Below are 60,948 nucleotides of genomic sequence, written 5' to 3'. Positions count from 1 at the left end.
GGAGATTGCCGAGGGCCAGGAAGAGGAAAAGGGACGCGGTGCCAGGCTGACCCCAGGTACCAGGCCCAGGTGCTGCCCGGCCGGGGCCGTGCCCCGTCTGTCCGCGGGGCTGCAGCAGCTGCGATGCCCATTGGCACAACCCTGTAGTGCCAAACCTGCGCTTTAAACCTAATAAAACAACTGCCACAAGCCCGACGAGCGGGATGTGGAGCAGGCGGTGGAGTCGCCATTCCTGGAGGTGTTTAAGAGGCGTCTGGGTCTGGCGCTGGGCGATGTGGTTCAGTTGGTTAGGAGTCACGGGGCAGCGCTCAGTGGAGGGCTGGCCTGCATGATTTTACAGCTCTCTTCCGACCCCGCCGACGCCGTGATGCCGTAATTCCCTGCTCCCGCGGCACCGGCGGGACTGCAAACCCTCCCAGGCAGCCGCGGCCCCGCCGCCCTCACGGGACGCACCGCCCGCCCGCCTTGGCCCCGCCCCCCTCGCGCGGCGCGGCTTTCCGCCAATCAGCGGCGCCGTCCCCGCCCGCGCGCCTTCCCCGCCCTCCACTCCCCGCTCGCCGCGGCCGTGTCGGCCCGCCGGAGACGGGACGTCTCGCGAGAGCGGCGGAAACCTCGCGAGAGCGGCGAGGCCCCCCTCCGCCCCCGCCCCCGGCCCTCCCGCCGCCCCCGCCCCACCGCGGCCGGATCCGAGTGTGCCGGGCGGTGGGAGGGGAGGGAAGGAAGGGAAGGAGAGCAGGGGAAGGAAGAGAAGGGAAGGAAGGGAAGGGGGGGCGCCCGGCCCTGCGCAGTGAGCGATGTTTGTCCGCCATCGCGGCGGAGGCTGAAGGAAGCGCCGCCAGCGGAGCGAGGGGCCCGCGCCGCCGCCTCTCCCGCCCGGCCCGGCCCGGTCGGCCCGGCCCCCGCGCCCTCCGCGCCCCCCGGGGGCCGCGCTCGCAGCGAAGGTCGCCAGCGGCCTCCCCCGGCCCCGTTCCCGGGTCCACCGCCCCGCCGCGCGTCCCCCGGCTCTGCCGCCCCGCGCCGGAGGCGCCGCCGGACCCGAAGATGTCGAACCTGAGCAAGGGGACGGGCAGCCGGAAGGACACCAAGATGCGGATCCGCGCCTTCCCCGTGAGTACCGGGCCTGGGCCGGGCCGAGCGGCCTCCGCAGGCCCCGGCGCCCCGTGGGCCGCGCTGTGCGGCGGGGCGGCGGGCAGCGGGTGCGAGCGGGGCGGGGGGAGCTGTCAGCCGGCCTGGGCACCCCCGGGCCCTGCGCGGCGGGGGGAGCGTGCGGAAGGCGCTCCTCGGGGAAGCGGTGCCGCACGGAGAGTGGGAGGCGGAGGAGCTGGTCGCTGCGATTATCGCCTCCCTCATCAAACAAATCAATTATGAAAATCCACGTACGGCAGTGGGGAGGGGGGCAGTGGGCACCGATTTCTTTGTTTTCAAGGAAAAGGCCTCAAAGAGGGAGCCGAAGGTTATGCGCCTTCATCAACAAAATTAGTTAGCCCCGGAAGGTGAGGGGGGGAATATTTATTTATGTCTTCTGCGGAGTTTCCTCTTGCTGAATTTATCTTTCCGCTCCGTAGAAGAGGCTCTAAGTCGTATGATTATAAAATTTAGGTGGCACAATGCCAGCTGTTGAGAAGGTGCTACTATAAACATGTAGGCATAGGTAACTTCTGCAGGTTCGGTAGAGTCGTGAGCGTTCCTTCGCATTGAGTTGCAGAGGGGAAGGAGCCAGATTATTAATTTGAAGTGCCATAACGCTGCTGTGTTTTGACAGTCGGTTCAATTAAAGCTTACAACAGAATAACAACTACAGCACGAGTAATGGCGTTGGGGAACGAGAGGAATAGGAAAAGTTCAGCCTGCCGGAGGATGACCAGGAAGCGTGTGTGTGCAGCGGGGTGTGTGTTAAAAAGAAGATACTTAGTTGAGTCGCTGGCTTTTTTAAGGCTTAGCGTTGGCTTTTCAGGTTTAGTGTGAACTTTTCAATGCTATGTCTGATCCCAGTATGCAATGGTGTAGAACTAATGTGCTGTGCCTTTATAGAGAAACTGGACATACCTGTTTATCTCATTTCACTGGCAAGGCATATATCAATATATTTGCTTCATCCAAACTCTTGCTGATGAAATTAGAAGGTTCTTTATAGTCTCATCAGCCAGCTTTGCAGCAATCTGAGTTATGCTGTTTTACTCTTTGCTCTACTTTTAATCGCTGATAGTTCTATTTAGTGGTATAAGTAAAAAGAAAAAAGTGGACCATGAGATTAGGAATTCTAGCTGATGATAGTCTTTAATTTCCATATTTAATTTATTTCTTTAAAAAGCCTTTTCCAGGAATGTCAATTTTGGATTGTAGAAATAAAGGAGAAGGCTTCCTGCCATGTGGCCACTAACAAGCAGTAGAAAAACCTGTACAAAAATAAACCACCACAATAGCAATGTGTATGTTTTGTAACAAGCTGCACCTAAGGTAGCAGTCTTTTAATTTGATAAACAGATTCATGTATTCCAACTGTGAATATGTAGCTATAAGTCAGACAGCAAAGGCAGACTTGACAATGTGATAAACTGAAGTTTGTATATTTCACCTCTTCTGTTTGTGAAATTTGTTTTGCAGGGGTGAGAAATACTCTGATGGCGCCCTGTTCTTATATAAAGTTAAACATTGTCAAGTTTTTTAAAACTGTTTTTACTAGCATTGTCTTTCTTTTCAGTTGCTTAAGGAATATCTAGGTTAAAATGTGAAAAACAAAGTGTCTTCTTCCTAAAATAACTCAATAAGTCATAAGTCATCAAGGCCTGCAGCTGTATGGGGACATCTGTTGATAGCAACTTTCCAGGTGTCCCCTCAGATATTTTTTTTACCTAAGACATTTTGTTGACAATGCTGTTGATAAAGTGCTTATAGAAAAGAAGCTTGTACTTTGTTGAGAGATTTGGAGGGGTTTCCCTTTGTTGATTGCAGAAGTCAGCTGCTGTAGTTGATGTAAAAATCTTAGCACACATTTTGTATGTGCTTAAGTGGTTCTGAAACTTGGTCCAGGAAATGACTTGGTGCTAGAGACTGCAGTGGGATTGTTTGTGTCAGTGAGCTGCATTTTCGTGGGGAGTAGAGTCTGTGTTTAGAAAATGTGGTACTCATGCAGCAGCTATGGACCCTGGCTCCTTTGTCCCAAATGTGGTGGTTCTGCTCTTTGGCTCTCAATTAAGAGTGCTTCCAGAGGTGGTTTTGTAGGCTGCTTCAATTTGTCTTCTTATTGATCATCTTTCTTCAGGAGGTCTTTCTGTTTTAGATTAGTTTGCTTCTTGCATGGAGGTAGCTATTTACTGTTACATTAGGCTGGAAATAGCCAATTGGAATGGTGGTGTTCCTGAAGCATAGCAATATTAGCATAACTTCCTTCATGCAGGTTCTGGGTTTTTTTAATATTTTTCATTTTTATAATGTTCTTCATACTTCTGTTATTATGTTTTATAATAGCTAAAGGGATTGAGAAATTGTAATTTGCCAAACATTACCAAAGTTTACCTTTTCTACCTTATGAAAAATTTGATAGAAGTGGACCAAAACATTGGAAAAGCACCTGTCTTCTACCTGGAGATCTTAATACTTAGGAGTTAGTTTCATTCTAGATTTCTTTTTTATTATTCTTGTAGTTGGTGCCAGATTATCTGTCATCCCAAGTTTCCATTAAGATTTGCTAGCTCCTGGTGTGTGCTGTGATGTGCTTTTTCTTACCTCAGGGGCAATGGCATGGGGTACACTGTTTTGCTTGTGCACAAGTGGGTTGTAGAGTAATCAAAAGTAACTGAAAAGAATGTTTCTCTGTATGTTTAACCAGTTGTTTTTTTCCTAATTTATAGACTATCTTACTATAAAGAACTTTGCGTTCTTTTGTTCATCATGACTTAAAGATGGTGATAATCTTTGCATTAGTGGTAGTCCAGATGTGGATGCATTCTCTGAAACTTCAGACTTGAGCATATTTCAAACCTAGGAAGAATAACAACAGTAAATTTCTGAGACAGTTTGTTGTATATTCAGGAAAGCAAACTCATGAGGTTAAGCTTGTGCAGTTATCCTTATGTACCACCACAGAAGAATTCCAGTGTGCTACTTTCAGGATCCACTTCTGGTACTTTTAACACCTCCATAAAATCTAGCTGTTCCACATTTACCTAAGGTCTATCCAGAGAGCATTCAAGGTGATGTTAAAGCCAGAAATGGAACAGTGGAAGAGGGCTTACAAAAGACAGAAGGTTTCTTTTTCTCAAGCACTCTTCAAACTTTGGTGTTTCAAATTCATACACACTGCAACAGATACGAATATGGATGCTAAAAATAACAATATTTCAGAAATGTCATGTAATTGTCCATTATATACATTGACTGCCGTTAGTAAGTTGGGGTTTTTTAAATTATTTGGAAGAGTGCAGTGGTCTACTGATTTCATATACATGATATGAAAATGCAGGTTTGATACATCTACAGAACATCAATTGCACCTGTTTTGAAGAAGTGCTGGGAGTTGTTTTCTTCCAGGTTTAAAGGTGCTCTCACAGGGTCTCAAAGTGGCTCTCACTCCTTAACTCTCGGTGAGTCCATTACTGCTGGCTACAAGAATACTTTCAAAGCTCTCAAACAAGTTTGTAGCAAATCTGATTTTAAGATGATTTAGTTGATCTGTCAAAAATGCTGCCAAAAATGGTAGGTTTGCACTTAAAACTTTTGGAGAGATGTGATTTCTGTAAGGGAGATCTAGAATGTATAAATTATGTTTCCTGCAAGTTTATGCATAAATTATGTTTTCTGTATTTGAGCTGTTTTGCTGTGACTGGTAGGGGAAAACTGTAGCCTTAAATGTATTTTGATGGGAAAGTTGTCCATAGTAAAAAAAAAGACATTTCTTACAGAAATAATTAGAATGTGGGAATTCAGAAAGCATTAATTTGGGGAATTAATTTTCAAAATTTAAACAAGCAGCATTAAGCTGTGTTGAATTAACTTTTTTGCTAGAGCTCCTTCTTCTTTCAATGCAGGTGTCATCACAAAACTGGTAGGACAGATCTTTTTGTAAGTCAGCATGACCCAGTGTAGGTTTTTGGGTTTGATCATTACAGTTGGAGGGGTTTTTTTGAATGCTTCCAATAATTTTCCTTTCCTGCAGAGATATCTTTCTTCTCTAGAGCAGTGCTACAAAGTAGTGTTTTGCCAGTTCTCAGAACTATTTTGGTGGATCAGTGTTACACAGTTACATTATGAATTCTGCACAGCATTTAGAGAGATTCTACAAGTGCACTTGCAACAGAACAAGTCTTTAAATTACTTTTGTCATTAAAAAAAAAGTGTAAGCTTCTGACTAGTTTTATTTGGAATACTTGTGCCCAATGAAATTCTCATTTTGATCAATCTTGTGCAGAAAGACAGACAACCTTTGGTTTCCTTCAACTGGTTATCGATTGATGTTACTTCTTCCTCGAAGAAAGTTACATAAACTTAGAAGTAAATAACTCCAGCTCTTCCATGAGACAGTATTAAGACTCATTTTTTCATTGCCAGCACTCCTTTCTCCTCGATCTAACAGCCACTTGTTCTAGGCTTTGTGTAGGCAGAAGGCTTTTTTTTTTTCAGGGAGCACCAACTGCTTCTGTGGTTTGTTTTGAGTCTTGGGGAATTGATGATGCAAGTTGAGATGAGGTTTGTTAAATTTATGCTTCAGCCTACAACATGAAGATCTATCAATTCCAGAAGTTGATGTAAATTTGGTCCATCTTGAGCATCTTAGAGCAGATAGCCCCTAGAAAAAACACTGAAGTGTGGTTAAATTTTGAAGCATTCAGGTTATGTAAGCGGTACGTGAGGATCTGCTGTGGCTTGTAACCCTCAGAGCCTGTGTGAGGTGTTGGGGAGAGCAGGGAGAGGCATGGAACGTGGGAAAGGAGTGGAATGGGGGGTGGTTTACTGCAAGCTTTTTCAGCTCTGAATAAAATATTGTGAACATACCAAGTGCTGTGAGATCACCTGGTTAACTCCATGTTTTACATGCTTGGCTTGTGAATCTTGATTACTTTGTGTTCTCAGACATATTTATGAGAGCATCTTAGCCAAACCCAAGTAGCGTTCACGGTCATGAGTTCACATTCACAACTGAAATTTTGGTAGGCTTAAAAACTAGGAACAAAAAAGACCAAAGCACTAAAACACACTTTCTTATTACAAGGAAGGGAGGTTTGTGCAAACTAAGAAAAACATGGAAAGACTTGCTTACTGCACAGTTAAGCTTATGAAATCCTTCTAGTTCTCACAATTTTATTTTTTTTAATGAAATGCTGTGAGCAAACTGAATGTCCTGATAATACATTTAGAATTTTTAAAAGGTGAGAGCACTAATTGCAGGGCAGTCTGAGTAGTTAGTTGTAGATGGGTTTTTATTTGGTTGTTTTATTTGTAACACATGGTGCATGTTATCATTTAGTTTTTGTCTAATCTTGTTAGCATTCCTCAGTTCTCTAGATGCTCAGGTTTCAGTTACAAATTTTCTTGATTTTCCTTGTTAACTGGATCTTAAGTTCTGAGCAATCATCATTTGTGTTGGTATAGAGTTTTGAGCCAGTGCCTTTCCGTGGCTCTGGAAGGAGCAGTGCCATTTATGAATCTTGCTGTATTTGAAATTTGCTTGATTTTGCACAGGACTGCAAGGCTAAAGCTGAACTGATCTGTTAGGATTTTTATACTGGCTCATTCAATCTGAGCCTTTTCAAGTGGCTTCATTAGGGTTCTCCATCCCTTCACTCAAGTTGTACAGTAATGCATTATTAAACAGGAATTACTATTTTTCCCTGGTAGTGGTAGGTAAAAGAACTCTATGAGAGTACTACAAAACTGATGAAGAGTTTTTGATATTCTACAGCAATAATTGTAATAGTAGTATGTAATGTAAAATTAGCCTTTTTTTCTGTAAAAGATAGTAAAATTTCTCAAAATTTTCCTTTTAATCTGTTCTGGACAGGTACACACAGCATAAGTGACCCCATTTTCAGAATTTCAAACAAGTTTTCTGAGGTTTTAGGCTTTGATCTGTAGGGCAGGTAGTCCAAGTGCAGATGCTTTTAAATTTCCATCACCACGACTGATGTGCAGTGTCAGTGTCTCTGTATGTGGTGAAAACATTTTGTGATAGACTGGGACAGATTTTTCTTAAGATAGTTTGAGTGAGTCCATTCATAAAACAGAGTGATTGTGTTACAGTCTGTAATAGGTTCTTGACCTTGTACATATGCTCACTGGATCTTATCTTTGATTTCTAGTAGCTGTACAAGTGGAAAAGCAGCTCTTGAGAAGTAAGGTCATGCTTTTCATTCTGAGTCAGGTTTTGTGGAAACACAGAGCAGGAAAGTAGCATTGTAGAAAACACCAGCCTGGCCAGGCACACTTTTAATCATATGATTATTTCATTTTTCTGAAGGTCAGTTAAAGCTAGTAGAATTTAAATGACTGATGTTTCTTTTCTGAAGGTGCAAGTACTGATGTCTCAGCATAAGTAAATACTGTTAGATGGCCTAACAAAAGAACTTCCATATTGACTTCAACATTTTAGGAAAGGTAAAAAGTGCACTTAATACATGAGTACTGCAAGGAGGACAAAACTGTAATAACACTTATGTGTGGATGGTGTTTGCAGTGGAGTGGCCTCAGTTCTTTAGTTAGCTGTGTGTAAAATCAGTGTTTGAGGGCTGAAACTGTCTTGCTGGTAGTTTAAATAAGGTATAATACTATGCAAAATGTGAGCAGTTTTATTGGTGTATGGTTGTGAATGAGGTGTATTTGTGGAAAAGACAATTCTTGTTTAATGCTAATGAGAATAAACATAAATTAAGACAATAACTTAAATTATACATGTGAATGATATAAAATTGGACAAGCTTATATAATAAATTCATAACATTAATTTCTTAGATTGCATGTGGTCTTAGCATAGGCTGTGCATGTTTTTTTCTTACATTTTGTAAGTGAAGAATCTTTGTTGAAATAAAGATTTTACTTCTAAAAACTAGTTTTGTTTTTAAAGTGTTGATAGCATCTGAATGGACCTGGTTTTTTATATTACGTATGTGGATTTAATTTTTGTATAGCTGTGAATTTTTTTCTTTTGCAAAAATTTCAGTGTTAGTCTTAAGTCTTGCAGGCACTGCTGATCTGTGCATCTGATCATGGTGTTTGCACTGTGTGGTACAAAAATGCCCCAGAGAGAGGTTATTATCAGGACACGGTGGTATTGATTATCGGTAAATTTGTAAGAGGTTTATTAATTGTGTCTTCTTTCTCCTACCTGAAGCTGAGGAGAAAAAAATAGTCGTCCTGTGTTGGCCTCTGTTTACCATAAGTTTTATCTTTCTATTTCTGTGCAACTTCTCAAATTGTTCTGCTGCTATTATTATGGAGGAGGAATTTCATCAAGCCCCCAAAACCTCTCAAGGCTCTTCAGCCCCCCAATCTCCCTCTCTTCCTTCATCCCCCTCATCATTGATTGTGTTCCTTATTTTGAAATGACTACAGGAAATGTGTTTGCAATCTGTATAAACTGCTGTGTATTTCACAGATTTCCTCTTAACATAGTGTTGATTTTTGGACAATTGTAAAATACAGAGCTACTTGTAGGTTAATTGAAAAAAAGCCAGAAACAATTCCTGTGGGATTTGCCTTCAGTGTTGAGTAGGTGAGGAATGGGCTATTTGTAGTTCAGGGAAGCTTTCTGAATTCAGGTCATCAAAGCTGGAAAGTTAATGAACTAACAGATTTTTTCACTTGGAGAGATGATACCCCTGAGGAGACTTGCCTTCCACAGAAGTTATGGATGGGCAGAATAGCATTGCTCTTTCCTTTGGCACTTCTTAAGTGGGATTGAGGCATGCAGTATCTGTCATTTTTTAAGGTTATTATAATGTTAATATTACAGAAGTCACCACTACAAAAGGTTTGCCAAAAAACCTAATTAATTTAATCCCTTATTAAGTTAAGATTTTTTTATTTCTACTTTTTAATGTTTGTTTGGTAATGGTCTTAAAACTAAATGGGCATATGATCACATATTGAATCAAAGTTTCAGTCTGTTCTGACTAGGTTAAAAACAATATTTCTGTTAATTTAGAGTTAGGACTGATCTGAGCAGTCTGGGGTATAGTGGTGCTGCTTCTGCTGACAGTGTCTTGTTGTCAGATATGGCACTCTCAGGATAACCTGCTGCTCATCACCTGCAGTGCTGAGCTCCCACTGTTGTAAAGGAAATAAAGAAAGTGAGGGACCTAAATCCCACTGAAATTTGAGATTTCCAGCTGTCTTCAGTCTTTGCTAGTAAATCTTGTTAGGTTATATGTAAGCAAACACCTTCCCTTTCTGCTTTCAAGTCTTTGGTAAATTGGAAGTAACTCCAGTGGAAGAGGAAGGAGCCACCTTCCTTCTCCTGCAGTGTAAGAGCCTGCACATGGCCCCTTATCCCAAGTAAGCAGCTTTGAGGAGATTGCAGGCGAGTGTAATTTATGTAGTTTGCTCACAGTCACACAGTCATCAGGTTTTGAAGAGCTTGTCCTTGGCTCTTGCAAGCTTTTATTGCAGTAGAATGCTACATGGCTTGAATGAAATTTTTAGGATTTTGCCCTGTTTGTAAATGGGAAAATGCATTCCCAGTAATTTATAAATTTTTGTGCCACTGTTTGCACTTTCTTGTCATTTCACCTTTGCCAAGAGCTTGTTTGACAGCCACAGACACACAGCTGAGTTGTACCTGTCTCTCCCTACACTTACAGATCTCCCAGATCCTACTGACAAGTGAGAGGGATGATTCACTGCCAGAAATCCAGGTTTTCTTTGTTCAATATTCTGCTATTCTAATTAGCGTCAAATATTTTCTTTTAACACCAACTTTGTTTAGCATAGAAACAAAGCTATTGTATTTCTTTCAGGAACATATTTCCTCCTGTTACACAAGGCTTTTAAATTTTTTTTTCACACACAGCTTTAGTTTGAGGAAAGTTGTTTTAGGATTACTACTTCTGAAGTGAGTCAGGAGGACTCTAAACTTCTCATTAGTTTTCAAAATACTGATAATTTTTCTTCTTTTTGGTAAGACAGAGGAAGTAGATAGATCTTTGGTGTCAAATCCTTGTATTTCTTCCTCTGTTTCATTCAGAATGGATTTTTCTTGAGTTAAGCAATCCTGACACAATATACTTTTTTTTCCCCACATGTTATTTGCACCATAAGTGACAGTACATCTACTAAAATAAACAAAAACTTACTTCAGGTCTGAAAATGCTTATGTTAATTTCCAAAGCTGAAAGATCAGACTTTGTGAACTGTGACTTTGATCTGGGCCTCAGCTCTGAGTTTCCAGAGAAGTAAGAGTGTAGGCAGTATATAGTGTATATGGAGAGTGTATGTACATCAGTATAGACAGCTCTTCCTTACTCTTGTTAGTTTGAAGTGCTCTTGGGAAATCAATACTTTCATTGCAGGTGTTTTATAATCCTCCTCTGTTTTCAGGTGCTGTAGTAATGAGCGCTGTAGAAATGTCAGTGAATGTTTTTGAAAAGAGCCTTGGTTAATAATGTCACTCTTTTGACTGTTTAAGCACTTCCATTCTGTATCAGTGACAACTATCTTTTGAGCTAGAGCTTCCTAGATTTAGCCTCTTAGCAGTTCAGTTCTTCTAGAAGCTTGAACAAAACCAATTAATTGTTTTATTTTAAATACAACTTTTTAAAAAGAAAGTTTCATAATGTAATGTCAGGTGGGCAGAAGCTTGCATCATGGCAGGGGAGATTTACTCATTCACAGTGAAAACCTTTTGATATTTGAAAGGCATTTAGATTTGTCTGCACATGCTGGGGAAAAAAGATGTTATTTAAAAAGTTGTATTTCTTTATTTTAATGAAATATTATTCTGGTGTCTTCTTTGGGCAAAGCATGCAACTGGTAGAATAAGCTCTTTAGTGTAAATAGTGGCATCTTAGTTAATGTTGAAAATAAGTTTATTTTGGTGTGTTTTCTTTGTTTTTCCTCAGTATCCAGCCCTTTTGAAGGACAACATCCATTATTCCATGCTGAATAAAGCATATGCTTTTTTCAAGCAGTTTGAGTCTTGTGGGAAATAAGTAGCAAGGCAGATGAGTAAGAAAGAGACAGAGTTAAGCTTGGTATAAATGATCACAGATGCAGGTGCTACCAACTTATCCCCTCTTGTTACTTAACCTGCTGATAGAGATTTTAGAGAGAGCCTTGAACACTGGTCTGTGTGAATCCATATATATACACCAATAAATGGATGAAAAATGAGACTGGTGAGCCAGCATTCATTTTTCATTGGCCCACTCAGACAAGCAGCATTTTGCCTTTGTCTGTATTAATAAGAGCTCTGTTTTATCTGTAATAATAGAGTGACTGAAGGAGCCTTTTGTAAGTTGAACATCATAAATTGCAAAGTGAACTCATAAGTTGATTTTTGGGGACTATAACTGTTTGTAGTTGCCCATTAGTATGAGATAGTGTTGGGAAAGTGTGCAAAGGTCTGTAAGAAGAAAGTTGTCTTTGTTCACAGAATCACCACTGTGTAACTTCATGTTTCAGTTTGTTTGCCTCTTCAGAATCTCTCTGTTTCTAGCATTTTTTAAAGAAATGAAACAAAAACTTTATTTTTTTTTGCCTTGTGTTTATCTGGTAAGTGATGGCTGCTTAAAATTTCATAGTTCATAGTCTCAGTTCATATGAAGCAGGTGTTTGGGAGTTGTTTTTCTCAATTTTCTCCCCTTCAGCATTTTATGTTCCATAGATTTGCAAGACTAAAGATGAAGGGCATTTGGGAAGAAACAAAGAAACTGTATTAAATTGAAGTTAAAATCTAGAGTAAGAGAGGTATGTTGGTAGTTCAAGATTAGTGTAATCCTTCTGAGTTGGTTCCTAAAATTTGACAGATAAATGAGTATCTGATCCTTAATTTTGTTCAGTTGCCTAAACATGTCAAAACTGTTGCTGCAGTATTACATGTTCTAATAAAGACTTGTTTTAAACTCTGTGTAGGCTGTATAAATTTTGCTGTTGTGTAGTGAAACTCCTGTCAGGCCTAGCTATAATGCAGGCAAGTGTTACATTTTGAGAGAAGAAACAAATCCTTTTTCCTGGGATTTACTAGAAAAGGAAGTTCTTGGAGCATATTGCATTTTGCCATAAAGCTCAAAACCAGCCAGCCAACCCGCCTTCCTCTTCAAGCTCCTACCCCAGAGCAGCCCTTGTTTTATGAGGAGACCAGCATGCTCTGAGACAATGCCTTGGAGGTAAACCAGATGTGTCAGTCATGGTGCAGCAGTGACTCCTGCTTTTTAGGAGCCACCACTTTTGAGGCTGCTTAACCCAACTACTTTGTGCTGGCAGAACAGCTTTTCAGTGCTGCAGAACCCATTCAAGCCAAGTGGAGAAGGAAAGGGTTTAGTCTAAATGCAGCTCTTGGATGTTTCAGTTGAGAAGGAGGACTCCTCTTTGATTTCATTGCATGTTCTGCTTGCTTCTGCTGAGTAAAGCCTGGGAAGGAGAGGTGGATTCCTGCATTGCGATTCCTGCATTTCTGTCACTGATTGAATGTTGTCAGGGAGCCCTGCCTGCAGAGGCTCGAGCCTTTCTGAGGGTGAGACTAGATTCTTCCCTTGGCCTTCAGAGGATTTCTCTCAGCACTGGTTACTGATCTGCTGAGCCTGGAATGGAACATGGTGCAGGCTGGGAATATTCCTTGCAGGAGGGATCTGGAGACTTTTAGTGTAGGGTTTGCCCACCCAAACAAGGGCAATGCTTGAATATCAAGGGAAGAGTGAAGAACAAAACATGGACACTAAAAATTGTGTCAATATTTAATCTTGTAAATAACAACATGCAGATGTCATAAGCAAGTTATAGGCATTGATTCCCCCCCACCACACACACACCCTCTGAGGGAGTATAATACTGTAATAGGCATTTCCTGACACTCCTTAGGAGATGTGGATAATACTGTATTGTCATCTTTGATTGTTGCTAAAGGTCACCTAGGAGCAAAAGGTGTCCTACTTATTAGGACAGTTTTGGTAGAGCATTTCTAGGACTTCCCTGTGACTCTTGACAGATGTCCTAAGATGAATAGCCCAGATGCAAGAGAAGAGCAGTAAGACAGGGTGCCCCTTACTTTCTTCATGCTCCTTCTCTTAGCCTTCAGTCATGCTTTTGGTGTGTCACAGCCAACCCTTTCAGATAACACGGTTGTGGAACTTTGTTTGTGGTGGTTTTGGTTGTTCAGAGATCAGTTGTTTTTATTTGTGGGAGAGTGTGTGTAGCCCATGCATCCTCTTCCAGATACACTCATTGTTACATAGTGAGGAAACCTTAAGAACTCAGAAGAGTGTGGACATAGAACTCTCAATTTGATATTAATAGGAGTACATTTTATCTGCTCTGTAGTTGAAAAAAAATGGCCATATCTTAATATGCCATTTTTCAGAGATATTCTTGGAGCAAATGCTAGACAATGTATCTCTGTCATTGTAAATTCTTGTCTTTTAAATTAACAATATTCAAAGGGTTTATAAAAATTCAAATAGTGATTAGGTTCTGAGGCTGGAAATGTGCTGCTCTTGCCCTTTTCTGGATAACCTCAGCCAAACTTCATCCAGAATGAAGGATACAGGCTCAGGATACTGAGTTACTGTGTAACAGACTATTTAATACCATCTTGATGAATGCCCTGTCTTGCAGGGGAAGGGAACAGTGTTGGTGACAGTCTCCTTTACCTCAAGGACTCTACCCGCTGTGGAGGCAGTTTTACATGACAGCAGTTGGACCTCTTTCATTTTTTTTGCGCAGGGATAGGAAATGGTGGAGTGAGAATAGGTGGCAATTATTAGGTGCAAATGTTACTCCCAGCACTGGTAACTAACTTTAATTGTTGGTATCCACTCACTTCCTTCAAGGTAGAGAGCATAAACACCTGTATCCTGTAATTTCAGTTGGTTCTTGTGCCACTGCTCTGTGGTATTAGACATGTGAAGGATGTCATGGGAAGGAATGAGGCAGATGGTTGCTTTTTTTGAAAACTTTGAGAAGCCTTGTTCTGCAGTAATCAGTTCCAGACTGACGTGTTTCACCTGCTAATGTGTAGAATCGTGGTAAACATTCTCCAGCTATGCTGTAGAAAAACTGAATAGCAGTGTTTGTAATACTTTTGAGAGTAAAAATGTCCTGCAAATGTGTTGACAGTCTATTAAAACTCCTGAGATTTAACAAGTTTGGTCTGAGATTTTTGTGTGAACTTTCTAGAAATTTCTTCTGCATGAAGGATAGGAAGCTGTGTCTGGTCACTAATCTTGAGAGTACTGGTTTGTGTATCTCCTGTTGCTGCTGGTGGACTTCTGGGGATCCTTCTGCTGACACTCTGTAGGACATCTGCTTACCTCTTCCTCGCTTCTTTTTTAACCCCCTCTCACTAAGAAGAGTAAATAGCTACTTAAAGCTGGTATAAACTCTTTAAGAGATTTCTGCAGGCTCCTAGCAGTTTACTTCTGTAATTTTTCCTTGCAATTCACAGCATTTCAAGCATGGTTATGTAAGAGGAGAGAGCTGTGTAGTGTTAAGGGCAAAATGATGACAAGGAAAAAAAATTACAAATGTGGAATGAAGTTGTGTTCAGAGGAAGCAGTTGTGGAAGTTAAAGTAAATAGAATGGAAATTATATCCCAAAACATTTATTTCTTTGCAAAGTAATCTGGATTTCCAGCAACAGATATGTTGGATGTTCCTGAATCTGGGAGTTTTAGTGGTTTTTATTGACTGTAGTGGGTAGAAGTAAACACCAGGTTCCACTAGTGACCTCAAGTATTATGTTGCTCACCTTTGTTACCGTACAATGCGTTACCATTGGAAGACTGGTGCAGGCAGTTTGAAAAGGTCCCATTTCCAGGGAGGCCTGGTTTTCCAGCTTCCTCAGCCTCCAGCTGTAATGTGTGTCACCAGATCACCCAGTGGTTAAGGCTGGAAGGCACTTTGGGAAGTCATCCTGTCCTGCCCCACTGCTCCTGCGCAAGCAGGGTCACCTAGAGCTGGTTGCTTAGGACTGTATACAGATGGCTTCTGAATGTCCCTGAGGATGGAGAATTCTGCAGCCTCTCTGGGCAACCTGTGCCAGTACTTTGTCACCCACACAATAAAAATTTTTCATGATGATCACAAGGAATCTCCTGTGTTTGTGCCTGCTGTATCTGCTCTTGTCACTTGCACCACTGCAGAGGCTGGTTCCCTCTTCAGTACACCCTCCCTCTGGATTTTACATATACTGATTTGATCCCTGCAGGGTTTCTCTAGGCTGGCTCTAGAGGCTGACTCTGTCCTTCCGGTGAGAGATGCTCCGGAGGGTTGTTAGTGGCCCTTCACTGGACTGTCTCCAGTGTGTTTGTGTCTCTTATACTGGGGAACCCAGAACTGGCCACAGTGCTCTACATGTGGCTTTCCAGTGCTGAGTAGAGCCCTTGGCCTGCTGGCTATGCTTCCATATGCAGCCTAGAATGCCATTAATCTTCCTTGCCTTAAGGGCCCATTGGTTTGTCATTAGCTTGATGTCCACCAAGAGCCTTAGGTTCTTTTCTGCCAAATGTGCTATCCAGCCATTTGCCCCAGCAGGCATTAATGCCTGGGGTTGTTCCTTCCCCCTAGGGATGGGATGTTGCACTTCTCTTTGAACTACGTGTCTAGAAGGGGACTGATAACATTTTGTATGAAGTTACATGTTAATCAGAAAATAACAAGAATTGAGCTGTTTGCTTGTTCTGATTGAATGCTGTGGGAGGTTACTTGGAACAGGTGGTGCCTGTAAGCTTCTAGGAGGGAGAGACTGAGAAGTCTCTTCAGGATGTTGCCAGCTTTACCTGCTTTACAGGTGATAATGGCAATAGATTTCTGACAGTGATTGCTTATTTGACTTGATGATTTTAATAATGTAGACAAGCATTGTTAAAGGAAGGGGCTTGAGTGTATCTGATCCCACACTGTGGAATAAAGGATCTTTTGAGTCCTTTGTAGTCTCTTTTTTGTGAAATGATTGTACTTTCATGTACACTGACATTTTAGTCTAATTTCCTCAAGATGTACTTGTGCTACACTCGGAGTTCAGATGTTTGTGCTCGAGTTGCATCTTTGAATCATTAGCATTTGGGCAGCAGTGTGTGGAAGTTTTCCAACCAGCAGCTTCTTATAAACAGCTCTCTCTGCTGCCAATAACAGACTTGGTCGCTTTCCCATTCCCCAAGAAAGGTAATGTTCAGATAAGTGTGAGTACAGTAACACATTTCCTCTGCTTGGACACTGGCTTCTTGCTATCTTGGTGAATCTGGGTGTAGACACTACTGAAATTACTGGGATTTTGCTTCTGAAAGCCTTTCCAAACCTGTGTGGTTCTTTTAAAAAAACAGCAGAAGCAGCAATCTGCATTCTGCTTAAATCTGCAAGAATACAAAGACACAAGCAAGGCAACTGCATTCTAACTGTGGATTTTAGTTCTAAAATATAACCATTAGAAGAAATCTGGGAAAAGCATCTTGGCTCTGATCCTGTATTTGTGGAAGATCTCTTACAGACTTTGTTGCTAGGGATCTAGAGAGTTGCATAAATCTTCATTGGTGGGTCAGACTGGGAGATTAGGATTGCAGTTGTGTTGTCAGAGATAGTTTTGTAGAGAATTCTGAAAAATGCCAGTGTTCTAGTAGCATCAACAACTTACTGGTTTTTTAGGATTTTAAATCTGCCTACAAGCCTGACTTAAGGAATGGGATGAAAAGACATGAACCTGTGAGTTAAATAATCCAAGAATAGATTTAGTCACTGCAATTCTTACATACCCTTGAGAATACAGGAAGATCTCTTCTGCTCAAATGCTAAACAACTTTTCAGCAGCAGGGAGGAAATAATACATTTTTGCTCAAACTTTACTGCGGTGATTTACTGCCAAATAGAAAGGGATTATTTAAAGTATTAGGAGTCTTTGCTTTGTTAGAAAACACTACTGCAAACAAGTTAGCTATGCTAGATCTTTTTGGAAGACCGTGCTTTTCTAGCGTGTTATTCTAGAACTTGAGCAAACCTGTTCCCATAAAACCTCACTGATGTTAATCTGAGTGAGAAACAGAATAAGAAGCTGCATTGAAAAGCATAGTTTTTAATGCTTAATCCTAAAAGGTAATAAGATAATTTTATAGTACTTTTTCAAATATTTACCTCGTGGACATGTGTACTCTTAAAATTACCTTCTATCGACCTTTCTTGTGCTGTCAGAGTAGCCCATTGTGTGTCAGTTGTTAAGTGGCAAAAAGCTCTGTGTTCTTGTTTGTATTCAGGGACTTTAGAGCAAATAATGTTGCAATCATTCCTTCTATTTTATAGCATTTGGATTAAAAGTACAAGAATTAACCATTTGCTTTTAGCTTTTTGCTGAAGGGATCTGAATTACCGGATGTGCTGCTTTATCTCTGTCTGTAATGTACTGAGATGTTCCCTGTGACCCACCCAGGAACAGGAGCCCTGTAGTACTTCTGCAGACTGGTGCCCAGTGATTTGCCTGGTTTATACAGATCATACCTTTGCTCAGAATACAAGTGCAATTAAATTGCAGTTGAGATAAAAAGGTTGTGTTGGCTGAGAGTTTTTTAATTAGCAGGGGGAGCCTCTCCTTTGTTTGAAAACAAAACCTCGGGTTTGTGAAAGGAAAGCTGAAAAGCTTTTAGTTGGATTGCTGTCTGCAAATCTAAATGGTTGCCTTCATTATCAGTACTTGTGAAATTGCTGGTTCAGGAAGGCTGTAGAAAATAACTTCCCTGAAGGAGCACCAATGTAGCAAATGCAAATTAAAAACAAAATTACTGACCTTTCAGTGCTGTGCATAGCAGAAAAATGAAGTGTGGAGGGACCTGTGGCATTCCATCCACCATTCCTCTGTTACTTTGAGGCTTTGCATTTAGGAAATAGGGAGCTACAAATTTTTCAACGCGTTTGTGATTTTATTTTGGTTTTGTTTATAGATATAATGGCACATTTTAAGTTTGGAGTACATAGAGTTTAGTAGTCAAGTAGATCGGCTATCAGAAAAGTGGAAAAAGTAACAATAGGATTATTTTTATAATAAAAATCCTTGTGTTTAACCAAAACTCCAAAAGATGCACAGAATAGAAGGTTCTGGGTCTTGTTTTCATTTTATTCAGCAGCCCATTCCCTCCCAAGGCAGTGAATGGCTTCTCTTTATTGTGAGCTGTATTGTTATCATGTATCTGTATTATCATGCCTAGAAAACTTGATATGATATTTTGAAAATGCATGTAAAAATATACTCGGAATAAAAAGATTCTGCCAAATAATTGCATTTGATTACAAATTAAGTCAAATCTAGTCTTCATATCTTTCCTCTATACACTTAGTGGGTTTTGTTGGAAGGAGGAGGAGAGGTGGATTAGGGCTGGTCATGATTTTCCTCTATAATGTCATACCATTATTCTTTACTCTTTTAATACTTTCAGTTCCTATTTTCAAGACTACTTTGACAGTTTTGATAGACTCTGGGATATTTTCACTTCCCATAGTAATTCTGGGAATAGCAGCTTTTTCCTTTCTCTCTTCAGCCCTTTTCTGTAGCTATAAAATGCTAAATCTGTTCCTGATTTTGTATAAACTAAATCAAACTTAACTTTAAATAAAATTCGTTCTGTTTAAAAATGTTTGGGTTTTTTTTTTTTCATTTGGGTGATAAAACTTGGCTGAATGACAGACTTTAAGCAATACTGGCATCTGATATTTTTTTGCTGTGCTAACTTTCAATCCCAGATACTGCTTTATCTACAAAACATAATATATTGAAGCATCTTTGCATTGGTAAAGCACGAGTGTGAAATGAGTCACACTAGGTGCTAGATAGAAGTTTGCTGTTGTATTGAGACTTTCTTATAAGAGTTTTTCTCCTTCTCTGAATCTTTCTTTTTTCTTTCTTTCTGTGTATTTGCTGAAGTTTACAGCATCTGAATTACAGATCAGGCAGATGCTTAGTGGTTGGTACACGTCCTTTTGAAAGGTATTTAATCATATTTGTGCAGAGGGAATATGATCAGTGCAGGTGTTTAAGTTGGGCACTTGTGGGGTTTTCAGTGGTACCTATAATTATTTAAATTGTAGGTACAATGTTGTAGGTATGTAATTCTTTAGCTGTTAGTCCCTAGTTAGCTCAAGCAGATGACCAAGTTTCCTAAATCTGTGTCAGACATTATCTTTTGTTGTACAGGTCTGGTGAAGCAGATCAGTATTGCAGTACAATTTATGAGGTGCCAAATAATGTGTTAATATGGAATGGGAGTGAACCATCTATCACTGTTAACCTGTGAAGGAAGAGTGGGGAAGAGACTTTTGTCCACAATTACCTGCCTTTCCACCCCCAAAGGTTCTGGGCTTGGATTCTGGGCATTTGCAGCTCTGAAATAAAAAAAAGCATTAAAATTTTGCAAGTTACAATTTTCATAAATATTTCTTGACATCTGTACTAGTCTCATAAATAATGGTTTTCTTTTGATGAAGTTTGAGAAATCTTGTGATAATGGAATCAACAAGATGGGGCAGAAAAATTACCTCATATTATCTATATGTTTTTTTATTCAAAACAATAACGTAATGTTTTATTTTTACAGATGACTATGGATGAGAAATATGTGAACAGCATTTGGGATCTTCTGAAAAATGCAATCCAAGAGATTCAGCGTAAGAACAATAGTGGTCTCAGTTTTGAGGAGCTGTATAGAAATGCTTATACAATGGTGTTGCACAAACATGGTGAAAAACTCTACACTGGACTAAGAGAAGTGGTCACTGAGCATCTAATAAATAAGGTTTGTCCATTTGTGAGTTAAAATAGACGTGTCTTTTGTGAAAGAATTCTGAAGAGTTATTTAAATGACAGAAAATCTAACTTAATTGTGTTACCTTGTGTTGCAGTTGTGTAGCTTCTCTCAAAAATGGTCACATAGAGCTTACATCAAGCTCAAATGATTTCATGTTCCTGGTACTGTTTCTGGTAAATTAGTGATGGAAGACAGAGCAGACCATAGGAAGCACTTGAAAGAGTGTAACAGGAAACAACTTTTTTTTTTGAGAATAACTGTCAAAAGCTGATAATTTTTTTTAACAGTTATGTCATTTTTGGTGGCATTTGTGACTTTCTTAGGCCAAATTTTGTCTTGTTTGCCAGTCAGTTTTTTTCATCTGTAGAACAAATAAACACCAATGCAAGAACTTGTTTTCTATAGGCTAATGAACTAATTCCCAGGTTAATGAGACAGTTGTGCTGGGATTATGCTCTTTAAAGAGGCAGTAGGCACTATTCAAGAACAGCAACTCAGCAATAACAAAAGTCCTGAGTAGCTCACATTCTGCCATGTCAGCCTTTGCAAAACCATGTAGGTCAGTCAAAATGAAATGCAGAAACTTTCTGAAGATCTGTCGTCTGAGAAAAGGAATCTTCAGGTGTTAAACCATGGAACCACTTCTTTACTCTTTGAGAGACGTTTAGAATTGATTAATAAATATGTAAGTGGAAAAAGTTGGAAGTAATTTTTTAGGACTCCAGAGAATATTCATGGCAATAGGATTCTAAGCCTAGGGGAGATGCCTGCCTTACTCCTCATGGTAACATCCATTGCAGAGAGGTACGTGTCTACTTTGATCCCATATTCTGGCCATGGTTCAGATGGAGTATCAGATTTTTGTCCTGTTTTTACAAGATCTGAAAAGGAAAGTCAGAGACCATCATGCGTCTTGGATGATTACTTCTGGCTGAATTACAGAGCATGGATAGGAGATTTATGGCTAAATAATGCAGAATGCTTGGGGACTTTTTTTGTGTGTTCCAAGTGGAGTTACTAAGCTGTGGCAGAGAAATGTGTTATTTCTTTTCTAAAATCCTAGCTTTCAAAGGTGTGGTCCAGATAAGTATAGTCTAAAACTGCTTTGAATGTGGGGCTTTTTTACTGTGTGCACCAGAGGAGACATCCTCTGTGAAGTGGTTAAATAATTTGCAGTTCTTTTCTATAATTGTTGCACATCTGTGACTCTCAAAAACTTCTGGTTTCATTATCTGTGCATTCATAATCTGTACTATTCAGATAAAATGTGGCAAATGGCTGAGGCTTTTTTTTGCCTTTTTCTTGTATATATCTATGCACTTAATAATTGTGGCACTAAACTTTTATTATTCCTAGGCTTTAGTTTATCCTGGTTTAATTTGATGGGTGTCTTTTTATCTTTGTTCCTAGGTATTTTGCCACTTATCTTAGTTCCTAGCTATTTTGCATATTAAAAATTATGCATTTACTGAATTAATTATTCTGAAGTGCTGATTGTGGCAGTCTGACAAAAGAGCAGAAGGTTCTCTGTACTTTCAGTGCAGAGGCTGAGAGGACTGCACAGATAGCAGTGCAGAGAAATGCCTTTCTGACACTTAATATTCCTGTATCCAGTCCTTTAAATAAAATCTTCTCTGATGACCAAATATTCTGATCTTTAATGTGATTAATCAGATTGTATCCATGTGTGTGGGTGATAAAAAGATGACCAAAGCTTTTTCAAATAAAAAGGCTGAGTTTTGGTAGGTAGTTGCTGTAGAGTTAAAAAGGCTAAATTATTCTGATTCTGCCAGCCTGTAAAATAATCCAAGGAAAAGACTAAAATGTGACTTATGCCAAAAATTTCTGAAAAATAACAAAAACTTATAGAGGCTAAAAGCTACTGTTTGTCCTTTTTGAATGTTTGCTTCGACACATTATGTTGAGGCATATATAGATGGAAGTATGGAAAAAATAGTGCATTGTTTATCAAGAATAGGATCAGTTCTATAATGACATCTTCTGTTTGAGCCATTGGTACTTGTAAGGCAGATAAAAAACGAGTTTTGTTTAACCTCACGTTTTGTCATACAAATTTTAGCAAAATCTTTTATGTTCGCCGTCCCTTTCCAAGACCAATTATCTGGTAAATTTTAAGTAGCTAATGAGTGATAAATGATCTCATCGTAAGTCTTAGTAAGATTTCTATTCAGAGATTCAGTGGTGAATTCGAGAATTTATAAGAGGGGGGTTTTGCCAACTGAAATATTGTTCATTAAATTCTTTAACTTTTATAAAAGTGGAAACGTTCACAGATGAATAGATTTTACTGAAGAACTATACTCAGTTCAGGGAGCACTGCTGAGGAGCCTACCCCAAATTTGAAACTGCATTAATCCTTCAGCCATAACTGTCATTTGCTGCCCACTTCTCCAGGTTATCTTTTTAGAAAAAGCTGCAGATTTGTGGTATTCCAGTCATGCTGGTTAATTAGCGATAGATGAAGAGACTAAGTAGAGGCGGTGTGTATTTTCAGTTGTTTTTACAAATAGTTTTAAAGTTTGGAAAGCATTCCTTCATTTTTGGTGAGGCATGGTTAAGAGCTGTATTTCTGATTTATGCTAATGTAATTGTTAGGTGAAAGTTGTGCTTATTCAGCATTTTAATTAGCAATCAAATACTAATGAGAAGTATTTAACTTCTCAACAAGAAAACAGTACAATGCACTGGCTTGACTGCTAATTGTAAATAAAATAATAGTTGCAAATATGATCAATACAAGGTGTGTGCAAGCAAGTTATTATCAAGAATGCTTGGTTTCAGACTAGCAGACCCCAGTGGTTTGCAGTTCTAAATCACCCTGTTCTGGCTGTGGGATAAAGGCTGTAGTAAGCCAGATGCTCTGCATCACTGAGAAGAGTCAGCTCTCTTGAGCTACCTTGTCTTTACTACAGCGTAAGAACATGCTAAAACTTGTCTTCACCTGTGTATTGACATAATTATTTAAGTGTGGTACGTGTAGAGCTATTTAAAAATACTGTTGAATTTTGAAAGTACCAAAACCTTTCATCTTAATTCAAGTATTTAATTCCTGTGGCTGATACTTCACTGATTTCTCCCTTTCTTGCCCATTGACAATCTTGTAGCTTGTTGTGGATGGTCCTCCTTCACACTTCTCAAGCCTAGTCTGGTACTACATCACACAAATGTTGTCAAGTGTTTTTAAAACACACAAAGCTTAGTTTACAGCTCTCTAAACCATTTGATGATAAGCAATATCATTTGTGTTACAGTAAAATAAAAAGTTCAAGTTAAAAAGTTTATAGGATAATATTTTTAATGTTCATTTTATACATAAGTCAGTGGGGCCCAGTAAGGTGCATCCCAGGGTCCTGAGGGAATTAGCTGATGTAGTGGACAAGCCACTCTGTGTGGTACTTGAGAAGGCATGACAGTCAGGGGAAGTTCCAGGTGACTGGGAAAAGGGGAAACATTTTACCCATGTTTCAGAAGTGTAGAAAGAAGGACCCTGGGAACTCCAACCTGTCAGCCTCACCTCTGTGTCTGGGAGTATCGTGGAGCAGATCCTCCTCAGAGATATGCTAAGGTACGTGGATGACAGGGAGGTGATTTGGGACAGCCAGCACAGTTTCACCAAGGGTGAGTCTTGCCTGGCCAACCCAGTGGGGTTCTATGAAGGCATGACCACATCATGAGCAAGGGAAGAGCTACAGATGTAATTTCTCTGGATGTCTGTGAAGGTTTTGACATGGTCCCCCATAACCATCTTGTGTCTAAATTGGGAAGAGATAGATTCAATGAGTGGAGTTCAATGGATAGGAAATTGGTTGGGTGGTCACACCCATTGGTTGTGGTGAATGGCTCAGAGTCCTGATGGCCATCAGTGACAAGTGGTGCCCCTCAGGGGTCTGTCCAGTACCTGCTGTGTCAGAGTAACAGTGCAGGCAGTGAGAGCACCTTTGCTCAGGAGGGCACAGAGCTGCTCCGTGCAGTGCTCAGTGCAGGAGTGAGGTGCTGTTTCAGGTATAGGCTGAAAGAAGTGTGTCTACTCTGGGACTTAGAAAGTTATGTTTGGGTTCCTTTGCAAGCTTTAAAATTTGCTATCTTAGTGTTGCAGAGAAAAGGGAGAGGTGAGAGTCATCTCCATCATGGAGTTTGAAATTATTTCCATAATATCAATGAAATAGGGAGGAATGACACAAGAAGTTGTGTAGGAGGCAAATTACCTACTGAACATTAGAGTGAGCCTGACTGGCAATGTATGAGTGTTATCTGCCATTATATTTTCTTAATGATGTTTTCAGAGGATCATGAGCAAGTCTGCTATTTTGTGGAGAGCAAAAGGATGTGAGGGAATTGCTCGAAAGTACATAACTGTTGAGAATCCCCAGTATTCTTCAGTGTTTGTTTTTTCCTTTTAGCAATAGGATAGCAGCTGCAGGGATGAACAGACATTTCTGGTAGTCAATGCATTAACCTACTTAAGACTCCTAAAATTTTAGAATACTATCTTTTAGACTACTTGGATTTTTCTGTAAGAAACTCTATAATAAAAGTTCTGAGAGCTTGAGGCCTTGGTTCAGGCAGTGCTGTTCCATACTGCTCCTCCCCTCAGGATGTTCTGGCTGTCCTTACAGTAGTGGAAATTACATAATTGAACTATTTGTGCTGCTGCATCAGGCCAGGCACTGTAAGATAGAAATAGTAGGCCATAAGTCTTCTTTATGTACACTTAATCAAGAGTTATTTAAAGGTATTGAAAACTTATGCCAACAAACTACTCTTATTGGGGGAAGGTTTCTGTATTTCCTGAAGACCTGTATCCAGTAGAAAAAACATTTGGGCCTGAGGTTATACACAAAATGTTATCCTTGTAACTATCAGAAGACCTTACATATATTGCAAAGTTGCTAATTTATTTTCAAATCCCTCTGTATATGACAGTCCCATTTAAGCTGGCTTTTCCTACAGTTTGCTTCATAACTGCAAATGTTGTCACAGAAATCACCACAAGCTCAGCTAATTTAAAGTAACATTCTGCTGATAAAAATCTTTGAGATTCGAAATTTTCTAAGGCTGTAACAGAGTAGCAGCTGTGTCTCCTCTTTGTTCAAAGAGTGCAAGTATGCACATTTTTTACTTGAGATCATTTATTCTACCAAAGTGGTGTGACTCTGCACCTTTGCATGGCTAAGATGTTTTGTGCATTATAGCAGTTTCCCTGTAGTTTTGCTGAATTAATGGCCCACACAAGGAATGTGTTGAACACTTGTTAACTATAAAGTTGCTGTAAGTGATAATTTGCTTGGCAGTAGTTTGGTTGGCTTTTGTAGCAGCTGGAAGTATGGCTTTCTAAACCTCTTCTGCAGTTTCAAATAAACCTAGAAGAATACCATTGAGGAGCTTCATAGGGAAACTCTGAAGATAGCTCCATTGTACAGCACCTATTTCTGAATTTCAGTCCCACTTCCAAAAATCCACGTGGCACACCATATGGAGCAGAGGTGCCACTATTGCAGAACGTGCCAGTGCCTGCTTGGAATCAAGTTGTCACTGCTACCTGGTGGCAGGTGTCCTCCCCCTTCTGTGTGACTTGGCACTGGCTGGCCCAGCAGGGTTAGTGTGCTGGATGTGGGATGTGTGCAGTTACAGGGGCACACTGCCTCTGTGTTGTCGAAGTAAAGGGTATCATAAAATTGATCAGTAACTACCCTTGGTTATTTGTGCTTATAATCTAATCATGCTTTGGTAAATTTTATTAGTGTGAACCAACTACCAAATAATGTTTATAAAGCTTTTCCATACTGACCGAAGAAGTGAAAGAAACCACGTCATGTTTGTTTCTCTAGTTCTGGGAGATTCTGCATATTCTTCACAAGTATGTCTGCTGAAGTTTTTAGTGTGTATTTATGTTTTGGCTAAAAACTACCTGGACTGGGTGACAACAGAGCGCACATTTGGGAGACCAAAGGGTAAATGATGATCATGATCAGAAAGAATGATGCAGTTAAGCAGTGGTCATAACTGCATATTATGTTTTCCAAAAGCAAGGAGGAGAGGCCTTGCTCAGGTGTGCAGAGTAGGCGTTTGAAGATGTAAGAAAGCTTTGAACAACCTGTGCATACCTATATTACCTAGATGCAGTAACAAGATGAATATTACTGGGATAAGTTTCCCCTCTTCCTTCCTCCCTCTCTTCTTCCTCCTCCTGCTCCTTCATCCCTCTCCTCCTTGAGACCACTGTGTTGGATGATGTTCCACACTCTGTCTCTGGTTTGCTCATCTGAGATTGTGAGTGTGTATAGTAGTGTCGCAGACAAGATTCTATTACCCTGGTTTGGCCTAATAACTTCATAAAACTGGAATGACAGAGTGAAGCCTGTCAGGTGAGTGCCTGAGATGTTGTTGCAGCTTTTGGTTGCCTAGTCTGTGTGTTTTGTTTCCCTGTTTGAGTCTTTGTACTGAAATTTACACTATCAGCCAAGTATCAGTCCAAATCAATGAATGTGAACATTCTGTTTGGTTACAAAAGAGGGCAGAATATATTTTGCATGTTATGTAAAAAGTCAATTCCCACATTTTATTAACTCTGGAAATTTTTTTTACATTCCCACAGGTTTCTCTTTGGCATTAGTTTCAAGTTTGAGCACTGCAGTATATGCCTATTGGAAAAAAAATCAAAATATGAAACTGGATGGGCTTTTTTATTAGTAGGGAGAGTAGTGGCAAAGCGGCATAAAATCTGAAGTTGATGAGACAGATTAACTTGCAAATTGCAAATACATTCATAAAAAACAAATATGACTTTTTTTCTATGAAGTCTTGTTGTTGTTATTAATGTAAGAGTCTGATCTTTACCAAGCAATTGGTTCCTTTCAGAACTGTTGTTTGCTGTATCTTTATGCTATCTCATCTTGTCTCTCTAAATGTCATCATGGCAAATTTCCACCTGTACTTGTTCCTGTTTGTAGCATTTACGGCTACTACTCAATGTTCTAAAATTACTTGTGATAGTAAAATTACCAGCAATTGAAACACTACAACACAGGAAATGAAAGCTATGAGGAGTCATCAAAGACTATTTTTAACATTTGAAACTTCAGGAATTCCTTTGAAATTTAAAACCCATGTTTATTTTATTTATCTTGTTTTTAGCATAATTTTTCTTACTTATTTTTCCACAGAAGGGAAATATGAGGTGGCACCCAGGAAAAGAAAGAACCTGTTTGCAAAATTCAGGTCCATAGAGGAGCAAGAATTCTTGTGCTGAAGCTAAGTTTAAGATTTAAATGCTGCAGGAGAAACTGACTTGAGTTTATGTCAATATCTCTTTTTTTTTTTTTTACTTCAGGTGCGAGAAGATGTGTTAAACTCCTTGAATAACAACTTTCTACAAACGCTAAACCAAGCCTGGAATGATCATCAAACAGCAATGGTGATGATTAGAGACATCCTGATGTATATGGTGGGTATTCTACTATTTCACACATTTCACAGTGTAATAAATTATCCTCTTACCATGCTTACCAGTCTTCTTCCAAAGACTACTCTCTGTCCCTTCTTTTCAATTTTCTGTGTGCATGCAAGACTGCTACAGGTGTTTGACAAATTGTAATTGAATTTGTGTTTTAGGTTATCTCATTATCACCTGAAAAATTGATCTAAAAAATATTTGAACTTTTCAGTTCTCGAAAAATGAGCTAGTCAGACCCATTCTGGCTGATTTTAGATGTTAGTTCAGGCAGTGGTGTTCTCTTACTGTGGAAAGCACTATGGTGTAAAGCCTCCTGGAACTTCCAATGTGGTTGTTCTTTAATCTTTAGGATTCAAAGAGGATAACTCTGCTTAGGTACAGTGTGTGTCCTTGAATGTTAAATTGCAGTTGGACCCTTTGCTGTTCATGAAGAACTTGTGTAGAAGATGAAGCAGGGTACACAGAATGTGATTTTTGGTTGCATGCTTCCCATTTCTCACCTATTGCCAACAGAAAAGACTTTTTTTTAAGAGAGAGGTCTCAAAATTTTTGTGTTATGTTTAAGGTAGTTGGTAAGTATTAAAATTCCCATAATATTGGAGATGTTTTAGGATGCAAGAGAATATTTTTGCTTAGCTTCTAGACAAAGCTTTTGACTTCAAAAGGAAGTGTTGAGATGCTGTGTTTTTTGTGTAATATTTTTTCCCTCCAGAGTATCCTAAATGTATTATTGATGCAGTACTTGACAATGAAGGACAGACAACAATGGACTTTTTGGTCCAAAAAGCAGATGAACTGGAATTGTACTCTTATCTGCTAAACAACGGGAGTTAAGATCTTGTCTTGTAGCTGTTAAAGATCATGCTGTGACATTGGCTGTGTTTATATTAGCTGTGAAGTCCTCTCGGTCAATAAGCTGCTACAAGTTAAAGAATTTGAAGTAGAGAATCACAAAGAACTCTTTTTAATTGATTTACTGGCCTTCATGTTGGAGGAATTGGTTTATTTCAGTAGGGAAAAGACCACATATCAAAAAGTAGAGTGCTGGATAACATGCCATCAGTGACACTGAATGATTTGTGTGCCAAAAGGAAGATGGACAGATTGTTTTGAAGATGTCCTTGCTGTGAGAGATCCTGAACTCCCTTATTTGTTTGTGAAGGAAAAATACAAATCAATTGCTGCTAGCTGCATCTAGGTATATTCAAGAATATCTAATGATTAGATTAATCTACCAAAGGTAGTGGTGAATTTTCAGAAAGGTTAGAAGCTGGAATCCAGAGCTTTCTAGGGGCATAGCTGTTGTGTTTTAGCCCAATATTATATATTATTTCATCACAGGAGGTGCTGGATGGTCCAGAGTAATAGATAATGCAATGTTATCTGCTGCTCTTAAAATCAATAGAAAACTGGCTCATAAGCTTTCCTTGTTTTAGTGGCTTGCCCAGTATATTAAAGGCCAAAACCTTTTCTCTTTGAGGAAGGGTTGCCTGCTTCAGTTACCACTCCTGAGGGAGCAGGAGAGTTGTTTCCTGATTGTGTTTTGCAGTCAGAAGAGCAATGCCTTGACTTTGTTTTGAAGCATGAGAGTGCTGTTCAAACATCCAGCCAGCCTTCTCTTTTCCACCAAGATTCTAGGAGAAGGAAAGCTGGAGCATTCCTTCAAGCGTAAATTGAACTTCATTGGCTGTCTTTTATATTCAGAACAGAATAATAAATAAGCTTGAATACCTCTGGACTATGTAGCCTTCTATGTGCTGTTGACAGTTCCCTATTATTTCAAGTGGGTGTTCAGTTGAGCCCTCTGCTTGACTAATTATTTGACTCCCACAGATTTTTTTTTCTTTTACCACAGAAACAGAAAAAAACTGCCCACAATAAAATATATTTATAGTATAGTAGTAAAAATAGAATAAAATTTTCTTTCAAAAAAAAAATGCTTATATAAACTTAGGGGCACTGATACTTGTTTGTTAAACCTCTGTAATGTAATATGGGGTTCACAGTTAAAATTTTAATTTTTATTAGGTAGAACTATCTAGTGTGAAGGTCTAATACAATGAGCAGTCTTCCTCCTTTGACTTGGAGGGGCATAAGACAAATTGTCAGTAATACATGTTTTGATTACAAATTAAAAATAATCATTAATTTAAAACAGGACTACTTTGAAAGATTTGCAGTTTCACCTTTGTCACTGGGATGTCCTCTTGAGCCAGACATAATTTTCTTCATTCACAAAAGACTAAGAGTAAAAAACTTCCCTGTCTTGAACATGTATTCATTCAAAAAGTTTGGGAAAGCTGACAGTACCACAGAATTATAAAGCACCTGTGAAAGATCAGACCTGACTGTTTTTCAAAGAAACAATTTTCAAGAAATTTATAAAATAAAGAATGATTTGTCTTTATTTTCTGATGTTGAGTCTGACTGACATGTAGGTTTATAATGATATGCTTATATCAGAAATAATTTATACACTTCTATTCCAGCAAATCTAATAAAACTGACATTAAAAATATTTTATCTAAAAAAAGCACCAAACAATGTATAACCTGAGTCATCAGGCATTGTGAATTAATATGCTTGTGTTCTAGCAGGAGAAGTATCTGCAATTATCTTATGTTTGTAAGTAAAGCATGACCCAATCCTTCTCTTGTTTTGTAGGCCATCTTGATTACACATCAGTTTCAGGAAATGTACCTATTGCCCAACAGGCCACACTGTGACATCAGTGAAAGTAAAACATTTAATACCCTCTTGAATTCTGGTCTTACTCTCTTGAATTCCTGCTTCAACCTAGTGATTTTACATCTTCAACATCTTAAACCAAATTGTATCTGTTTTAATGACACGGGTTTTTTCCAACTTTGTTTCACCCATTAGCTGCCATATGATTTAAGTCAAACAAACACCTTTTCAACCCACCTTAATTTCTTTCTTCTGTTTAATTTTTTCCATTTTTAGAATAAAAATCAATACAAATAAATCTTTTTTAGGAAGGTATGTGTTTTGTACAGTGCAGTTTGTGCATTATGGTGCTTAATGACTAGAACACTTGCTGTTTGAGGTTATGGCAGGATTTCATTGTTCATGCAGAACATCTTCCACAAGACACTCTCAAGTTTGCCTTATAGTTATGTTTTTAAAAATGTGTATTGCCTTGTCTCTTGTGATTGCTCTCTGGTAAAAGTCTGTTGCTTTCATTTCTGTTGCAGGTGTAGTATGAGGTTTTTTGCAATTTTTTGCACTTATTGTGCAAGGTTTGTCTTGATTATTTTGAGACGTTCCAGGTTCCCTGACTGAATTTCAAGTTTATTTAGTTCCACTGGATTTTGTTTGATATAGCACGAGCTCTCTTCCTTTTTACATGTTTAGGCTGCAGTAATTGGTGCCAGAGTAGATGTAATACACTCTGTAAATTCTGGCACTGTCTGTGACAGGCAGTGAGGCACTGAAGCAGTCATGTGCTAAGCAGCATCTTTGCTGAGTCAAGTCAGGTACTTAGACAGGTTGAAGTACTGAAGTACATTTGGGCATATCTGAAATTCAGCCTCACAGTGGCAGTGCAGGTAAACATACCTACAGTGGGCTTTATTTAGCTGCTGTATGGAGTGGGAGCAATGGAGGTGGAGTTGTTTGGGCTTTTCTCCAAGCAGTGTGGATGTCTGTATTCTTAGAATGTCAAATGGAAACTGGGTTAAACTGGATTCTGTGGTGTCTCTATTACTTGTGCTTGCTAAATTTAAAGCAATTTCAGGTATGCAAGTGCAGCAGTCACACCCCTGGCTGCATTACAGGCCTATGGGTAGTGCCAGTTACACACTGTCAGAAGTGAACAATTGCTCCTGCAAATACAGCTGTGCATTTTTCAGAGGGCAGAGCATTCCCTTCTCATCTTGCTGTGCACAAAGCTGGTGTCTTTTTTTTTAGGCCAGCAGTGACAGGTTGGATATGGGAGTTTTGACGAATGACTCTCATTGTCATGGCTTACACAGAAGGTAATAGAGAGAAGTGTTGTTTTTATTTCCAGACCTAGGCCCAGAGACACTTACTGTATACACAAGGGTGTCTGAAGGCTGCTGCATCATCCAGGTAAAATGTGGCTATCAGTACCTTACAGTAGAATTATTCTGGAGTGTAAGCAGGATTGTAATTCATCAATATTACTGTCTGAAACTCCATCCTTGTCTCCTGAAAGTTACTCCTGCCTTTAAGCACCCACTGCTTCTCTCCAGGGGAGGTAATTTCTGTTCAGTAGTGTGTAGCCTTGTCAGTCAAACCTGTTCCCAAACGGGGCTCTCTGTGATTTTCTTTTTTAGACTGGGAGAGCTTCCAGCAAATGTGATCTGTTACCAAGGGTGAGCAGATCAGCAGGATCAGAAATGTTAATGTTGCTGCTCTGGTTTGGGTATTGTTGAGAGGTCTGGCTTACTACAGAGGCTGCTGATAAACTGAGAGGAGTCACTCTTTCACAATGGCAGTGTTCAGCACTGCCACAACAGAAGCTATGCAGATGAGTCATGGCCATGGCTTTAATCCTTTTAGATACCCTGCTGCCTGTGCTTCAGAGGCCTGAATATTTTTTTGAAATAATAATTATATTCTTTTCTCTTCAAGTTATAGTATTAGACACTACATTTTAATTTGCTCTTTCATCTCTTTGAAAATGTATTTTAAGCTTGTTTTACTTGAGAATCACATTTACTTCTGTTCTTGATGTAAGTGTGTAAATAAGGAAGTGAAATAAACAACCCTGTTTATAAAAAACAGAAAAGCAAACGTAACCTATTCCAAAGACAGCCCACCACACATCTCTGAACTGACTTCATGACAGCAATTAGTAAATGTGCTTTGAGACAGCTGAGCTTGCTTCAGGAGCCACAGAGGAGGCATATCGGACATGTTCCCAGCCTGTTTTTTTAATTTAAATTCAGGGCTGCCTGTCTGAAGGCAGAGAGTGGGAAATCACACATTAATTGCTGAACCCAGGGTTTTGCTTTCCTGTGGTCACCAAGTGGCAATCTGGCATATAATTAGTCTAGGAATAATTTTACCATGTGAATACAGGTGCTAATGCTGGGCTGTATCTTCCTTCTTGTTTTTTGAAATTGTGGAATTTATGCAAAATTGCAATTTTGGAATATTTTTTCCATAGTCTGAAGCATAACATTTGTTCTTTTAATGGTTTCCCGGTGTTTGAGTAGCTTTACTCTTTAATTCTGTGTGTGATAAAGCACTTGAGATTGTGATGGAACCAGTGGAGACGCTAATCTTTATATTATTTTCATAAATTAACCATCATCCTTTATAGAATTTGATTCTTTTTTATTATTACTGTTTTTGTTATAGCTATATACATTCTTACAAAACCTCATCCTAGTCAGATTTGTGAGTATACCTAGCTTTTTCTAATGTCATTGTCCTGATGCTTAAATGATAGCAAAGCAGTATTTTTAGTAATTGCCCAAACCATGATGTAAGAGAAATGGATTGTGTCCTGACAGAAATTAGCAAAAATAATGATTGCTCATCTCAGAAAGGGGTTGTAAAAACTCAGTTTTCCTATTCTTAATATTAAAGTGGCCTGACCCAGTAGTAGCTATTAATCAAATACATGCATTTTCTGTCTGCTAGAGACTTTATTAATAGCCTTCCTTTTTTCAGAGTTAAGTTGGGAGAGAGGAATAGGAAAGGAGAGACAAACTTTTGGAGCATTTCTTTGGGTAGCAGTAAGAGACTCAGGGTCTGCTTAGCGTTCCCAGTCAAATCTGTACGATGGATTTTGGACTGTGCAATCTTAAAAATGCTGATCTGAGCATCAGTGTTGGTTTTTAAATGTAGGTACATAAAAAATGGGTAGTTGAGGAGCTTGATCCTTCCTATGGACAGAGATTATATTGGGAGACAGAATTTAAACAAACATGGAAATGTAAAAAATATTTTCTTCTCTCCCTCTTCATTTTTGGGGGGGAAGTGGTGTATGGGTGAGATTATAATGAAACATAAAGTTTTGAAATACTGCTCAAGTGGAAAGAAAGTGAATTTGGGGAAGGTAGAGGGAGGGATGTCTACAGAAGTTTTATGTAAAATATTGCAGTACTAATCCATAAAGATTTTGATTGTAACTCTTTTTGTTTTGGCTCTATATTTGCTGCTCTTTATCTAATGATGCTATTTTAGGAAATTTCACTGAATATTGAATATCTTTTGCCTAAAAGGAGTGGTAGGAAGATGCATGGAGGGGAGGGGGAAGTTAAATTATTTTTCTTAAAAGATCAGAAAGAGATGGAAGGGTTTGAGTAGGTAAGTAAGACCTCTTGCAAATAGTGCTATGCATTTAGTCAGGGCTTGGAGACTCCTCTGCACACAGAGTAAAAAGTGGGAAGGCTGTAGATCTGCTATGGCATGCTTTAGTCATAAATGCTGTGCTTATACTCTTAAGCCAAACAGAACTTCCAGTGTAAATGAAATTTTGGAAAATGGGACTGATTTTGAATTTTGAAGGGTATACATAATTTCTTTCTATTAAGAAAAAAGATACGTTTTGTCATATTTCCACTGTAGAGAAGCAATCAGTCTCTTGTTTTTTTGAATAGCACTGATGCAGTGAATTCACAATGTTATTGCTGTTCATGCCCTTGCTGCAGGACCGAGTGTATGTGCAGCAGAACAACGTGGAGAATGTCTACAACTTGGGCCTGATCATTTTTCGAGATCAGGTCGTACGTTATGGCTGCATCAGGGATCACCTGAGGCAAACCCTGCTGGATATGATTGCAAGAGAGAGGAAAGGAGAAGTTGTAGACAGGTAAGATGTTTGTAAGTGGAGTCTTTTGTTGTAAATAATAGCTGTCAGTTTTTAAAGAGTGACTCAAGAACATATACAAATAATTCATTATTTAAGATCGCATTTGTGACTAAAATTTCTTCAATTCTGGAGTAACATCTCTTTGTGTATTATATTTTAGCATAATGGTAAGCAGGGAAGCTTGTTAATATAATTTTCAATATTTACCTTGCTACTCTGCCTGCATTTCTGTGACTAAGATTGCCCAACATGCAATTCAGGAAAAGAAAAAGACTCCCCAGCTACAGCTGTATATTGTCCCCTACTGCCAGAAAGTGGAATCTTTTTCCAGATGCAGTTCTTTTGTTTTCATTAACTTGCTGATACATTTGAATTTTGGTGGCATTTATTTTGTGTTCAGCTGGGGGTTTTTTTCATTTTTTTAAGATTTTTGTGTGGTTGGTTTTTTTTAAACAGCCAGCCATCCAAAAACCTCAAACTTTGCATAGCAACTTCTACATGTGCAGTTGTTTTGAAGTTGCAGTTGCTCAGTTCTGACCTATGTGTGCAGTTTTCTTTGAAGTATTATTTTGGGTTATATTTCTTATGTATTAATATATATTCTTCATAATTTTATGACTTAGTAGAACTTGAGTCATTTGTCCCTGTCATTGCATTTAAAATACTTAATAAACATTGTCAGCTCTTTAGTTTTGAACAAGACCAAACAACTTTGCTTGTGTAGTGTTCCTGAAAATGCCATGTGCCAAACAGATTAGAATGGACTTTCTATTGCTACATTTTATTCAAGTTAATATTGTGTTATGAGTTGCTATTCTGCTGTGTACTCTGTCTTACAACCTCATAGATTTCTCAAGTTGTTAACAACTTACTTTTTGGCAGAGGCGCAATAAGAAATGCTTGCCAGATGTTAATGATTCTAGGTCTTGAAGGAAGGTCAGTCTATGAAGAAGACTTCGAGGCTCCATTTTTGGAGATGTCTGCAGAATTTTTTCAGGTACAGCAATATTCTAATACCAAATTTGGAATGCTGTTATAACTCTCAGATCTCTGAACTCTCAGATTTGGTGGTACTTTACATACTTGTTGCTTTTTTGATGAATATGTCCATCTCCATTAAATAAGATAAAAATAATCACTAACTTTGCAGGAAAAAGTAACACAGATTTTACAGAATTAGCCCAAGCTGAATGTAGTTTGGAGCTATGGGTGCCAATGACATGTACAGTAATCATCATGCTAATCTTGTGCCTGCTTTAGATTATTTCATGTAACTCAGTCCACATCTGCTTTGCCCCACAGTCTTTTTGAAATGACAGTGCCATGAAAGGTTCAGACTGTTTCAGGCTTGGAAACCTGTCAAACTGCCTTTGAGGAAACTTTGATACCTTCATAGTTTCCACATTTGTGAGGCTCTTTTTGTAATAAAATAAACCAAATCAAGGAACTGAGCATGTCCCAGTGGCTCCCCAGCTGTTGATCAGACATCAAATAATACATTCCAAATATTTTCCGAGGGGCTTTTTTTTGTGTGAGATACTTGGAGAAGGAAAGCCAGTTAAGTGCTTGTTGAATGTAATCATGATCATCTATTGCTGGAAATTGATAGAAATTTTAAAATTATGTTAAAAATATCTAGATAAGGTAATTTGTGAGTCTCCCATTTCTTATGCAGGATCAATTGTCATATGCTCTGATCTACTAACTTCCTTGAAAAGCAAAAGCATATGTTGCACAGCCCTTTAAATGTCAGTGTTCTGTTTTTCATTGGTGTTTCATCTTCATTACTTCATTTAAATTAATTATTTTTCTTAATTTTATATAAGTTCTATTACTTAGCTTTGCCTGAAAAATAAGACATCTTTTCTCCAAAGACTCTGCTGACCAGTATGAATAAAAACAATTTGACATATAATAATGAGCTCAGCATTGTCACTAATGAGACAAAGAAGAACTACCATAAACTGGTATTAGGAAGGAATTTTTGATCCTTCCCTTTCCCCATCTTTGTTTTCTTTGAGCCTGTGGCTAAAAATGTAGTTGGTAACTGGAAACTAAGTTGGCTTGGGTTGTTTTAGTATGAAAAATACATTGTTTATATTGCATGTACCTCCTTATGTAACACATTTGGTGTAATAGAACCTTTATTTTGTGTTAAATGTGTGAATCTTGGATATGTTGGACATGCTGTGTTTGATTTGATCTTGCTTATAAATGCTGATGTGACATGTTTTATTTTTATCCTTTACAAAAAAGTCTGAAGTATTAATTTGTCTTAATCACAGATGGAAAGTCAGAAATTTTTAGCTGAAAACAGTGCTTCTGTATATATAAAGAAAGTAGAAGCTAGAATTAATGAAGAAATAGAGCGGGTGATGCACTGTCTGGATAAATCAACAGAGGAACCCATTGTGAAAGTTGTTGAGAGGGAGCTTATTTCCAAGCATATGAAAACTATAGTGGAAATGGAGAACTCTGGGCTAGTTCATATGCTGAAGAATGGGAAGACAGAAGGTAAGACTACATCATTTGTGAGACACAAATGCTTCTGCTACTGCTTATTGTTTTTAAACATGGGATAAGTCAAGCTTAACATCTGTGTTTCTGTGTAATCCAGGAAACATTTAGTAACTGCTTCACAAACATCTGAGAATATTCAGTGACTATTAGATGGCTCTTTAAACACAGCCCATACACTAAACTTGTTTTTGTTTAGTACCAGATACAGGTAGTTTTTTGGTAAACCAAGTATCTCATATGAAAAGTACAAATCTATTGTAGTGGTTTTTGTCAGCAGTTGACCATGAGCTATTTTATTTTATTATTTCCATTCTTCTAATATGTATTTGTGAAAATGCATCACATTTTTTTGGTCCACAGGCAGTTATTTAAAAAGTACTTGTGTAAAAGACTTAAACAGAAGCATTGCAGGACCAATTCTTGGGGAGAGGGAGTTGTTGCAGAAAGGAGTTGGCTGTTTTTTAAGGATAAGAAACAGCTTATTGAAGTGGTTGAAACAGAAGGGCTTGGCTTGATTTGCTTTTCCCTAATAGAGGTTAATGTGGGACAGAGTGACTGAATCAAAGTTATTATGGAAATAGAACCTAAGTTTCTAAAGCAGTATAACGAAGAGAGGGATTGTAGTATCTATATTTAGAAATCAGTGCTCACTCTAAAGCCATGAGAAACAGGGAGCAGCCTTGCTGCTCTGATTAATGGCCTTTGTTCATTAAAGCAGCTTTACAATTACTAGGTGATGCTCAGAGCACAAAGTGAGCACATTTCCTTGCTGTAAAAAAAGAATTACTCTGTTTAAAAAGAAAGGGATAATACTATACTTAACACTTTCTTCTTTAATATCCAGTTTAGATAACCTTCAGGCTGAGGGTGCAAGGATATTGAAGTGCATTCATAAAATACAGCTATTTGTTTAACTTTTATCAGCCTTGGTTTGATTCAATTAACTAGTAGAGTGGAAATGCTGCTTTGTGAAGATGAGATTTTTCACAAAGGTACAAGGATGGATTGTTCTTTTGGAAAGCAATGTTTAGCCTAAGCCACTTCTCATTATTTTAGGTGGATGAAACATAGTAGTGTAAAAGTGTGTGACTGGCTTTAAGACAAATATAAATTAAACTCTGAAGTTATTACCAGTTTTTGCTTTTAATACAGAAACAAACATCTCGTTAGTGCTGTCTTATTTGGTTTAACTTGCTTTCAAAAAAAAAAAAAGTTGGAAGCAGTGCTTGATTTTGGGAATGATCATCTTGGAAGCTACTTTCTTAAATACTCCTGGAATGCATAATCTTGCTGAAGGTCTAATAGGTTCACTATCCTTTAGAATTAGCATCATCTTTTGCTGGCCTGGAGGTCAGCAATGACAGGTTCCCTGCTACAGACAACCTAGAATAATTGAATACAGTCTTTGCTTTTCATTTTGGTGCTGCTGCAGTCAGCATCTTGTCAGGGCTCAAGGAAAGAGGAGATCAGAAGAATCTGGTGCCTGAGCTGTTACAGAATGCTTTCTGTGGCTCAAGAGGCTGAACTTCAACTGTCAGCTTTAGCTCTGAGATGAATGAGTTACAGAAGTGTAACACACAGAGCTGTCCTGCATAATCTCTCATTCTTCCTTGCAGACCTTGCTTGCATGTACAAGTTGTTCAGCCGTGTGCCAAATGGTCTGAAGACAATGTGTGAGTGCATGAGCTCATACCTGAGAGAGCAAGGCAAAGCACTGGTTTCTGAAGAGGGAGAAGGAAAGAATCCAGTTGACTACATTCAGGTAGTTAAATACTTTAACTTCCTTTTCTTTCCTACATTCCCCACATTAGCAGTTCACCACATTCACAATTTATAAGGTATACCTTAGTATTGATTCAAAAGGGGTTGTTATTAATAAGCTAAATTTATAAATGTTTTTTAATGTAAGTTCTCTGAATCTTCAGACATGTTTAGAACTTTTACTGAAATTGGTTGGAAAGCACATACTAAGCTTTTGTGTTTTTAGTACTTGCTTTTAATAAACAACTTACTCAGCCTAATTATCTAACTGCTGGAAACTTCTTGGATTTCCCTAAATGCTGAGCCTCCAGAGTGAGTTGTATGTCTGCTGACAAATAGCTTTATAGTGTCCACTTTGTTTAATTTTATGTAACATTAGCGATCAGTGTTTATTGAGGCAAAAATCACATGGCAATATTTCATGGCAAGCTTAGCTGTGACTGAGAGGTGAATGTGTTTATCAGTCATAACAAATTACTCATTCCATTCTCTGTCTCCATAAGAAACAGAACAGTTCTGCATGTTAAAAGATGTGAGTGTTCTTTCTTGTTCTCTTTCACTAAGTGATGTGTACCATTAATTTATCAAGATCACAAAATATGCTTCAGAATTATTTGTCATCTTTTCCATTGTCTCTGAGAAGATGGTTTGAAATTTGATATAAAACCTTTAGAGTTTATTGAACCTTAAAGCTGTGTTTCTATAGCTGGAAGATGTTTTATATTTCTTGTGAAAGTGTGTATTCATTAAACATTACGTTTTTTTAAAATGTGTGGTTCAAGTCCTTGTGTCTGTTCTTCATGAGAAACATTTAATGTATGTCTGTCAATCTCTGCTGTTTTGTGTGAAGACAATAACTGTGATAGAACTGGTTACTCTTTGAAGAAGCCATTTGAGTATAAAAACATTTTTGATTGGATTATTAATTTTCTGGCAATGCTGAAGCAAACTTCTTACCAGGCTTGCACAATAATCACCTCTTCAAGGCCTGGTAAAAAAAAAGGGAGGATGCCCTTGAAAAATTATTAGCTTTAATGATTAAGGACTCTTACATTTGTGGTGGTGTGATTTAGAAGAAAAAAAAAAACGGGGAGGGGGAATGTGTGCAAATTATGTGGAAAATAAGGGTATGGATTACTTTGAAGTAATTTTAGCTCCTGATGGGCCTAAAGAGGTATCGTAAAAAATTTAACTGAGAAAAACAGATCTAACAACTTAATTATAAAGATAGTATCAAGGTTTCCTGTCACAAAGGTGGAAGGAAAATGAGGCTGAGGAAGACTTGCCCATGTGCTTTGGCAGAGCTCAGCCCCTCAGTGTGGCCTCCAGCATCTCATGAGGATGTCCTGGGGTGGGGATTGACATTCAGACTGAAAAACCCCCAGAAAGGTTTATCCACCACTTCCACTGAGGGGATGGAAGCAGAGAGGAATATCTATGAATTGAGAAACCACCTTGCTCTTTTCATCTCAGCCATGTTCATGTCAATCTGTCAAGGACAGTAGCACTAAGGAGACAGACAGGGAAGCTGCATTAAACCATCAAGAAAAAATATCTATTATAGCTCAGCTCTGCTTCCATGACGTGACATCACCCTGAGCATGATTGGTGAGATGCTTGCAACAGCATTGCCAGGGGATTAGATTTAAAACTTTGTATAATAATTTGAGGGGATGTTGAAATGCTTTTGTAATTCAAGGTACTAACAGTTTCTCCTGTTTAACACCAGGTTGTTCAGATGGTGTACTCCTGGAGAGGAGACATGAGCTAACCTTGGTAAACAGAGAGATAGTGGGATTTACTTTGAATTTAAAATTTCTAATACGCATTAATTAGCCTGTCTAAAGATCATTCCTTTAAGTGAGATGGTGAGTTCCTAAGAAATATTACTACTTCTTTGAGTAATTCTTGAATGGCTTCTTTAAGTAACCGCATATGAATAATTTCATAAGAACCTGAAGACGTAAATATCACTTAACTTAAAGAGTTTTTGCAGGCAGTGATTGTCCCTGACAAATCTAACTCTCAGGTGAAATTTTCTCCCCCTGCCTGCCAAATGCTGTCTCAGTTAAAACCTGTGTGTATCATATTTACTTGGCAAGGTGCTCAGGTGATTTTAAGATGCTTCCCCCTTCTATACTCAGTTGCTTTAGCCTCGGGTGGAGATCTAAAAATGATGCTGAGGGTCCAATGGTTTAGTTCAGAGGAGGTGGTTCAGTTCGGGACCCTGATGCATGTATCTAATTTTCATATGCTCCCAGTGACTCCTAATGATCAGCAAGAAACACACGACTGAATAATGCAGAACATGTCCCTGGATTAAATTAGAGGGAAACAAACACTGACAAGTTTAGGCCTGCTGTTGCAGTGTGTTTTCTCCTCAAACTTGTTCAGTAGCTCTAGGGATGCACTTAATTGGTGCTCAGCCTCAGCTTTCCCACATGCTGTGTTTATGATACTGACTTTGTCTATGTTGTTTGGAATAGAAAAGGCTTAATGAGTGCAACAAATACCTCCCTTAAGTTGTTGATTCAAAAATACACAAAGTCAACCTGTTTAACATAGGTGTTTAAAAAGCTTTCTTAATCTGAGAAGTGTATTATAACAAACTGCACCAGTGTTTGATACTAATATTTTAGCCAAGTTTATGTGAAAATTGCTTCTATGAGAGATTCATGGCAGTAATAGAAATTTAAAAAGGCAAATGACTTTTCAGATACTTTCTAAAAATTATGAACAGAGAGCATGGCAGAACCTCTAACTGTAGATCTGGTCTTCTCTATGGCCTCAACTATTATTATTGTTTCCCAGCCTACAACTTCACATCAATGAAAATGGTTTTGCTTTCTTCTCATTTTTGACAGGGTTTGCTGGACTTGAAGAGTAGGTTTGATCGCTTCCTCCAAGAATCTTTCAATAACGACCGGCTCTTCAAGCAGACGATCGCGGGTGACTTCGAGTACTTCCTCAACCTCAACTCCAGGTCTCCAGAGTACCTCTCATTATTTATTGATGATAAGCTGAAAAAGGGAGTCAAGGGGGTAAGTATAAATCAGCTCAAAATATCATGCTTTTTGCTCTATAAACTTGGATGGAATTAAACTAAGCTACTTTTCTAAGAATTATTTTTATATTAAGAGAAATTACAATTTTACCTTCAAAAATGTGTATATAATATGTCTGAGCTCATAATAGTTTGGATCTAAACTAACAGAAAAATCAGGCATAACAAGATCTGTGTGGCTTGTCACCTACCTCTGAAGCAGCATACCTGAACTACTTACAGCAGATACTGTCTCAAAAAACAATTAAGTTCTGGTAGATTCTGCAGGTCTCTTTTGAAACTTTACATATAATTTCCTAAAGTGTATTTATAGTTTGGCAGCTATTCTCATTCTCTAATAATTTCTTGTGAAAATCAATTTGGTTAGAGAAAAGGGTTTGTCTTTGCTGCCTTTTACTGTTCACTGTTTTACATACCAGAGAACTATTACCGTATCTGTCTTCTAGTTCTGAGTACATCTGTTGCCTTCAGTCTTAGCTTCTTTCATGACATTTTCTGAGGTACAGAATCTAGAACTGGACGGGATGGTTCAGCTGAGGCTTCAGTTACTTTGAATAAAACTTAGTATTAGAGCATACAACTTGTGCTTTGGGGATCAAACAGTAAATTCTGTTTTCTTATAAAACAAATAATTGTTTTATTTGTGTGGCACTAGACAGGCTTTGCAAATGATGTCTTAACAGTTAAAAACTTTGATTCCAAATGAACTTTTCTACTCCTAATACTGATTTCCCTCATCCTGTTTTAAACTTACCCAGGAACTTTTGCTGTATTTATCAAATTCTACCCATTAATTGTTTCCCTTTTCCCTTGCTCTTGCCTTTCCCTTCATTTTAGATCTATTTCTTACTCCACTTCATTGAGTTAGTGCACTGTTCTTTCGGCTGTCAATCATACATTGGATCAGTTTTGTTGGCTACTGTTAGACCATCTGCTGCTGTGAATTACTTGAAGTACTTAGGTTGTGTAAGACATTTATGCTGGAAGATTAAAACCAGCAAATTATTTCTTTTACAGCTAACAGAGCAAGAAGTAGAAACTATATTGGATAAGGCAATGGTTTTATTCAGGTTTATGCAAGAGAAAGATGTTTTTGAACGCTATTACAAGCAGCACTTGGCAAGAAGGCTTCTCACAAATAAGAGTGTTTCAGATGACTCTGAGAAAAATATGATCTCCAAATTAAAGGTAAGACAGTACTTGCATACTTTTTAGGGGTTTGTCTTTCTTTTTTGTTTTTCATAAATATAGTTTCTTCTGGTTTTACATGAGACATATAGATGATACTAATCTTGATGGCTGCTAAATACAGAGCTGATTTTGAAAGCCCCAAGAGAAACTACAAAAGGTTTTTCAAATATTTTCATGAAAATAAATGGAAGGAAGTACTGAAAAGCCCCTGTGATGAGAGTGCAATCTAGAAAACAATTTTTTTCTAAGTTTTTAAATAATAGGACAACTACAGTGACTGAATTTGAAGACTGTGTTTTGTCCTGGGTTTTCTGTTATTCATGGTACAATTTTGTTACGGCTCGTGTTATTGTTTTTTAGTTGTCTCCATCAGCAGACTGGTGATAATGCTCAATTCCTTTTTGATTAAGTGGTTTGAGAAAAAATAATCTTTGTATCATTCTCTAGAAACACATTTTTCTTAGCTGGGTAAACACTGATTAAATAGACCAAGAGATGGTGAAGAAGATAAAGCCTAAAGTTGAACAGACATTAAACAAAGTTCTATTGCAGCTTCTTCCCAAGTTGCATGATAATTTATTAGCGCACTTCTGAAGCAGAGGGATCCTAAAATCAAACTGCACTGATGCTTATTTTTGAACTTCATATTCTATCAGTGAGCCAAGCTTGGTTGTATCAGATTTCTCCAAATTTCTCAGTATTAATTCCTTCTCCATTACCTCTCCACCACTTTGAGCCTGGTGATTCAGAAAGCACAGGGTACAAATGCATTTGCAAGGTGAATCAGTGCACATGAAGTGCCCTCTTTTTTCACAGAGCTGCAGAGTGGTCAGGATGCTGAATCTAGCAGGCTTCCTTTCCCATGTATTCACAGTATGTGTTAGAAACAGGCACACAGACCTGTCTGTGCACATCTGTCCATGTGCAGGTGTTCCTGATTCTCACAAGGCCTAGGAATCTTGCTGGGTAATCTGCAGTCAGCCTTCAAAATAAAACGTTCCTAGGACAACAGGAGTTTCCTTGTGATATAAATAGGGTTCATTCCCCTTTCCAGAATTGTGCTAAAAGCAGGTAAAAGTGCATGTCTTGATTTGGTAAGCATTCACAGTTTTTTAATGTGATATAGAAGTCTTAAGACAAAAATACAATAATGAAGAAGAGAGAAGGAAAGCTGGTTAAGATCTGTGTAGGGTTTAGATCTTTATATAAGATAGGAATCTTTTCTGAGAGCTGAATGTAATGCAAATGGAAATTCCAGTAACCAAAAGTACAGAAATGTAATTTTGGGGATTTATAACTAAATTTAGTCTTGCAGTTTGCCTGTCAGAAGCTTTGTTATCATAGTGCTGGTACAACAAATTATTTTGTCTGTTTTTAGACTGAATGTGGATGTCAATTCACGTCGAAACTGGAAGGAATGTTCAGGGACATGAGCATCTCAAACACAACGATGGATGAGTTCAGGCAACACCTTCAGGCAACAGGGGTGAGTGCTGGGGTCTGTGTGCTTGACCTTTTGCTTCAGTACAAACCCTGCACGTGTGTCCACCCACACCAGTGGTTCTTCATTTGCTGGTAAATGCGTGTGTTGAGAAGGACTTGGTCAGCTTGTGCAGCTTGTTCCTTTTTTTACTGTGTGTCTTATTTTATAAACTGCATCAGCATTTGCTGAAATGCCAGACTCAGTTGGGACTTCCATCAAGAAGCTCAAGAAGTGCCAGTTCCATTCCATAAAATCTGTGTGTCCAAAGGGCTGGGCCGTGGCTGCACGGCTCGGCGGCACCGCCAGGGGGCGTGCCGTGCCCGCCCCCCGGCCCAGCTGTGCCTGCCCAGCTGTGCCCGCCCCCCTGCCCAGCTGTGCTCGCCCCTCCGGCTGCCAGCTGTGCCCAGCCCTCCTGCTGCCACTTGTGCCTGCCCCCCTCCCAGCCCCAGCTGTGCCATACTCCAGGGACCAGCTGCCAGCTCCCATGAGTATTTCCCTGCAAAGCCTCCCTTTCTTCAAGGTTTATTGTCAGTTGTGATGTGTGTTTTCTGCTAAGAGCAAGAAAAATGCTGCATGCTGCAGGTATTTGCAAATCACACCATGTCATGTTGAGCTTTCCTGACACAATTAATGCCTTTGCTAAAACTGCTATTTTATTGCAAATTTCAAAGTTTAGTTTTTGAAGTTTTCTTGCGATTTGTCAAATATTGATTTAGTTGTTTAATTAGAAAAATTACACTGTCTGGTAAAAGTAGGCGCCTCGAATATTTTAGGGAGACATCATTCTTTTTTGAGCTATCAGTTTACTTGCTCTGAAATATTTTTTTCCTGTACTGATGCTAGTACAGAAAAAGTACAGTAGCACTTAATCGTGTCTGATAAACAGCCAAGTAGTTCCCTGTGTGCAGGTAAGTAGGGTCAGTACATCCAACCTGTTTGAGTCAGTTTCAGAAGTCTGAAGCCAGGAATATTTTCATGGATATACTCTGTCCAGTGTCCCTGGTTGTGCAAGGTGATATGAAATCTTTGTTGTCTTGAAGCAGTTGGCTGAAATCCTCCTCATCAGCATTCTGTGACTCATCATGAGTAGGAGAACAGCATGTTCTCTAAGGGGATTCAGAAAAGGATGGAGAGGAAGTGGATAAAGGTGTTTTTGGACAGGCAGCTTTACTACTGGTTTGTTTGGCTTTTCTCCTTTGGAGGCTAGTCATGTTTTGCTTCTGGAATGCTTGAAATATAAATTTCAATTAAAATTTGTTGGAGCATTCCGTTTTCTTGGTAGCATGGCAGGCTTGGACATGTAGGGAAAGAGGGGGCTGTGCTTAAAGATTCATGTACTTTACGTGACAGTCTTAAAATAAGTGAGTTAATAAATGATATCTCTATCTTCTTTTTAGCTATATACAGCTAAGAAAATGAATTTAAAATGTTAACAGATGTTCTGTTAGGCTTTATTTGAAACTTCATCTTTCTCTTGGCAAGACACCAGCAGTTCGTGTGATGGTTTCCTTGTGGTCAGCCAAATCATGGCCTTTTAATGCAATTTCCAGAAGTACTATTTAGGAAGTACAGGAAGATTTGGGGGATTCTGGTACTGTTAAATTGCTGGTGATACTGTGTTTTATATGAAATAGTTTGTTCTGCTCCTTTTTAAACAGTTTCAGTACCTTGAATGTGTACAGTGCCTCCTAGAGGTGTCAGATATCTTCTTTTCTCACAATAATCCTACCTGCAATGTTTCCTTCTGGATCCTCTATCCTGAGATGTAGGCAGTGCCAAGGTCTGTGTAGATGATTGGTTTGCTCTCAGAAAGTGGAAAGCTCAGCACCAGGGGAAGTCCATGCTCATAGATTGAGAAATTTCTGTAACTGTGATCCTGGAACATTTCTTGGAGCTCTGTAAAGACTGGGTCACTTCAGGGTACTTTCCACTAGTTCGTACCATTTTCATGCTGAAAAGACATCTTGTAAAATAAAGTGCTGCCAAAACTTTTTTGTGTTACCAACTGCTTAGTGCTTATAACGTAGGATGGGGGACATTCTGAATTAGTGCTGTGTTCTGGTCTGGACCAAAAAAATTTGGGAAATTGTTGCCATCTCAAATTGTTGCCAGCTCAAATGTTTCAGTTCCAGATAAATATATTTTCTGTATCTTTCTGTCTGCACTGATGGCACACTGCACTTTCTGTCTGCACTTTCCCACACTTTGTCTGGAGGAAGAAAACTGCTGAAGCTTTAGGTTTATCAGAAGTTTCCTGAGCACAAGTTGGTTGGTGCACACAGGCATTCAGTACACACAAGACAAAAACTCTTCTGTAGTGCATGGAAATGCTACTCTGCTATTGAAGAGTAAAAGTTCAGGTGGCAGTTTTGACCTTTCAAAGCATAATGTGCTCTAGTTCTGTGTAGTGGATTTATATCAGTTGAATATTGTTTGCTTTGGGTTTTTTGTCCTTAATGTGTGTTCTTTGAAGGTATTGGTTCTACCTCCTAAAGCTAAATGTAGTCAGTTTTAAGCTTAATAATGCTCATCTTAGTTGGGATGCCTAATGAGGATTATGCATCTCTGGTAGCCAGACCTTTATCATCTACCAACACATCTTTATAGATCAGCACTTGGGCTGGGGAATGTTTCCTCACCAGTGCTGAATATTCAGAGTCATAGCTGTCCTTAGGGAAAGAGAGTAGGTGGGCTGTGCAAAAGTGAGTAACTGTTGGCATTGCAATGCAGAGATAACTCCCTATGGTTCAACATTAGATAGGCAGTATTTCCTCTCTACTTGCAGAGAGTACATTTAGAAAGAGTTCATTTGAAACTGACACATTTCATGCAACACAGCTTTCTTGCATGTCATCAAAAACCCTATTTACAAAGATTTGTTGTATGTATCACAAGTTCTGTTCATGATCACAGACAACTAGTTCTTGATTAAGAATTCCTTTTGTTCAATTCTGTATGCTCTTAAATGCCAGAGGGGAATAATGTAGAGGATTTTTGTTGTACCATCTACTGTGATAGTGATGAATCAATGTATTTGTCTGGTTTTGTAAAAAGAATGTTTACAGAGATGTCTGTTTCTTTTGTAGCTAGACAAAATTCTAAATATTTTACACTGATACAGAGAAAGTGGTGAAATATGACCTTGTTTTAAAATAGTGTATGTTTTCTTCCAATTACCCTCAGGTCTCACTAGGAGGTGTTGATCTCACAGTGCGTGTCCTCACAACAGGTTACTGGCCTACCCAGTCAGCCACACCAAAGTGCAACATCCCTCCAGCTCCCAGACATGCTTTTGAAATATTTAGAAGGTATGTATTACTACAGATTTTTAGTTAGAGGTTTAAGAAGAAACTTTCTAAACTTAGCTGTACAGATGTATTTTTTTTTACCTGCACAGATGTTTTTTTAACAGCGTTACTGTTAAAGTTATGCTGGCAAACTGTTCTTTTTCAGCTCATGTGAAAATTAGGGAATGCAATACTTGAATTACAATGCTTGAGGTTTTGGGAGATTTTAAATAAAATTCTGACAAAAGTTAATGTTTTGAAAAAGCAAAAATGTTTTAAGAATTTCCTCAATAGCTCCAAAAGGCTATGTAACTTTTAAAATGTATTTCCTCTTCAATACAAAATGTGAACTATGTATTGTTTTCATTTCAATTCTATTACAGATTTTATTTAGCCAAACACAGTGGGCGACAGCTGACACTCCAGCATCACATGGGTTCTGCAGATCTCAATGCCACTTTCTATGGGCCTGTTAAAAAGGTAGAGAATCAAGATTATATAAATATTGTATCTTTTGTTAAAAGTAAGCAAATGCATTCTTTTGTAACTTCAGAATTTTGGAAAATAGAGGCAAACCCACGGAAAATGTAAGAATAAGAAAAAGATGCTTTCCATCAGCCTTATAGTCTGATTCTTTCTGTGCAGTAGTTTTGCTTTCACATGTTTTCCCCTCTGCATTTAATTTGAATGCATCACTCAGCATCATCTTTTACTTGTAGAAAAGTAATAAATGTGATCTTGAAGGGACCACAATCATTGAGTGGTTTGGATTTTTTTGACTGTCAGTGAAAAGTGAAAAGAGACTTGTTACTTATTTTTGCTAAGCCAAGTTTAGCCTGCTTTTCATATGCAGAGTGCAATGTAGACAACATTTTTTCAAAACCAAGACTCTAGCAGAGTTTAGAGAAGTACAATGCTTAATTGCTATGTGTACAAGAAAGGAATTTTGTAGTGATTAGACCAATACTAAAATGCTAAGCTGGAACTAGCATGGCATGATGCTTGGGGGTGTAGGAGGGAATCCAAAATGAAAGCAAAATTCTTACAACAAAGTATTAATAATATTCACTTGTGAGGATGTTAAAATTGTGTTACTGTAGGATAAATATGTCGATAACTTTAAAGATAAGCTTAAGAAAACTTGAAGGGTGGATAAGTAATGGAACAGGGGCCTCAGAGATGGTGAAGTCTCCATCCTTAGCAATGGTCAGTGTTTGGTGGCTGTGGATGGCCTGGTCTGGGCTCTGTATGGAGCCCAATCTCCCTGGCATTGTAAGGCAGCTGCTGGAGGAGCATCCTGGCCATGCCCAAAGGTGTTTGCTTTTCTGTCACTTCTGTAGGCTGATCTCTTAGAGAAATGTTTCATCATGAAGCTTTGATCTTATCAGGATAAAACATTTTTCAGTGAAGAATAATCTAACAGTAGTTTTGGAATTTTAAAATAGGAAGATGGCTCAGAAGTCGGTGTGGGAGGTGCCCAAGTAACTGGCTCAAATACACGGAAGCACATATTGCAAGTCTCCACTTTCCAGATGACAATATTAATGCTATTTAACAACAGGGAAAAATACACTTTTGAGGTAAGTGTGTGGGTTTCTTACCTGATTCTAAATAAAACTGGTTTGGGCACTTTCTTGTCCTCTTGAGTTAGGCATTTGAAGATCAGGTGCCTCTCATTTTATCTGAGTATGGATCAGGCCAAGCAGATCATTAGCAATGCACCTGGGAAGCAGTTCTGGGGAGGAAATTATTTGGGAGCTGAAGGTTTCAGAAATGTTTGAGAATTGTGAGTGTGGTTGTTCCAGGCCATTGAGCTGTAGAAAAGCTGAAGTTGAAATGCAGCAGGTGGCTCCATTTCCTCATTTTGTCTTTGAGAAGCTGGATTTAAAGGCCAGAGGGTAGAGAAGGGTTTGTATCCTGGCTTCTTGAATACCTAAGTAAAATTGGCAGGCTGGACCATGCTTGGAGGATGAATCAAAGAACTTCCAGCCCTTCTCTGAGCTGATCAGCCAGAAAGGTCAGTGAAAAAGGGTCTGGATAGATTCCTAACAAGGAGACCAGAGCGGTGTTGCTGAGAAAGGTTGAAATGTCAGCTTGAGAGATGATGATGATGAAGAAGGCTTAAGGAGAGGAGGAGGATCATGTGCTTTGTTGTGTGAGCACTGTATTGTTAAGATAAATTGATAGTTTTGTTTTGGACATTATCTTCTGTTTGAGAGAGCATTGGCAGCCTTGAAAAGCAGTGTGGGTGCAGTTTGAAACAGTTGATTTCCAGGTTTTCTCATCTGCTTTTGACTGTGCTATGCATAGTAATCATCTGCCTTTTTGTTTGGATTGTGTTTTCAGCTTATTTTGGCATATTTCTAGCCTGTTAATAAAGAAAGTTCCTTTGAAATGGTCTCAGTAGTGATTAAGGAAGGCAGGATTTGATAAGGGACTCTTAATAAACTACTGATAATTTAGAACTTTATTTTAGAACACCAAGTCCTGTGTGTTATGAGATCCATTGCAGGAGTGTTACAGCTTTGAGTACTTTGCAGAATATTTGAGGGAGTGAAAACAAGGAGGGGAGCTTAACAGCTCTTTTTGCTTGAATCTGATTTTGAAACTGGGCTGGTAGCTACCTTTTTCCACCAAATTGCAAGCTTAATGATAGTAGATCCTTACCCATATATGAATAAATAACACTTGGGAGAGCAGTGAAAAATACAGTTTTTAATATATGGTCTAAATTATACATTATTTTACCAAGACCAGATGATAGAGAAATATGTCCATCTGCTTTTAGATTGTATGTTTTGTTTATTTCTGATTTGGGAGTTCTTAAGCTCTTGCTTTGTGTCCAACTTGAACTAAAACATTAAGGAGGCATATTTGTGTTGTTTGGTTTCTTTGGTGAAGTGTGTGGGAGTTGTCTTTAACCCCAGCCAGGAAAGCTTATGAAAACTTTAGAGGAGAATGAATTTTATTTTTGTTCATTGATTATTGGATACCCTGATGAAGTGCTGAGTGCTGGGCAACCATTCCTTCTCTGTTGTGTCAGATGAGTGCTTTCAGTGCAGCACAGCACGTGAGCTGTCTTGTGTGTGCTGCTGTATCCTAAAGCTGTCTGATACACAAAGTGTTTCTGCAGTTTCACAGCTCAACAGATTCATCTGAAGTTGCCTTCACAGCTGAACAGACTTTGCTGTTTTATTTTGCATTCAGTGTGATTATTAATTGCAAACTTGATAAGATCCTCATCATTATCCTAATAACCATTAGGCCATGTGATTGAGGGAAAAAATGGGATACTGATAATGCAAAAATTATTCATAAAATAGCATGGAAACTTAAAAGATCATTGCATAGAAAAATTTCTTCACAAAAAATGTATGCATTTATTGTATTCCTGCACAGCAACATTTTATTTATATATGCAAAATAGCTATTGGCCATATAGGTGTAGGTTGATGTTACTGAAGTGGAACAGGAAGAATCTTTATGCAGGCCTTCAAAGAATGCTAATTTTTTCTACAAATTCATTTTCTAATCAAGTCTTAGACTCAACATATTTTTTCAGTTGATTTACATTACAGCTCAGTATTTTTAGAGGTGACATGCTCACTTTTTGTAATGGCATCAGAAATAAGTTCTTTATGTTTAACAAACAAGAAATACAAATGTGACCATAGTAGAAGTTGTGGAATAATTCCACAAAAATGCAAAATTAGAACTGTAGATTACCTGTTCCCTCTTTTGCTGTCTGCTTTGGAAGGTACACAAGTTGCAGTCTGTAAATAAAACTAAAAATACTTATTTCAACAAAATGACAGTTCTTTTCCTTTGGTTTTTTTCTGCACATTTTCCTTCTAATAATCTGTGTTCTTGACAGAGTTCCATATCTGGAATGATCTCTTTTGTAGCCCTCAGAGCTCTCACTTGGTAATATTTTAGCACTGAGATTATGTAATCAGCACTACTCCTGAGCACAAATCTAATGTGTTTTTTAAAATAAGGCATTTTTGGAGATGAGGAAGAAGTATATATTTCTCACTGCTACATCAAATATCTACATAAAAATATGTTCAGGAAAACATTATACACAGGCTGAGGCTTAGAGAGCACAGAAACATCTGTTATTCCCATTTACATTCATAACTGCATTTTTTTTATTCAGCTTGACATTTTTGGCTCCTCCTGAGGCAGCATATTGCAGTGCAATTCTTTGTGGTCCTTACTTTAATGCTGGGTTATAAATTCTAAAAGTGAAACAGTTCAAGTGTGTTCATGCTACAGAGTGAAGTACAACAGCAAATAGTGGTTTATATAAGGATGGATAGCATGAAACCCCCTCAAATTCCCCTTTGCTCTTTGTTTCACTCCTGTTAAAAGCAGAGTGTGTGTATATATATATATATATATGGCCTTGTAGAACCGATGTTGTTTTAAAAGCATTAATTCTAATTGTTGATCAAAAATCAAAGTTTGGGAGCCTGAATGTCACTGGCATTGCATCATTAATAAGCTGGTAGTGAGGTGCTGTGCATGAGGTGCAGTCTAATTCCTGATAAAAGTCTGAGTCAAAGCCATTACATCCAAATAATTTTTATTGTATGTTGTCAGTGGTGCCTGATGACAGAAAAGTAGCTGTTTTTTCTGGGTTGATTTAAGAAATAACTTGAGTATACTCAAGAAATAACATTATTTGATATAATTTAGTTTGATTTTTCTGGTCACTCTTAAAAGACCTTTTAACAAGTTGTTTATAGTTCTTTACGGATCTTAGCATTTTGATCACTTGGAGTTGTTACTGCTGTTTTTAAGCCGAGGTCATCACATGGACTTGTGTGCCACGAGAATCAGGAATTTCTGGGGACAGTGTGGGGGCTTAATACTGCCCTTGGAACCAAAGTTGGGGAAGCTGAGAGAGGGATAGTTCTTGTGGACAGCTGCAAGTCTGCAAGGTCTGTTTTTTCTCTTTAGCTGCTACAAGTCCCTCAAGAGTCTGAATAGGAATGTGAAATCAGAAGTGTCTGCAGTTTCCTCAGGCTAGAAATAGGAAAAAAGAGATGAGAAGAAATGAACTTTTACTGAATAGAGCTCAGTAAACACATTAGCTCTGAGAGAGCAGCATAGTTGGCCTTCTCCTAGAGCATATTAAGGCATCATTCTGCATCCAGTGTAATTTATTTACTAGTTCATGACCACTGTTGACTTGCCTAACATCCATCTCTCTGCTGACTCTTGAGAGCACTGACAGAGGTACACGAGGTTATGTACGTTTTACAAACAGTCTTCTTCAAAGTGATGCACAAAGTTCATATATTTGCTGCTCTTTTTGTATTTCACCTGGAGAATTCCTAGCTAAAGGCATCTAGGCTGTAAATAAATTGTTGGAGCTATTCAGAAGGGAGGTATGATGATCTAGAGAATTTGTATGCTACAGTGGAACCAGACATTGTTTGCTCCATTTATAAAGATCTTTTTAACAGCGTGGCTGAACACAAAAGTATTTGTGCATGTCTTGGTGGGGAATGGTCATGAACATCACGGATGCTTTCTATCACTGAGTTAGTCAGAAGGTTTGGTTTCACCCTGTTCAACAAACCCTGGAAACAGTTAACAAATCCTTCAGCCCTCTCAGAAATTGCAGGGAAATGGAACAGCTGGTTATTCATTCTTCTCCCTCAGCTCATGGTGACTGTTCATGTGACTGAATTTGCTGACTGCTGACCCAGGTGGATCATTTTGCACAGTACCCACTAAGACCTTGCTGCTGAATGAGTTCTGACCTTTCCAGTGCCACAACTGTCACAGTATTACTTTTAAGTAATCCCTGATGTGTGCAACACACAATACTACTTCTGCCACAGCCATAAGCTAACTAAGTATTCTTCTTTAGGAAATTCAGCAAGAAACTGATATCCCTGAAAGAGAACTGGTTAGAGCCCTACAGTCCCTTGCATGTGGCAAACCAACACAACGTGTTCTCACAAAAGAGCCCAAGTCAAAAGAAATAGAAAATGGTCATATATTTACAGTGAATGATCAGTTCACATCTAAACTACACAGAGTCAAGATTCAGACGGGTAAGTCAGCTTTATATTCTACTCTCTTGCAGTCCCAAATCTGCCGTAAAACTTCAGATTATCTTTTGCAGGATTGATGTCCATAGAGGTAAAAGGAGAAATTTTTTTTTCCTTGGGGATTGCCTGCATCAAAATGAAAATTCAAATGCCAAGAACAGTGTGGAAGTCAGTTAAGCCTTTTACTTTACAAAATTTGTAATTATCTCTTACAGGAAATACTGAAAGAAAAATAAAGTTCAAATTAAATAATAAAATGAAAAATATGCTACTGATTGATTCAGAAATAGGAAAATTGCCTCATAAGTTGTTGTACTGCAGTGAAATGAGTGGGGTTTTTAGCCCATGATAAAACAAGCATTTTCAAGTACCAGGTAGCTTATAATGGTTTTGGACAGTGCTTTGGGTTTAACAAATAAGGGAAGCTGAGTGTATAATAACCACTTCATTAGCTTGTAGAAGTGCTGGTGCATGTGCCTGTAAGCAGATTTGAGTACTGTTCAAATTTTAACATAGTTGTAATTAAATAACAGTTTGTTATCTTGTCAGTTGCTATCAAAATATGCCAGAAAGTGTTAGTATGTTCTTGTGGCTGCTTTTCGTTTTAAAAAAAAAAATCAACTTTGAAAATGTCAAAACTCAGGAAAATATAACTTGATGTCTAGATGAAATAAATAGTGAAGCTAACACACAATGAAACGCATTTTAATTTTGCTAACATAATTTACATTCTCTATTTTCTTTAAGTTGCTGCCAAACAAGGAGAATCTGATCCAGAAAGGAAAGAAACAAGGCAGAAAGTAGATGATGACAGAAAACATGAGATAGAAGCTGCTATAGTTCGGATAATGAAATCTAGAAAGAAGATGCAACACAATGTGCTAGTAGCAGAGGTATGCTGGTACAGAGTTTTGCTTTTGCTATTATCTCATTAAAGTTACACAGCTCTTACTAACATGATTCTGAAAGGCTTTTGAGAGGTGCTGTATTTAAACACATTGTTTTTTCTCCCTATCTGAAGACATACCTAAATCCTTACCCTTCACTTTAGGATGTACTCATGAGTGTATCTAATTTTCCTTCCTACTTTTAGTGCTGTTATGATGTTAAATTGCTTGAAAAGCAAACCACTATGCTTTACATTATTTTTGGCTTTGATCTTTTTACCAACTGTTGGGTCCAGAGAGATTTGAGCTCTTAGCAGAGAAGCAGTCCTGCTGCTTTTCCCTGCTATGCTCACACAGCTCCAGGACATGACACATTTTGCACTCCTGAACTGCCTCAGAGCTATGAAACTGGGAGCATTCTCAGCTTGTGACCATGCCTCTGTGGAGCTTTGAATCATACCCCAACATGAGCAAGCAAGTGCAGGGACTGTCAGAAGTCTGCAGGCTGCTTTTTATTCTTTGTTGTTGTCACCATCTCTGTCTTCATACATTTTTCTGGTCGCTGTGTTCTGTTAGGGTACACCAAGATCTTCCTTGCGCTGTGATTTTACATTGTTGCCTTTTATTTTGTTTTAGGTAACTCAGCAGCTGAAGGCCCGATTCTTACCAAGTCCAGTTGTTATTAAAAAACGTATTGAAGGACTTATTGAGAGAGAATATTTGGCACGAACACCTGAGGATCGCAAAGTATACACTTACGTAGCATAAAATGCGTTCAGAAAATTTGATTTATTCTTGGACTATACTCTTCGCATGAACTGGGAAGTTCTTTTAAATCATTAATATTAAGACGACCATCTTCTCTATTAAATTACAGTACATGTTCTAGACCATTCAGATCAAGCCTTTTACTCCTTTTGAGAGTTTTTGACATGAATTAATTGAGCTTCAGGCTTTTCAACGTTATCCCTGTAGAGATCATCCTTACAATTCTTCGGGAAAATGTGAATGTGCCGCGTTTGTTTTCAATACTGTATGAAAACAGAGAAATAAAAATGACTTTAGAAAATACAGCTCATTTAAAAAAATAAATTTGTTGGAATTTCATTTCCCCAGATCTTCAGTGTTGATGTAAATGTGTTTCTGTAGTGTTGCTTAGCACTTCGCGCATTGTATAAGTTGGGTTTAAAAGAAACCACAAGTGGTAAGGCAAAATTCCCACTTACCTTGCTCTCCTTCAAATGTTTTTTTTTATCTAGACATGTTTAATTTAAATACTTGCTAATTTTTTGAAGACCCAAGAAGACAACTTGAGCATGCTTCACTCTTCCAGCTGCACTCACTGTTCCAACAACATGAATCAGGAACTTCTGGGGGCTCAGAAAAGACCGTAATAATTTTGGCTTTCCCTTCTGTAATTTGAGTTCTTCTAAATTAAACTCTATATTGATTAGGTTTTTTCTGGTTTCTTTATAGGAAAAAGGACAAGATTTTAGTGTGTATAAACTGTATAATAATTTTTGCTGTTGTACTCACTGCTGATGGTGGATTGTACAGGGCGATGTTTTTATTTCACTAAATGTAGACAAAATAAATTTAAAATAAATGGATTTAGTGTACACAAACAACTAATTCAAGTGTGTTAGAGTACAGGGTTGACAATCTTTTGGAACTAAATACTGTCCCCTGGGTATGTACTGGGATTATATTTTGTTAATAAACATCATAGATGGAGCTGTAGCCCCAGGGCTTCCCATCATAAATGCATATTTCAGGAGATTAAAGTGAAGCCAGCGTGCACTATTTGTTTTTAAAAATGCATTTTAAACATGCAATAAAAAATTGTTACTGTAATGAAATTTTTAGTTCTTACCCAGAAACTTTTTTTCTTCTTGACAGTATGCTGCAAAAATAGATTAAAAATAGCAGTTTGGTGGCATCATTCTTCTCACAGTTTGAAATTTTTGAGTGTGCATTGTACTGCATTTTTTATTAAACCAAATTTCTGACATTCCTATGCACATATTCTGTGCTTTCTCAGCCATAACTGTTTTTCTGCTTTAATTCAAAACAGTATTTGTCTTGGATCACGTTACTTTCACCCATAGATCTTGAAAAATATAGTTGGGATGGACTTTCCAATATGAAGAGCTAGAAATGAAGCAAAAAGAAAAGCTTGATTGTAGAGCATCTGCCAGAGCAGTTCTTGATGGGCTGTGCTAAACAAGTGCATGGTGCTGGTGCAATGTTCCAGTGTGACTGGAGGGTGTTTTTCACAATGTGTCCACAATTTTACCCCTCTCCAGCCTGTTAAAGTACAAGTCCTGGCTGTTGTTCAAGAGTAGGATATTTCTTCTAAAGAGAGGGCCTGGAATTAGGATGATATTTTAGCTTGACTATTTGGAAGATTTTTTTATGAAGCTTTAAGTTTATTGCACACCCCCAACACACCTACACACACACAGAGTCGTTTTTGAATCAGCAGAAGGAGGTGGTGGCTGAAGAACTTTCTTGCCCTTGCCCATCAGGAATTTAGCCCCAAAAGAAATGAGCTGGGCCTTTGGCTCTATTGAAAAGGTGTTTGCTGGCTGTTACTGGGACACCTCTGTTTCTGCACAGAGTATGCAACCTTCAGTAGAGGTGTCATTGTTTAGCCAGTACAACAGTACTAAACACAGGGAGCTGATCTGGGGGTTTGATTTTGTTTAAAGTCATCAGAAACATCTTCCTCAAAATGTAAATCATTCTTCCATGTACCAGTATGAAGGTTTTCTTTTATGTATAACTGACTCTTTATTAGCATCGATGTTGTGATATTGCATGTTAATGTTTTCCCGTGTGCCTTGCAGGGAGGAATGGATTCAAGTCCTTTTCCCTATGAAGTTAACAGAGATGTGAGTGTTGTGATTTGGGACAGGAGGTCTTTGTCCTGTTCGTTGCCTCTGTACTTCTATTGTACATCAGCTGAAGTTTCCTACTTCTGGTGGCTTTTGGGAGGCTGAATGTTGTGTGAATGACTGTATAATTAGGTGTTGAAGAGTGTCTTTTTAAAAGCTGTGTGGGCAAGAGTGTTTGCCAGAAGAATAGCAGGTGGTGATGGCTGTCTTCAGTAAAAAATATTGAGTATAGTTTCCATTTAAATAGAATTTTGAAGATGCTATTCAGGAAGAGATTTCTGCTGAAGTCAGATTTCAAAAATATGCCCTTTACCATTGAACATGAGGTAGAAGATTGAAAAATGGAGAATGTGAAAGTTCCAGTAAGAGAGAACAAGACATCACTAGGACTGTGCATAAGGTGAGTTTGATGTTTACGTGTTTGTATCTCAGTGGGATTTCATTTACAATATATAGGAAAATTCTGCTAAGCCTTATTTCAGTTCTTTCTTAAATTCTACTTAAAGCTTCTTTGTAATTTTGTTAAAATTTCATTTGTAGGATTGTATGATTACATGTGTGAGTGCAATTATTAATAAGTTTGGTTTCTTTGCATTAATGTGCAGCTAAATGCAGTAACAAGACTTAATAAACTTAGAGTTTAATTCTTTGGAACTTTAAAAGTAGGGTTTGAGTTTTATAGCTGTTTGAAGATGTGTAGGCATGTACTTTCCTTGTACATAAGTTTATTTAAAAGGATTTAGAGTATTCCTCATTTACCATCATAACAAATGTGATGATCCTATGGATCCCTGGTGCAGTTCTTGCTCTTTTCTCTGTTCACTACCTTTACAGCTTTGATTTACTCTTTGTGTCCCCTGGAATTAATCCATACAATTTCCCCGCTGGCAATTCACAGAATAAATGAATGCCAAGCAGACCAAGTCTGTGATGTTAAACTGCTCCTGAATGCAATGTCTTTCCTCTTTTCCAAAGAAAAACTTTGCTCTGTTGGCCCTGAAGCTTCCAATGCAACACAATTTGTCCTACTTGTTGCTGCTCATTTAGAATCAGCCACTGGTGCCAGATGTACTTTCCCTCACCTTGTGGACACAGAAGCTTTGCACTAAATGTGATGGATGGCTGAAGTATTTTCATTCACATGTATTGCAATCAAATTGTGTAGTGCCTGATGGGTGGTGGTTTTTTAGGTATTTTTACCCTCTTGTTTTATTTTTTAGGTATTTTTATCCCCTTGTTTTATTTTTTAGGTATTTTTATCCTCTTGTTTTTAATCTTAGTTACTTATTCTCATTAGGTTAGTACTTGAAGCCTCATTTTTGACCACAGTGTATTTATCCAATATGTGGAAAAGAAAGCCACAGCATTAGTCCTTGCTTTAAGGAACTTAGATGTAAATATGATAATGTGAATGGCTCTATTTTTACAATCTTTTAAATTAAGCCAAGTTTTTCAAGGATAACCCAGCTTTTTTAGGGAAATGCACACACTGGTAAATGCACTCTGTCCCATTCCACTCCTAAGCCACTGAGGTTTAGGCTGGTGCTTCTGGTCTTCTCAAACACAATCTCTGACTTTTTTTTTTTTTTTTTCACATTTTTTCCCTGCAAAGAAAATCTTGCAAATGTGCTGTGATCGTACCTCACATCAGAATCTGCCTGGGTGTGCAGCCAGCCTGACACTCTGCCTGCTCTCAGCAGCTGCTTGTGCTAAAGCAAGAACTGAATTGGTGCCCAGGAGGGAAAGGCCTGTTTCCCCTCCCCAGTCCTGGAACTGCTGATCTGGACTAGCTGGAGACAGGACAAGGAAGGTGTCTGGAGAGCCACGTGCTCCTGTTTGCCTGAGTAAAACTGGAGGGAGAAAATGGGCATCCACCAGAAGGTGCAACTTCCAGCCCCTCTTTGTGAGCAGCATTTGTTTTAGCAGCCCTGGTTTTGGGAGGAAACATTCACAATATGAAGTCCTGAAGCCCTCAGAGTGATGCTACATTAGAGCCTGGTGGTGCCTTGCAATGGCTTCTGACTTCATGTGCAGATTTTCCTTTGCCAAGTTACCAGAGCATGCCCAAATCCCCGTAATGCCTGAGTTTCCTAGACCTCAAGAGCCACTTCTGCTAATATTTGTTGGCTGTTTGGATCTTCCTTCTTTTGAAATTCTGCTAAAGATGAGGCTAATAATCTCCTGCAGCTTGTCTGTCACAGCATTTGGTATCAACTTAATTATGCAAATCTGCAATTCCAGAATAATGTGGGATCCGGGCCAAGGCTCTCTAATTAGAAGTCTGAGTGTATTGTTCTGTATCTCAGGAAGGTTGTCTTCAGGAAAGGGAGTAATTAGAAGCCTTCACAGTGCGTGGGTCTGACTTGTTCCTGGAGCTGGAGCTTGGCCTGGCTGGCGAGGTCAGCCCCTCCTGGGGACTCGCTCTTATTAGCGCTCGGCAGGGAGCAGTCACGCCCGGCGCTGCTGGCCTTCCAAGAATTCTGCTGAGCGCCCTTCAACAATGCTAAATGTGAGCTGATTAAACAAACACTGGGCCCTGCAAGTCCTGGGTTTGTTCAGATCTGTTTTCTTTTTCTGGAAGATTTTTAATTGAGGCGCAATGTATATAAAAAATGCTGGGTTAAATCTTTCAGAAACGAGTCCCTGGAGTTGGGCACATCTAGCAGGCTGACTTCCCCCTCGTCCCACTCTGACCTGTGGAAGTGTGACACTGGGAATGTGGCAGAGGGATCCTGAAGATGCCATCTTGGGTCAGTGCTAAATGCTGGCTCTTCAAAGTCAGGACACCACAGGACTTGAAGTTGGACTTGTTCAGTCTCATGAAAACTGAGAGGGGATCAAATCAGTGTCTGTAAGGGACTGAAGGGAGGGTGTCGAGAGAATGGACCTAGCTCTGCTCTGTGGTGTGAGGCAATAGGACAAGAGGCAATGGCAGAAACTGATGCCCAGGAAGTTGCACCTGAATGTGAGGAAGAACTTCTTCACTGGATCAGGCTGCCTAGAGAAGGTGTGGAGTCTCCCCTCACTGGAGATATTCCAGAGCCGTCTGGACCCAATCCTATGACATGTGCCCTAGGACAATCTTGCCTGAGCAGGGAGGTTGGAGCAGATGTCCCATGGAGGTCCCTTCCAACCTGACCCCTCCTCTGATCTTTGTTACCAAATACTTGTTGCTGCTATAACCTCCAATTGGCTCAGTACTTTTAGTGGGTCTTGGTTTGGGTGGAGTGTCTTGGGTTTTTGAAAGAATATTTTAGGCAAACTGAAAACTAAGGAAAAATGGAACGGTCTGCAGGTGCCCTGTAACTGGCTGAGGACACAACCTGGTGAGAGTTGAGTATAACAACCAGCCAAGGCCATGCAGTGCCTTTCTACAGCATATTTGTAACTACTAGGAAGCTCACCTCTGTGTCTCAGTGCTGCTTTCAGCCTTGCCCTTGCCCCAAAGCCTGCATCACCTGCTGACAAACCCTTGCTGGATCACTGCTTTCTGACAGCTGGCTAAAAAGAAGAAACAAGAATCGTTTGGGAAAGAAGGCTACCTAAATAAATGCAGTAGTTTAGATGGGGTTTTGGTCTTTTGGTC

At 38.8% G+C, this 60,948-nt stretch overlaps 1 protein-coding gene across 1 annotated transcript; it reads left to right on the top strand.

The window, feature by feature from the left end:
• The first annotated feature begins 635 nt into the window (after positions 1-635).
• On the top strand, positions 636-56,075 carry CUL3 (cullin 3). The gene is made up of 16 exons (XM_084211933.1): positions 636-1,107; positions 19,713-19,910; positions 27,274-27,387; positions 34,044-34,204; positions 35,087-35,201; positions 36,490-36,718; positions 38,341-38,486; positions 41,350-41,526; positions 42,567-42,737; positions 44,119-44,226; positions 47,407-47,531; positions 47,894-47,990; positions 48,956-49,090; positions 53,395-53,581; positions 54,326-54,471; positions 55,102-56,075. Exons 1-16 carry the CDS (start codon positions 1,042-1,044, stop codon positions 55,231-55,233), a joined length of 2,307 nt encoding a protein of 768 aa, XP_084068059.1. The 5' UTR covers positions 636-1,041; the 3' UTR covers positions 55,234-56,075.
• The last annotated feature ends 4,873 nt before the right edge of the window (positions 56,076-60,948 follow it).

The sequence above is a fragment of the Fringilla coelebs genome (genome assembly GCF_963513975.1).
Source record: "Fringilla coelebs genome assembly, chromosome: 10".
Taxonomy (NCBI): domain Eukaryota; kingdom Metazoa; phylum Chordata; class Aves; order Passeriformes; family Fringillidae; genus Fringilla; species Fringilla coelebs.
This window is presented reverse-complemented; position numbering and strand designations above follow the sequence as displayed.

Excerpts from the sequence above, each read along its gene's own strand:
- CUL3 (XM_084211933.1), top strand. The coding sequence starts at position 1,042 with ATGTCGAACCTGAGCAAGGGGACGGGCAGCCGGAAGGACACCAAGATG. Across the intron at positions 34,205-35,086 it reads AAAGGAGAAGTTGTAGACAG|AGGCGCAATAAGAAATGCTT; the intron begins GTAAGATGTTTG and ends ACTTTTTGGCAG. Across the intron at positions 47,532-47,893 it reads GCTTTTGAAATATTTAGAAG|ATTTTATTTAGCCAAACACA; the intron begins GTATGTATTACT and ends ATTCTATTACAG.